A 72,089-nucleotide genomic window follows, 5' to 3' on the forward strand; every position below is an offset into this window, starting at 1 on the left:
TTAATTCGTAAAGTGACGGTGGTCATAATTGCGAAAAAGGGCTCAGTCCTTAAGGTGAAAAAGGGCTGCGTTCTTAAGGGGTTAATGGAAGAGACAAATATTGCATATTTCCTCTTTGTAATTTGTGTTCTGTTATATGACAGGTATCTTCATCTGTGTTAAAATTTCCTGTACACTTGTAATAAATAATGTAGCTATCTAAACTACCACAACATATATTTCTATGGTACTTGTTTCTCCCATTATATATGGAATAAAATTGAATTACATAATAAATTAGTGAGGCAGATAATTAAGGGTATAAAACAGTCTATATCTGGACAAAGCATCACCCGACGGTTCACCAAGACAAGAACAAGGAGATTTTTTTGCAGCTGAAGGGGGAAAATTCCTTCAGTAACACTAAAATGTTGTTAAAAGTTCAGTTTGATAATTCTTTTAGTAATACTGGCAATCAAACAATCCCACAAAGCCTTAAAGTGGTATTCCAGGATTTTTTTTTTATTTGACTATGCTACAGGGGCTGTAAAGTTAGTGTAGTTCATAATATAGAGTCTGTACCTTTGTGCAACGTTTTTCTCACAATTCTTATGTGATTTTCACTCCAATTTTCATCAGCATACAAAATGATTGTTGTCTCAGATCTTTCCCAGGTTGCAATGCGGCCGAGACCTGACTCACTAGTCAGCTGATGACAGGGAGCCTGTCTGCTTCAATGGGTGGAGCAAATGCTTGGTGGGAGAGAGATCAATCTGCAACTAATGCAACAGCTGTAGGCACCCTGATTGAAAACCACAGGTCTTTTAATGGATGCAGCTCATTTATGTTTCAATGGGTGGGGTGGCTGATGTGTGGGAGGGAGGAAAATGGAATTGTGGGAATTGTAGTAAAAAAAAGAACTGTCAAACAGGAAATACTAGTTCACAAAAAGCTAGCCACAGTGTTATGGTAATCTCATGACATGGCCATTTAGCCCCAAGACAAGCACAGATCCTTCCTAAGCATGTCCATTACTGTCTGCCAGGTACGTACTAAAATCACCTTACGGTGGATAACCCCTTTAAAGGGGTATTTCAGGAATAAAAAAAAACAGGCCTTTTTTCTTTCAAAGACAGCGCCATACTTGTCCCCACTTTGGGTGTGGTATTACAACTTGGCCCCATTAACTTCAATGGAACTGAGCTGCAGAACCCCACCCAACCTGGAGACAAACAGGGAGAGGTCTTTGCAAGAAAAAAAGGCCTGTTTTTTTATTCCTGGAATACTCTTTTAACTTAAAGTATGAAACTTGAGGAATTGGGCTTATACCACAAACTTCCCAGGCCAGGACTGAAGAAGCCTGTAGCCTGTATGAAAATAGAGTTCGAAGAGAAGTCTTCCTTTCTGTTGGGGGCAGTAAAAATATTTTAGGCACTATGTGGACACTATTATGTTTAAGGGCAATTGTAAAGTCAGCCATGGATAAGTACAGCACTAGGCTACCCAAAACCCCTGACCTTGCCTACTTGACAATCCACCCTAAACAGCGGTCCCAAAACTTGGCAACAGTCCCTACCCTTAAGAAAAATGCAGTGTGTAACAATTTCAAAAACAATAAAACAAACACCATACAGAAGTCAGGGAGCAGGTCAGGACACAGCGGATTAAACAGACAGAGACCAGGAAGCAAGGTAACAAAACATAGAGAATGAACAAACAGACAGATAAAGGGTCAAAAGTCAAAATAAGTCAAAATCAAGATATCAGTGTTTTACAGAATGGTAAAAGGATAGTCAGGTCACAAGCCAAAGTAGTAAATGCAGGATACACAGTAAAAAAAAAAAACATAAATAAACAAAAAAACAAGGCCTGAGCTTTTAGGAACCCCTAAATAAGGGGAGTGGGTGGTCAATGACAGAGCTACTTAATGGATTATTTAGCTCTGTACAAAAGAAGAGAGAGTGATAATGTAGATGAGGCCAACACAGGCAGGGTTGCATTATTAAACTGTCAACAGCCAAAATAAAAGGCTATTACTACCCTGGTAATGTCAGACTGCTACTCTTTGGTTTTGTCATAGTAAATGAGAGAGAGCATCAGCACTTACCATTAATGGGGTGTAGTCCGGTTTTGTAAAACTCCAGAGGATAGGCTTAGCTGAGTCTATACTCATTTCCAAAAATTATTACTTATTAGAATGTCACATTTCCAGAAGGGATTAACATAAGGGCTGTGACAATGTGGAATATACAGTCATGGCCGTAAATGTTGGCACCCCTGAAATTTTTCAAGAAAATGAAGTATTTCTCACAGAAAAGAATTGCAGTAACACATGTTTTGCTATACACATGTTTATTCCCTTTGTGTGTATTGGAACTAAACCAATAAAAGGGAGGGGAAAAAAAGCAAATTGGACATAATGTCACACCAATCTCCAAAAATGGGTTGGACAAAATTATTGGCACCCTTTCAAAACTGTGGATAAATAAGATAGTTTCAAGCATGTGATGCTCCTATAAACTCACCTGGTAACAGGTGTGGGAAATATAAAAATCACACCTGAATCAGATAAAAAAGGAGAGAAATTCACTTAGTCTTTGCATTGTGTCTCTGTGTGTGCCACACTAAGCATGGACAACAGAAAGAGGAGAAGAGAACTGTCTGGTGACTTAAGAACCAAAATTGTGGGAAAATATGAATAATCTCAAGGTTACAAGTCCATCTCCAGAGATCTGCCTTTGTCCACAGTGCGCAACATTATCTAAATCCCATTGAACACCTGTGGAGAGATCCAGATAAGAGAGACCTGGAGCAGTTTGCAAAGGAAAAGTTGTCCAACATTCCGGCTGAGAGGTGTAAGAAGCTTATTGATGGTTATAGGAAGCGACTGATTTCAGTTATTTTTTCCAAAGGGCATGCAACCAAATATTAAGTTAAGGGTGCCAATAATTTTGTCCAGCTATTTTTGGAGTTTGGTGTGACATTATGTTCAAGGGAATAAACATGTGTATAGCAAAACATGTGTTACTGCAATCCTTTTCTGTGAGAAATACTTCATTTTCTTGAAAAATTTCAGGGGTGCCAACATTGTACATCTGTACATCTCAGGAGCTGGTTAAAGCTTCAAAAAAGGATTAGACAAACTCTTATTGAAAAAGAAAACTCTTGGCTTGGGATCAGAAGGATACATTCTTTATTATGGTTGTTCTTACCATTCTTTGCATTTCTAGGGGAAACAGATAAGAGAAAAGCCAGCATGGATGATATGAAAAGCAGAGTCCAGTTTATTCAGTAAAAGTCCGGAGACACAAGGTGAACACAGAGTAACATGCTTCAGGCGTTACCGCCCTAAGGCTAGGTTTCCTCTTGTTTTTTTTTTCTCTGTCAGTTTTTGGAGTACTGCCACTGCAGTTTTTGAGCCAAAGCCAGAAATGTATTCAAAAGGAATAGGACATATAAAGGAAGGACTTAAACTTCTCCTCCCTAATGGATCCACTTCTGACTTTGGCTCAAAAACTGAAGTGGTAGTTTTCCCAAAAACTAAATAGAAGACAGGATACTTTACTATTCTTTTGTATTCTTATTGGATGCAATTTTAGATGGCTGTTCTAGCATCTAATTTGAATAGCTCCTATTTTTGAGTCGGCAACTCAGGTCTTCCATTTCTCGTGAGAAGTCTGTGAGAACAATTACGGATAGAAATGGTGGGAAACCGCATTTGCACTTGCTGGTTGTGATCATGGGGAACTAAGTGGTCATGGAGAACTCGTGGTCCTTACTAGGTGGTCATCGGGAACTTGGTAAAAGAGTTCAAAAGGGGCCTGGATGCATTTTTGAGAGTAATAACATTACAGGTTATGGATACTAGATTTATAGGGACAGAAGGTTGATCTAGGGATTTATTCTGACTGCCATATTGTCGTGAAGGAATTTTAACCTCTAAGATGAGGTTTTTTTTTGCCTTCCTTTGGATCACCTCAGTAGGGACTCATTAGGGTTATAGGTTGAACTTGATGGACTCTGGTCTTTTTTCAACCTTATGAACTATGTTACTACGATGTTTATATCATCAAAAGTCTAAAAACTGCAAAATGAGAACACAGTCTTAAAATGAGAGGGAAAGTGAAATGCTGTTTCTGTCAGTGCCATAAACTGATCAGCACCAGGGTACCTGCTCAGAAGCAGTTCCACTTAAACTGCATCTCTGTTCCTGAGGATGGGGATCAGGATCTGGGTTCCCCATTCTGGTGACTGGTTGGAGAACAGAATCTCGGCATTCCAACCCTCACTGATATAGCATTTATCATCTATCAAGTTGATAGGTAACAGAAGTTTTGACTAAAATATTTCTTAGGGTAGAGTGACACGTAGCATATACACAGCATATTGCACAGCAGAAAATATGCTGCATATTCTCCTATGAGCAGACACACAGGGCTACCAGCGGCATCCCTATGTGTGCAGTGATGTTAAGAGGTGGGCCCAGCCCACCAACATGTCCATGATGCATGGACCCACCTCCAAACCTCACTGTACACGCAGGGCTGTCTATGGTTAATCCTGTATGTCTGCTCAAAGGAGAATATGCAGCGTATTTCCCATTGCACATGGGATTTTGTGCATCGTGAAATATGCTGCGTATATACTATCTGTGACCCCACCCTTAAAGAGTACCTGTCATCACAAAAACTTTTTATATGTTGTTAATTGATGTATTGGAAACAACTTTCTAATACTATATCATTAAAAAAAATTTAATTTATATATTTATTTTGACTTGTAAAAACTGACCACTAGGGTTCTCCCTACATTTCCCGGTTGCAAGTCTCTCATAGAGTTCAGACTCATGCATGAGTCCTAACTCTCATAGTGCAGCCTGGACACTGACAAGCACAGCGCAGCTCCCTGCCTGTCAATCAGACATATCGGAGTGAACACTGTGCATGCTGCATGGCGCACCTCAGCTACATTGAACACTACCTGCAGTGAGCAAGCCTTGAAAGAGGATTATGAAGGAAATACTGGGCAAAAATTAAAAAGAAAAACTGTGGCGGGCAGTTAATGAAGAAGGCAACATACCAGCAGCATAATATAAAGCAATAGAAATGGTGGCAGCTACTCTTTAAACAGCAATGATAAGAAAATTACCAGTACTAGTGCTATTCATTATATGTACTGTACAGTAGTCCTCAGGTGTTTTCAAACTACTTAGACTGAAATAATGCATTAATGTCTGCTGCTCTGATCTTGTTGTAAATCGAAGATTCCAGCTACATGTTTTAACAAATGAAATATGACATTTGTATTCTAGTATGGGCACCACTGCATTCCTTGTGAAAGTGCCCAGGGCCAAATTATAAAGACCTGTCATTGACTGTGAAATGAAATGTAGCTTCTGCAACCAAACACCAACAAATGATTTGTACCAATAAAATGTTAGAATTGACTTACAAGTATAGATTATTACAAGATCTACATAGTGTTATTTTTTAAAGGCAGAGATCATGTTTTCAGTCTATCACAAGAAAAAGAATCCCTGGCCTATTCTCTAACCTTCCAAGCCAGAAGACTGCACAGAAGGGACAAGTGGCCTGACCTCTTATTAAGCTTAAATGGTGTCATTTGCAGAATGTAACCTCAGTATCTGAGGAAAGGGATTTAGGGGTCATTATTTCAGAAGACTGAATGAGCAGCAGGAAATGCTAGCAGATAGAGATGTTGCGAATTGTTCGCCGGCGAACAGTTCCCGGCGAACTTAGCATGTTCGCGTTCGCATCACCGGGCGAACATATGTGAAGTACGATTCCCTCCCTATACTTTAACATTGCGGTAAACTTTGACCCTGTGAGTCAGAGTCAGCAGACACATTACAGCCAATCAGCAGCAGTCCCTCCCTTCCAGACCCTCCTACCTCCTGCACGGACGCCATTTTACCTTTATTCAGCATGCTGCAGGCTTAGAAAGTGGAGGGACAGAGAAGCTGCTCCTGCTGTAATAGGGAAAGCGATGGCTAGGTTGCTGCTAGGTGGTGTATTCAGGGTCCACTTTACTCCTAAAGCACTAGTCTAACATCTGCTTTAAGGACAGCACCCAAAAAAGCCCTTTTTAGGGCTCAAATATCAGTCCATGTGTCTTGCAACAGCTGGAGGCACCCTGGTTGGGAGGGAACCACTGGTTAAAAGGGGTACTCCGGTGTAAAACTTAAGTTCCTTCAAGCAACTAACTACAGTATTAAAAGGGCTATAATTTCAGTCTGTGTGTCTTGCAACAGCTGGAGGCACCCTGGTTGGGAGGGAACCGCTGGTTAAAAGGGGTACTCCGGTGTAAAACTTAATTTCCTTCAAGCAACTAACTACAGAATTAAAAGGGCTATAAGTTCAGTCTGTGTGTCTTGCAACAGCTGGAGGCACCCTGGTTGGGAGGGAACCGCTGGTTAAATGGGGTACCCCGGTGTAAAACTTAATTTCCTTCAGGCAACTAACTACAGAATTAAAAGGGCTATAAGTTCAGTCCATGTGTCTTGCAACTGCTGGAGGCACCCTGGTTGGGGACCTCTGCTTAAAAGGGTAACTCCGCTGGCAACCTTTTTTTGCTCATTGTCACTCTAGTGCAAATCACATTTGGCGTGACAGTTGTTCAAATAAATAAAAAATACCTTTTTTGGCTGTGAAATAAAACCAGTGCTGCCTAAAGGGGGGCTCTATCTATGTGCTGCCTAATATGGGGGAATCTATGTGCTGCCTAAAGGGGGGATCTAAATTTGTGCTGCCTAAAGGGGGCTCTATGTGCTGCCTAAAGGGAGGCTCTAACTATGTGGTGCCTATTATGGGGGTATCTATGTGCTGCCTAAAGGGGGGCTCTAACTATGTGCTGCCTAACATGGGGGAATCTATGTGCTGCCTAAAGGGGGGATCTAACTATGTGATGCCTAAAGGGGGGATCTAACTATGTGCTGCCTAAAGGGAGGCTCTACCTATGTGCTGCCTAAAGGGGGGGGGGTCTAACTATGTGCTGCCTAATATGGGGGAATCTATGTGCTGCCTAAAGGGGGGATCTAAATTTGTGCTGCCTAAAGGGAGGCTCTAACTATGTGGTGCCTAATATGGGGGTATCTATGTGCTGCCTAAAGGGGGGCTCTAACTATGTGCTGCCTAACATGGGGGAATCTATGTCCTGCCTAAAAGGGGGATCTAACTATGTGCTGCCTAAAGGGGGGATCTAACTATGTGCTGCCTAAAGGGGGCTCTATGTGCTGCCTAAAGGGAGGCTCTACCTATGTGCTGCCTAAAGGGGGGCTCTAACTATGTGCTGCCTAATATGGGGGAATCTATGTGCTGCCTAAAGGGGGGAATCTAACTATGTGCTGCCTAAAGGGGGTCTCTATGTGATGCCTAAAGGGGGCTAAAGCACGTTATTCCAAACCATTTAGGAATGTTAGGTGATTTATGCCCTTTATGGATTAAAACCAGACTCTGCATCAACTATGTCATTTTCCATGGGAGTTTTGCCATGGATCCCCCTCCAGCACACCACAGTCCAGGTATTAGTCCCCTTGAAACAACTTTTAAATCACTATTGTGGCCAGAAAGAGTCCCTGTGGGGTTTTTATGTTCGCGACATCACTACTAGCAGAATGCTTGGGTGTATAGGGAGAGGTATTAGCAGAAGGAAGTGCTCATGGGTGTATAGAGCTCAAAGCTCAAAATGAGCTCAAACGGCCCAATAGACAGAAAAAAAAAGTTATTGGCATCAAAATATATGATATTAAGCATACCTTTTGTGAAAAATAATACAAAATTATGTAAGTTTTTGTAATAAAAACAGAACCTCTCATAAAGTAAATTTTACTCCACATTTTTTTCCCCTGTATATTCTATAGTAAAATGTAGGATGATATTTCAAAGTACAATTAGTCCCCTAAAAATGAAGCCCTCATATGACACTGTAGATGGAAAATTAGAAAAGAAAAATGGAAAAAAAATAGTTATGGCTCTTGGACGGTGTTGAAGGAAAAACTGAAATTCTAAAATGAAAATTGGCTGCGTCCTGAAGGCCCACGGTGTCCCTCAAGGGGTTAAAACAGCAGATGCAAAAGAAAAAAAAAACTTAAATGCCGCCCCCTAAACACTATAATGAACATCAAGTGGAGTACATAGGAGGGGTGACCACGTAACAAAGACCAAATCAGGCATCCCTCATGTTGTTACTTTTTTCCCACCAAGGATAATGGGATGTTTGTTGCATAATCTTTAGGCCATAGCCCAACCCCTGAAGTTCTTTTGGAGAGGGGAGTCCTGCACAAGTTCTCAACACCTAATATCAGAAGAAATAGGGTCATCCAAGACAGGGTTCCCTCACTTTAAGCGACCAATAGCTTTATGAACATAACATTATTTTGTATTGTGTAAGGAAACCTCATGTATTACTATGCTAACAAACCATGCTTCAGTTACACATCAACACTTTTTATACTAGTAAAAGTTTTATTTTCACGTGAACTTGAGGTATTTGTTACATTGTAATTTCTTAAGAAGGAAATTACTGAGAATTCCACTTATGTTTTACAGCAATGTAAACACTACTACATTTTTGCCTGAGGGTTTATTTGAGACTTTCTGTATTGTGTCTGTATAACTGAAAAGTACAAGATTTTTACATATTAAAGGGGTATTGCAGGAATTTTGTAAAGGCTGTAAAGTTAGTGTAGTTCATAATATAGTGTCTGTACCTGTGTGTGACAGTTCTATCATAATTCTGTGATTTTCACCCCAATATTTATTTTTATCAGCATACAAAATGACTGTTGTCTCAGATTTTTCCCAGGTTGCAATGCGGCCAAGACCTGACCTCACTAGTCAGCTGATGACAGGGAGCCTGTCTGCTTCAATGGGTGGAGCGATCGCTTGGTGGGAGAGATCTGCAATCTGCAATTAATGCAACAGCTGTAGGCACCCTGATTGAAAACCACAGGTCTTTTGAATGGATGTAACTCATTTATGTTATTGCTGATGTATGGGAGGGAGGAAAATGGAATAATGTGATGTGTAGGCAAAAAAAGAAAAATCAAACATGAAATACCAGTTCACCAAAAGCTAGCCACAGTGTTATGGTAATCTCACAACATAACCATTTAGCCCAAAGACAAGTGCAGATCCTTATTTATTTATTTATTTTATTTATATAGCGCCTACAGATTCTGCATCCTTCCTAAGCATGTCCATTACTGCCTGCCAGGTACGTACTAAAATCACCTTATGGTGGATAACCCCTTTAAAGGTGCTCATGTTTCCCAGATTCACGATTGCTGCAGAATATAGAAGGTTGTTACAGATCGTTGCAGATTGACTTCAATGGGAAAGTAAAAATCCTTATAACAAAATTTTATAGTGGCGCATATCCACAACTGTGAGTTTTTAACATGTTATTGTTTTTTCCATCTACATTCTCCACAGTTAAAAGTCACAGGACCAATATTATACCAAAATCTGGATCTACTTATGTATTTACTGTACAATGCTTATTGCAAATGCATAGCATTGCACGGTGTAATCATCGATCCACCATTATAATAACTAATCAGAACCCCGCCATCACATTGCAGGGGTCCGATGAGACCACTGAGCTAACTGGCATCAATATTTAATTCCTTTAGATGCCGTGATTGGCATTGATCACGGTGCCTAAAGGGTTAATGACGGGGCAGTGAGCTCCCGGTTACTGATTAACCGTACCTCACCACCTATGAAAGAAGAGCAGCTCTTCTGCTCACTTCATAGACACTTAATGTCCCAGGGCATACATTACACACTTGGGCGTTAAGTCCTAGATAGCAAGGGCAGACAAGTTACGCCCTCTGTTATCTACAATTTAAGCATTTTTGTTTTTATGTGCGTATTTGGTGGATTTTTTTTTGTCATTATGTATAGACATTTTTTCCTGCCATTTTCAAGTTCTAGAGGTAAAGTTAAAGGGGTTATTCACCATAAGGTGATTTAAGTACTTACCTGCCAGACAGCAATGGACATGCTTAGGAAGGATCTGCGCTTGTCATGGGGCTAAATGGCTATACAAACACAACAAGAACGTGGTCTAAAATGTCAGGAAGTGCTCGAGCCCAAACGCTGATGTGCATTTATAGGGAACAGCAAGTCCTGCACTTGTGGTCCGTTGCTAAGGGCAATCCCCAGCAAAAAATGCATACAATGGAGGATGTCTGCAACCGACCACAAGGACCAACAAAATCATCCTTACCCGATGAATGGGTGTGTGGATGTGAACATAGAATAGTACAAAAACACAACATACATAAGTGCACTGATGTGGTGGATGTAACAATGACATTGACTAACCCTCAAAACTGATGTAAAATTGAGACATTAACCAGTATTTCCTTATATGAAGGACATACCTGAGCCCACACACCAACACCAAGGTTTCTCAAGTGATGCAGGACCTAGCCTAAACCTGCCTGTACATGATAAGCAAAACAGGGGCAAATGCGCAATTACAAAAGCTTTTGGTCCGACTTACAGACTGCTTCCAGTAATAACTCCAGTGTGGAGATCACACAAACAATGGGAGGAGGGAAGCAGGCTATAAGCCCCACCTAAGTAGGCTGATGAGTTGCCGGCCTCACAGGTGCATCTAAATTCTACCTATACATGATAATAAAGGCGCATTGGTATAATAGTAGTAGTACCTGTACTAATTGATAGATCGCCTGTTGCGATCCTCTTGTATAATGCATAGATGCGGCGGAAGCGCTTCTCTGGTCCCCTGAACTGATGTATATATACACCTATTCATATTTCCCGTATTTCCCGCAGAGCTGTGATTGGTCAGATGGTTCCACCCAATCTCAGCTCACCCAATGTGTATATATACGGCATGCAGGGGACCATAGGAGAGCGCCGGCCGCTGCATCCATACATTATACCGGAGGATCACAGCGGGTGTCAGGAGTGATACCCGCAGTGATCTTTCCTTAACTACAAGTACTACTACTCCCAACATGGAGTACACTCTGCTCCATGCTGGGAGCTGTAGTTCCTGCATTAATAGACAGATCGCAGCGGGTGTCAGAAATTACGCTCGCTGCGATCTGTCTATTAATGCAGGTACTACAGCTCCTAGCATGGAGCAGAGTGTGCTCCATGTTGGGAGTAGTAGTACCTGCAGACATCACAGTGGATGTCACTACTGACACCCGCTGTGATCGTCCTGTCTATAGCAGAGATGGAGCGACTGTATACAGCGCTCATATCCCTGCTCTACTGTACTCCGGGCCAGCCACTCATTCATTGATATTTTCCTCAGAGCTGTGATTGGCTGCAACCATCCGGCCAATCACAGCTCTGGGTGGAAAATATGAATAGAACATCACTCAGCAGTACAGAGCAGAGGTGCGAGCACTGTATAGAGCCGCTCAGCTTCTCTGCTATATAATGGACAATCACATCGGGTGTCAGACAGACACCCGGGGTGATATGTCTATAGTGCATGTACTACTACTCTCAGCATGGAACAGTGTGTTCCATGCTGGGAGTAGTAGTACTACATAAAAAAATTGAAAAAAAAGAGAAAAAAAATTAAACACACACACACACACTTTACAAAAACATTTATTAACACTGCTCTCTTTATGTGTGTTGCTGTGTCCACAATAAACCACTAGCATTCGAGTCTTGGCTGCGCTGGACATCTTTTCTTCATTTTATTAAAACTTTGTTATAAAAAAATAAACATTTAGTTAAATACATTTTTACATCCCTACTGCGTCCTTTTTTCTTTTTTTTTTGTACCCAACTATTTTGTAAAAAAAACGCAAAAGGGGCCATAAAAGGCAAATTCCACACAAAGGTAAAAACACCTGAAAAGACACCTGAAAAAATGCAAAAATGCAGGGGAAAACTGTGGCAGTTTTTCTGGCATTTTTATGCCACAAAAATCGCAGGGCAAAAATCTCAGTGGAGTCCTAGCCTCAGAGTTTTCTTTATTTTCATGACTATGATTCACACTGAAGGCATCAAAACTATGAATTAACACATGTGGAATTATAGACATAACAAAAAATTGTGAAACAACTGAAAATATGTCATATTCTAGGTTCTTCAAAGTAGCCACCTTTTGCTTTGATTACTGCTTTGCACACTATTGGCATTCTCTTGATGAGCTTCAAGAGGTAGTCACCTGAAATGGTCTTCCAACAGTCTTGAAGGAGTTCCCAGAGATGCTTAGCACTTGTTGGCCCTTTTGCCTTCATTGGGTTCAGGTCTGGTGACTGTGGAGGCCAGGTCATCTGGCGCAGCAGGCCATCACTCTCCTTCTTGGTCAAATAGCCCTTTCACAGCCTGGAGGTGTGAAAAATAAATGATGGTCCAACTAAATGCAAACCAGATGGAATAACATGCCGCTGCAAGATGCTGTGGTAGCCATGCTGGTTCAGTATGCCTTCAATTTTGAATAAATCCCCAACAGTGTCACCAGTAAAGCACCCCCACATCATCACACCTCCTCCTCCATGCTTCACGGTGGGAACCAGGCATCTAGAGTCCATCCGTTCACCTTTTCTGCGTCGCACAAAGACACGGTGGTTGGAACCAAAGATCTCAAATTTGGACTCATCAGACCAAAGCACATATTTCCACTGCTCTAATGTCCATTCCTTGTGTTATTTAGCCAAAACAAGTCTCTTCTGCTTGTTGCCTGTCCTTAGCAGTGGTTTCCTAGCAGATATTCTACCATGAAGGCCTGATTCACACAGTCTCCTCTTAACAGTTGTTCTAGAGATGTGTCTGCTGCTAGAACTCTGTGTGGCATTGACCTGGTCTCCAATCTGAGCTGCTGTTAACCTGCGATTTCTGAGGTTGATGACTCGGATCAACTTATCCTCCGCAGCAGAGGTGACTCTTGGTCTTCCTTTCCTGGGGCGGTCCGCATGTGAGCCAGTTTCTTTGTAGCTCTTCATGGTTTTTGTGACTGCACTTGGGGACACTTTCCACCTAGAATATGACATATTTTCAGTTGTTTCACACTTTTTTGTGTTAATTCATAGTTTTGATGCCTTCAGTGTGAATCTACAATTTTCATAGTCATGAAAATAAAGAAAACTCTTTGAATGAATGAGAAGGTGTTTCCAAACTTTTGGTCTGTACTGTATCTCCCTGAGAAATGGGAGAAGACATGGGTGTCGGGAAGGGGTGTGGGTGCATTTTTGAACTGTTTCTCCTAGAACATGTAGAATAGGTAGGCCAGCTCACCGCAGGTAAGTCCCCTCCACCGCATGGCAGGTGTATGGCAGCACCAAAAGTCCAAATAGTTAAGAGAAAAGCCAGCATAGATGATATGAAAAGCAGAGTCTCGTTTATTCATTAAAAGTCTAAAGACACAAGGTGAACACAGAGTAACATGTTTCAGGCGTTGCCGCCCTTAGTCATACAACATAGAAAGCGAGGTTCTACAGTTAAATAGGGAAAGTAGCTCAAGAAAGATGAGACACACCTGTCCCGAGAGAAGAACATAATCAATGCTATTGTTAAACACATGAATCAATAAATATTAATGAAAATAATTAAATTCATGTACAACAGCAAAGAACAAAAAATGAACAACAGAGAGCTTGATAAACAATATAGGAAAAAAAAAGGGAGAGGGGGAGGGAAAACTGAGTCATGGAAAACACAGAAACTATAGACAATAATACATATAAAGACAGATAATGTTAACAATAATGGAAAAACGTAATTAATGATAGTAAAGTATCCTGTCTTCTATTTCGTCCGCTAGGGACCCATGTTTCCAACATAATAATCCAAAAGATCTCTTGTGCAAGAACTTTCTGGTGAAAATCGCCACCACTATGTGGGTGAGTAACTCTATCAATGCCCTGCACTATTAAAGACGCAGTGCTGCCGGCATGGAATTGTGCGCAATGTGTGGATACTGCCAAAGTATTATGGGTGTTGAAAATGGGGATGTCAGAGAGATGTTTGCGAATTCTCACCTTAAGTGGGATAGTGGTACATCCCACATATTGCAACTTGCATTCGGTACAAGAAATCAGGTATATTACGAGGGTAGTGTTACAATTCACATATTGTTAAATCTTGTATGTTTTACCTGTTGAGAATTCCACAGTCTCACTGCTCTTACAGTAAAGAACCCCCGTCTGTGCTGGTGTAGAAACCTTCTTTCCTCTAAACGAAGAGGATGCCCCCTTGTTATAGATACAGTCCTGGGTATGAATAGATCATGGGAGAGATCTCTGTACTGCCCCCTGATATATTTATACATAGTTATTAAAGGGGTAGTCCAGTGGTGAAAAACTTATCCCCTATCCTAAGGATAAGGGATAAGTTTGAGATCGCGGGGGGTCCGACCGCTGGGGCCCCCTGCGATCTCTCTGTACGGGGCCCCGGCTCTCCGCCGAGATAGCGGGTGTCGACCCCCGCACGAGGCGGCGGCCGACACGCCCCCTCAATACATCTCTATGGCTCTGCCATAGAGTTGTATTGAGGGGGCGTGTCGGCCGCCGCCTCGTGCGGAGGTCGACACGCCCCCTTCCCGCGGGCTGTCGGGGCTCCGTACAGGAGATCGCAGGGGGCCCCAGCGGTCGGACCCCCCGCGATCTGCAACTTATCCCCTATCCTTAGGATAGGGGATAAGTTGCTCACCACTAAGTCGCCACTGGACTACTCCTTTAAGTCTCCCCTAAGCCTTCTTTTTTTCTAAACTAAATAACCCTAATTCTGATAATCTTTCTGGGTACTGTAGTCCTCACATTCCCCGTATTACTCTGGTTGCCTGTCTTTGAACCCTCTCCAGCTCCACTATATCTTTCTTGTACACTGGTGCCCAGTACTGTACACAGTATTCTATGTGTGGTCTGACTAGTGATTTGTACAGCGGTAGAATTATTTCCTTGTCATGGGCATCTATGCCCCTATTGATGCACCCCATGATTTTATTAGCCTTGGCAGCAGCTGCCCGACACTGGTCACTACAGCTAAATTTACTATTAATTAAGACTCCCAAGTCCTTTTCCACCCCAGTCATCCCAAGTGTGCTCCCATTTAATACATAATCCCAGCCCGTATTTTTCTTCCCCATGTGCATTACCTTACATTTATCAGTGTTGAACCTCATCTGCCACTTCCCTGTCCAAACCTCCAACCTATCCAGATCCATTAGTAACAGTGCACTGTCCTCTATTGTGTCTACCACTTTACAGAGTTTAGTCTCATCTGTAAAGATTGCTACTTTACTATTCAAACCCTCTACAAGATCATTAATGAATATTAAATAGAACAGGACCCAAGACGGACCCCTGTGGTACCCTACTAGTAACAGTCACCCAATCAGAATAAGTACCATTAATAACCACTAGTGTTGCTCGCGAATATTCGCAATGCGAATATTCGCGAATATAGCACTACATATTCGTAATTACGAATATTCGTATTTTTTCACAGTACACATCACAGTGATCACCCCTCTCTGCTTCCAGCTTGTGTGGTGTAAAGAAAGCTCTAATACTACTGTGTGAGATTGGCGTGCAAATTTTTGCATATGCGAATTTTCGCTTATGCAAATTTTTGTATATGCAAATTTTCGCATATGCGAAAATAAAACGTGAATATTACGAATATGCGAATTTAGCGAATATATGATGAATATTGGTCCATATATTCGCGAAATATCGCGAATTCGAATATCGCCTATGCCGCTCAACAATAATAACCACCCTCTGTTTCCTATCACTGAGCCAGCTACTTACCCACTTGCACACATTTTAACCCAGCCCAATCCTTCTCATTTTATGCACCAACCTTTTATGTGGCACCATATCAAATGATTTTTTAAAATCAAGATATACGACATATAGCGGTTTCCCCTGGTCTAGTCTGGAGCTCACCTCCTCATTTATTTTCATCTCCATATAATTCTACCCATAATGACTCCACATTATCGTTTCCCTCCTGTATATCCTCCCGCAGTGCGGCCTTCAGACTTAAAGACGAACTCCTCCCCCTTTCCGTTTTGTCCGTTCCTTTCTTAATAGACTATAACCCTGTTTGTTGACCGATCAGTCACAGCTATCGTCCAACCAAGTCTCTGTTATACCCACTATGTCATAATTCACCTCAGACCAGTGGCGTACTAAGGGGGGGGCGGCCCGCCCCGGGTGCCGCTCACAAGGGGGGTGCCAGGGGCGGACTGACCCGCCGCCGCCGCCACCACTACTGAGGATCCGGGACACTCGTCCCAGATCCCCAGCAGACAGCGGTGCCTTCTCCTGTATGCGCGATACACGCACATACAGGAGAAGGCGTCCCCTCTGTGTGAGCCGCATCTGCAGCTACACAGAGGCGACATGACCTCCACCCCCACGCAGCACGCAGTACAGGCGCCGGTGACGTCACTCATCGGCGTCTGTACTGTGGAGGGGAGAAGACGCAGGCCCTGCAGCTGAGGAGATCGCTGCGTGGGATATCAGGTGAGCATAATCTTTTTATTTATTTTTCTCAACTCTGCCTATACCTATGGGGAAGGGGGGGGGGTTACTCTACATATACCTATGGGGAAGAGGGGGGGGGGGTTACTCTACATATACCTATGGGGGAGAGGGGGTTACTCTACATATACCTAAGGGGAGGGGGGGGTTACTCTACATATACCTATAGGGGAGGGGGAGTTAATCTCTACATATACCTATGGTGAAGGGGAGGGGGGGGTTACTCTACATATAACTATGGGGAAGGGGAGGGGGGGTTACTCTACATATACCTATGGGGGAGGGGGGGTTACTCTACATATACCTAAGGGGAGGGGGGGGTTACTCTACATATACCTATAGGGGAGGGGGAGTTACTCTCTACATATACCTATGGTGAAGGGGAGGGGGGGTTACTCTACATATAACTATGGGGAAGGGGAGGGGGGGTTACTCTACATATACCTATGGGGAAGGGGAGGGGGGGGTTACTCTACATATACCTATGGGGAAGGGGAGGGGGGTTACTCTACATATACCTAAGGGGAGGGGGGGTTACTCTACATATACCTATGGGGAAGAGGGGGGGGGTGTAGCTGCATATACATATGGGAAAGAGCTGGGTGTAACTGCATATACCTATGGGAAAGGGGGGGGTGTAACTGCATATACCTATGGGAATGAGGGGGGGGTGTAACTGCATATACCTATGGGAAAGAGGGGGGTGTAACTGCATATACCTATGGGAAAAAGGGGGGTGTACCTGCTTATACCTATGGGAAAGAGGGGGGGAGGTAACTCTGCCTATACCTATGGGGAAAGGGGAGGAAAGGGGAGGGGGTAACTGCCTATACCAATGGGGAAGAGGGGGGTAACTCTGCCTATACCAATGGGGAAGAGGGGGTAACTCTGCCTATACCAATGGGGAAGAGGGGGGTAACTCTGCCTGTACCAATTGGGAAGGGGGGGGGGGGGAATCTGCCTATACCTATGGAAAAAAAGGGGTTCAACTCTGCCTATATCTATGGGAAACGGGGGGAGGTTTTTTTTTTTTTAACTCTGCCTATACCTACGGGGAAAGGGGGGGGGGACTCTGCTGCCTATACCTAAGGAGAAAGGGGGTTAACTCTGTTCCTATACCTATTGGGAAGGGGGTTTAACTCTGCTGCCTATACCTACAGGGAAGGGGGGGGGGCACCTAACTTTATACCTGGATGCCTAACTTCTTACCTACATACCCAGCTACCTAACAATGTACATACCTGGCCTTCATACATGGCTGCCTAACTACCTAGCTAGCGCCCTCTACCTACCTAACATGTCACCTACCTACATATCTGGCTTCCAGATCTACCTACCTAGTTACCTATTTACCTGGCTACCTACCTACCTGCACTTTTACTGTGCAGGACACCAAGGAGGGCATTCTTACAGTTTGTGGGTCTATAGATGGAAAGATTGTAGAGGAGGGGAGAGCACTGGAAAAATGCAGAGTCTGACATGTTTTTCCTGCAGATGTTAAGAGATTCACATGGCGGTCTTATCTGGACGGAGAAGAAAAGGAAAGAGAACGCCGCTGATCAGAAAATACGTAATTGTGAGTCCCAAAATGTAACTGTAATCACTTATATGGTATACAGATCCTGTGTACAGCTGATATCTACCGCCATATGGTCCTGTATATAATCACTTATACAGATCCTTTATAGTATATGGTCTGTGTATAGTGGTTTTATTCAGAACAGTATGGCGGTATTATCCAGTTATTGTGTGGTGGTATATATTTACTCCTTGTATACCCGTATTATTGGTCATGGAAATTTCCCTATGTTAAAGTGTTTCTTATATATATATATATATATATATATATATAAATTTTAGTTTATTGTGTGTGGGATTTAGGTGGAATAGGGGTGTGGCAGAAGATTGACGAGCTGCAGAGCCTAGCAGGGGCCCTTGCTTTTTTTTGGTCCGTGGGCCCTGAGTGTTGTCAGTCCGCTCCTGGGAGGGGGTGTAATTAAAGGGGGTGGAGGAGGGGGTAAAAAAAGGGGGGGAGGGGGATGTAATTAAGGGGGGGGGTGCAGGTGGGGGGGGGGGTGCCAAACAAAGGGTCCACCCTGGGTGCCAAATGCTCTAGGTACGCCCCTGCCTCAGACATTATCAACTCCAGTTCATCAGTTTTATTGGTCAGACTTCTGGCATTAGTCAACATGCAATTCAAAGGTGTATATTTTCTTTTCCAATGAAGCCTATCCCTATTAACTATTCAAATCCTCCCTTCGCTCAACCCCCAAGTACATTATTAAGTCCTACCTCTCTATCTGCACTATCTTCCCCCTCTATGTTGTAGGTTTCCTCCCCCAGTCCCTAGTTTAAACACTCCTCCACCCTTCTGCCCATCTTCTCCCCAAGCACAGCTGCACCCTCCTCATTGAGGTGCATGCAGCCCGTCCCTACGGTAGAGCCGGTATCCGACAGAGAAGTCGGCCCAGTTCTCCATGAACCCAAACCCCTCCTTCCTACAGCAGCTTCTGAACCACTTGTTTACCTCCCTAATCTCCCGCTGCCTCTCTGGTGTGGCTCGTGGTACAGGTAATATTTCAGAAAATATTACCTAGGAGGTCCTTGCGGCCTAAGTCCCTGAAATAATTTTTAAAGACACTCCACCTACCTCTTACTTTGTCATTGGTGCCAATATGTACCACCCAGCAACCTGATCCGCAATTCACTTCCCTTCATAGTAAAAGTGCTGTCCCATTCATACCAAAAATCACTTTACACATTTTGTAGCAAACACAGAACTCTAATCTTTTGTATCAGTAACCGCTAGAACATGTACAAAGGTGTGTGCTAAGCATAGCAGAAAATCAATAGAATTAATAACAGCTTATACACATTGAAAAGAGTGTTGAGCTCTTGTATGCATTCAGCGGAGCAGTAAATCTCCTAAATTACTGTGCAAACCTTTCACCTATGTTGTGAGCTTGTCTTTTGAAGTCAGCAAGCTTCAGCAGAGGTCATACGCCAGCTCTATTGAGCGCTCAACCCACCTGAAGAATGCCATTAGTTGTCATAATTGCAATCAATGGTCCTGAATTTTTACATGAAATTGTATCAGTTCTCATCTTAGTCACTTCCACCTTGACCAGGGGTCTCAAACTCCAGGCACGAAATGAAATTTTGCGGCCCGGGCGCTGGGCAGGTGATTTCTTCAGGCATATAGCCCTGCTTCGGGCAAGCAGCGCTAAATTCCGGAAGACTTCACACATGTCGGCATACACTGATACTGTACCTATATCTCCCCGCTGCAGCCTATAATGAGCCTTCCTGGAGGGATGTGCGCGATTGGTGACGTAATCACATCTACAGCGCAGGACGCCGGGACGCTGACGTCTTTCACAGCGCATGTGATAACGTCACCTAACGTGCACATCCCCACAAAGAAGGCTCGTTTAGGGCTGCAGCAGGGAGATGTATGAACTGTAGTTGTAAAATTTAACTTAACTTGCCTAAGTACTTGCCTAATAAGGGAGGACTTGCTTATCACCAGGGGCTAACCAGGGTCTATTATACCAGGGGCATAATTGTTTGAATATGAGCCCTACCTGCCGGGGTTAATATCTATCTGGGGGCCTGTACACCTATTGGCAACCCCTACCTGATCATCAGGTAGGGCTCCCCAGTAGGTAGACAGGCGCCCAGATAGATATTACCCCATCAGTGATGGGGATCATATCTATCTGGGGCCTCTATACCTACTTGGGAGCCCTACCAGATGGGGGTCATATCTATATGGGGGCCTATTTACCTACTGGGGTGCCCTACCAGGTGGGGGTCATATCTATATGGGGGCCTGTGTACCTACTGGGGAGCCCTACCAGATGGGGGTCATATCTGGGGGCATGATGGGGGCATTATATGTGAGGAGCGCATGATGGGTGCATTATATGTGAGGAGCACATGATGGGAGCATTATATGTGAGGAGCACATGATGGGACATTATATATGAGGGGCGCATGCGGCCCAGCCTCACCCTGCCTCTACCTCCAGTGGCCCCCAGATTATTTGAGTTTGAGACCCCTGACCTAGACTAAAGAATAAACACTGTAAATAAATAATGCAGGTGTGATACAATATCATGAAAGAAGAGATCGCAGACGGCACTCACGGAAACAGCAAGAAGTTTTATTCGGGATCGCTGGTCCACGCAACAAGAACGCCAGGTTTGACTTACCTGGCGTTCTTGTTGCGTGGACCAGCGATCCCGAATAAAACTTCTTGCTGTTTCCGTGAGTGCCGTCTGCGATCTCTTCTTTCAAGTTATCTACGCTTATGCTTATGGCGGACTGAGCACCGGATTTGTGGCATTTGGATCTGACGGTGCAGTGATCCAGTATACTCCGGCAGTATCGTGAGTGCGGCAGTGCCGACATTTCTCCTTCTCCATGTGTTCGATAGTGATACAATATCATTCAATACATCTAAATACCATGGTCTCTATTTATAGGGAATGCAGCATTTGCTCAGCCCAAGGTCCAGTGATAGCTCACAAACCCCATTTATCGGTGACACAGTGACTTAATAGGACATAAAAAACAGAAGGAATAACAGTATAAATGAATAAAGCAGCACCATGACCACTCAGGGGGTTATTAGAGAATTTTTTGTCTCTGTGACCTGAAATTTCTGAAAACCAGTGCCACTCATCTAAATAAGGATACTATAGATGAATAGGACACTTGCAATTACCGTATATACTCGAGTATAAGCCGAGTTTTTCAGCACGATTTTTCGTGCTGAAAACACCCCCCTCGGCTTATACTCGAGTGAACTCCCCCACCCGCAGTGGTCTTCAACCTGCGGACTTCCGGAGGTTTCAAAACTACATCTCCCAGCAAGCCCGGGCAGCCATCGGCTGTCCGGGCTTGCTGGGAGTTGTAGTTTTGAAACCTCCGGAGGTCCGCAGGTTGAAGACCACTGCGGCCTTCAACATCATCCAGCCCCCTCTCACCCCCTTTAGTTCTGAGTACTCACCTCCGCTCGGCGCTGGTCTGGTCCTGCAGGACTGTCCGGAGAGGAGGTGGTCCGGTGGGATAGTGGTTCCGGGCTGCTATCTTCACCGGGGAGGCCTCTTCTAAGCGCTTCGGGCCCGGCCTCAGAATAGTCACGTTGCCGTGACAACGACGCAGAGGTGCGTTCATTGCCAACATACTTCTGCGTCGTTGTCAAGGCAACGCCTCTATTCCGGGCCGGAAGCGCGGAGAAGAGGCGCCCCCGGTGAAGATAGCAGCCTGGACCACCTCCTCACCGGACCACCTCCTCTCCGGACAGCCCTGCAGGACCGGACCAGCGCCGAGCGGAGGTGAGTACTCAGAACTAAAGGGGGTGAGAGGGGGCTGGATGATGTTGAAGGCCGCAGTGGTCTTCAACCTGCGGACCTCCGGAGGTTTCAAAACTACAACTCCCAGCAAGCCCGGACAGCCGATGGCTGCCCGGGCTTGCTGGGAGTTGTAGTTTTGAAACCTCTGGAGGTCCGCAGGTTGAAGACCACTGAGGGCGAATGATGAGAAGAGGATGATGAAGGGGGGGTGTGGGGATGATGAAGGGGGGTGGGGATGATGAAGGGGGGGGGGGTGTGGGATGATTACAAGGGGATGATGAAGGGGGGATGTGCGGGATGATAAGGGGATGATGAAGGGGGGGATGTGTGGGATGATGACAAGGGGATGATGAAGGGGGGATGTGTGGGATGATAAGGGGATGATGAAGGGGGGATGTGTGGGATGATGACAAGGGGATGATGATGAGGATGTTAATGACGGGTCTGGATGATGACAGGGGGGGATGAGGTATTTCCCACCCTAGGCTTATACTCGAGTCAATAACTTTTCCTGGGATTTTGGGTTGAAATTAGGGGTCTCGGCTTATACTCGGGTCGGCTTATACTCGAGTATATACGGTATGTGTGCAACCAATCTGCTACATTTACCTTTAGGCTATGCTTTTTAGGACTCAATATGTAAAATAATAAGTTAGTTTGTGTCCCCAAATGAATTGCACTAAATTCAATGTTAAAACAGCTCATAGTTTACATATAATATGATTTTTTTGGCTGTAAATTATCCTTGGTGCGTTTTTGTAATAAAAAAATAAAAAAAGGTAATAATAAAATAAAAAGTTTTATTTGGGCCAAAAAGATTCAAGTACAAAATTGTCTAAAAAAGCATTCCAAATATCAGAAAAAGAAATCTGAAACTTTCAATTTGTCCATAAAATAAAAATTTTTGAGGCTTGAAATGAGTCCTAAAATAAAATGTTTGCACAAAGCCTTAACCCCTTAAGGACTTAGGCTATTTGGGTCTTAAAGGGGTACTCCCATGGAAATTTTTTTTTTTTTAAATCAACTGGTGCAAGAAAGTTAAGCAGATTTGTAAATTATCCAAGTAAAAAAGTAACAGGGGAGGCACAGTTCATTCATAAAATGAAAGCAAGAGAAAAATATATGGATGCAACCAAACAGTAAAATAATGCATGGATGGTAACTGGTGGTGCCCGGATCAGAAAATGAAACACAAGCAATAGCAGTAAACAAGACAGGATGGGACTTAATGATAAAGTCGATTTTTCTCCATTTTTTGATTTATATTTATACATATATTTTGATGTCTATTATAATGTATTTGTTAGAGGTGCTAATTTTTATATTTTTCTAATTTGTGACTTTAGTTATCTTTTCTTGTTTTTCATTTATCGGTTTGGTTCGGTCACATGCACTACTGTAAGACACATAAATATGTCGGGAGCAATGACGTAAGCAGAGGCCGGATTAGCACGAAACCACCGGTGTTTGCCTCTGAGCCCTTTTCTACCTCTCCACCCTCATTCCTTCCATGTGCCTTTCCTGACCCAGCGATGGATGCGGTGAGTGCAGGATCATATAGATTTGTAAATTACTTTTATTAAAAAATCTTAAAGGGGTACTCCGCCCCTAGACATCTTATCCCCTATCCAAAGGATAGGGGATAAGATGTCAGATCGCCGCGGTGCCGCTGCTGGGGACCCCGGGGATCGGAGCTGCGGCACCCCGCCATCATTACTGGACAGAGCGAGTTCGCTCTGTGCGTAATGACGGGCGATACAGGGGCCAGAGCAGCGTGACGTCATGGCTCCGCCCCTCATGACATCACGGCCCGTCCCCTTAATGCAAGTCTATGGGAGGGGGCGTGACAACCGCCACGCCCCCTCCCATAGACTTGTATTGAAGGGGGCGGGCCGTGACGTCACAAGGGGCGGAGCCATGACGTAACGATGCTCCGGCCCCTGTATTGCCCGTCATTACGTACAAAGCGATCTCGCTCTGCGCAGTAATGATAGCGGGGTGCTGCAGCAGCAATCCCCGGGGTCCCCAGCAGCGGGACCCCGGCGATCTGACATCTTATCCCCTATCCTTTGGATAGGGGATAAGATGTCTAGGGGCGGAGTACCCCTTTAATCCTGCCAGTACTTATTAGCTTCTGAATATTACAGAGGAAATGGTTTTCTTTTTGGAACACAGTGCTCTCTGCTGACATCATGACCACAGTGCTCTCAGCATACATCTCTGTCCATTTTAAGAACTGTCCAGAGTAGGAGAAAATCCCCATAGCAAACATATGCTGCTCTGGACAGTTCCTAAAATGGACAGAGATGTCAGCAGAGAGCACTGTGTTCATGATGTCAGCAGAGAGCTCTGTGTTCCAAAAAGAAAACCATTTCCTCTGTAGTATTCAGCAGCTAATAAATACTAGGATTAAGGATTAAGATTTTTTAAGTACTAGGATTAAGGATTAAGATTTTTTTTAATAGAAGTAATTTACAAATTTATTTAACTTTCTGGCACCAGTTGATTTAAAAAAAAAAAAGTTTTCCACAAGAGTACCCCTTTAAGGACTGAGACAATTTTATTTTTAAGTTTTCCTTTTTTCCTCCTTGCCTTCTAAAAATCATAACTCTTTTATATTTTCATCCAAAGGAAAACTGGTTGCTTGTTTTTTTGCGCAACCAGTTTTCCTTTGTAATGAATTGTATGGTGCAACCAAAAAAATACTATTTGTGTGGAGAAATTGATAAGAAATCCGCAATTTAGCAAATTTTGGAAGGTTTCCTTTCTTATGCTGTACACTTTGCGGTAAAATAGATCTGTTTTCTTTATTCTGTGGGTTAATATGATTCCGTGTCAAACGGGTCTATGGTGATCCGGAAAATAAGGGGGATCGGGGTTGTCCAAGACATCCACGATCCCCCTGAAGGAATTGGAGCGAGATAGCAAGGGTGCCACCCCTCCTATCCCTGCTATTGGTCGTCTATAAGCGACGACCAATAGCAGATCGGGGTGGGGGGGTTAACATTTGATTTCCTCATTCTGCCCACCCACAATAGGCGGGGCAGGACAGGGAAACCGAAGGGGACCTGCGCCGAAGATCCACTTACCCATCCGACGGCAGTGGCGACGGGGATCGGCGGGCGGCGATGTTGTGCGGCTGGCTCACTGGATCCTACAAAAGACGGTGAGTTGCCTAGCAACATCTGGAGGGCTACAGTTTGAGACCACTATACATTGGTCTCTAAACTGTAGCCCTCCAGATGTTGCAAAACTACAACTCACAGCATGCCCAGACAGCAGTTTGCTGTCTGGGCATGCTGGGATTAGTAGTTTTGCAACATCTGGAGGGCCACAATTTGGAGATCACTGTGCAGTAGTCTCTAAACAGTAGCCCTCCAGATGTTGCAAAACCCTCAAATCCCAGCATGCCCAAACAGCAAACAGCTCTTACTTTTTTATATCTCTGTGTCAGCAGTGGGGTCCTCCTGGGTCTCCTGCCATAGCGTTTCATTTCATTTAAATGTTGACGGATAGTTTGTGCTGACACTGATGCTCCCTGAGCCTGCAAGACAGCTTGAATATCTTTGTAACTTGTTTGGAGCTGCTTATCCACCATCCGAACTATCCTGCATTGACACCTTTCATTAAATTTCCTCTTCTGTCCACGCCCTGGGAGATTAGCTACAGTGGCATGGGTTGCAAACTTCTTGATAATGTTGCGCACTGTGGACAAAGGCAAATCTAGATATCTGGAGATGGACTTGTAACATTGAGATTGTTGATATTTTCCCAAAATTTTGGTTCTCAAGTCAAATCTCTTGTCCTCTTCTGTTGTCCTTGTTTAGTGGCACACACAGACACACAATGCAAAGACTAAGTGAACTTCTCTCCTTTTTATCTGCTTTCAGGTGTGATTTTTATATTGCCAACACCTGTTACTTGCCCCAGGTGAGTTTAAAGGAGAATCACGTGCTTGAAACAATCTTATATGTCCACAATTTTGAAAGGGTGCCAGTTTGGTGACAGTTTGGAGTTTGGTGTGACAATGTCCAATTTGCTTTTTTTCCTCCCTTTTTTGGTATAGTTCCAATACACACAATGGGAATAAACATGTGTATAGCAAAACAAGTGTTCTTGCAATTATTTTATGTGAGAAATACTTAATTTTCTTGAAAAATGTCAGGGGTACCAACATTTACAGCCATGACTGTATAATAATGACAGCATACCTATGACTATGGTAAATCATAACATTTGACTATGCATATTATGACAGTTGACTATGCATAACAACACTTTATACATTACTAGACATCATACTGGGGGATTTGGTTGCCGGAGGCTTTCTGTCCAATGCCTTGGCTACCGGGATCCCTTGGCATTACACACTTCTCCCCAGAACACTAGTTATTTTTATGCTAGACATTTTCTCAGCTTGACAATTTTTTTTAGATAACAATTGATATTTTGTTACTTTTGACTTTTTTTTTTACACGCTTTTGTGGGTAACAGGAATACCTTCTGGCCAACAAAGTATCCTGAGCACGAGAACACAAGAAATATCACATTTGACATTTTAGACATATTAGAAGGGGGCGTGGCCTGGATGCAGAGCTGAGCGGTCGCATGAGCCGGTGCACCCGCCCGCTCAGCCCTATAACCCTGTGTAATTACCCTGTCGGTCGGCCGGTACTCACCCCTGCTGCTGCCTGAGGTTGGCTGAGGACCGGGGGACCCTTCCGGTTAGCGGCGGTGGTGCGAGCAGCGGAGCATGTCCCTGTGCTGCACAGAGGTCTTGGGTAGGAGGCGGCTCCCTGTGTCAGTCGTGGCTGGCGGTCAGAGGAGGCGGTGAGGGGCTCCGGCTGGTCGGCTGAGGTCCGGGCGGCTCTCCTGGCTCCTGGGAAGCTGTGGTCTCCTGGTCAGAGTCTTGAGGGCTTGGTGGGCGTGGCCTGGAGTTGGCGGCAGCATATAGTGGCTGAATGACACAGCCTGGAATTTGCGGCAGCATGAGTAGAACATATAGTGTCTGAATGAAACAGCCTGGGGGTGGCGGAAGCATGAGGAGACCATATAGTGACTGAATGACAAAGCGTGGAGGTGGCGGCAGAAAGAGGAGACCATATAGTGTCTAAATAACACAGCCTGGAGTTTGCGGCAGCGTCAGGAGAACATATAGTGGCTGAATGACACAGTCTGGATGTGGCGTAAGCATGCAGAGACCATATAGTGGCTGAATTACACAGCATGCAGGTGGTGGCTGCATGAGGAAAACATATAGTGGCTGAATGACACAGCCTGGATGTGGCGTAAGCATGCAGAGACCATATAGTGGCTAAATTACACAGCATGCAGGTGGCGGCTGCATGAGGAGAACATATAGTGGCTGAATGACACAGCCTGGAGGTGGCGGAAGCATGAGAACATATGGTGGCAGAATTAGACAGCCTGGAGATGTCACATGGCAGCACAATGACAGAGCCTGGAGGTGGCATCAGCATGAGGAGACCATATAGTGGCTGAATGACTCCCTGAAATTTGTGGCAGCATGAAGAGACCATATAGTGGCTAAATGGAACAGCCTGGAGGTGGCAGCAACAGCTTCATGAAAGTGACCCTAATGCAGAGGAATTTCTGAAAATGGGGACCAGCACCTTAATCATGTTTTGCAGTATCCATGAAAGCACAATGAGGGAACCTGGAGGTGGTAGCACCAGCATGAGGACACCATAGAACAGCACAATTAGAGAGCCTGGAGTGGTAGCATCAGCATGAAGAGACCATAGAGCAGCACAATTAGAGAGCCTGGAGGTGCCTGGAGGTGCATGAGGAGACCATATGACGGCCGTCACGCCCCCTCCCATAGACTTGCATTGAGAAAACGGGGTGTGACGTCACAGGGGGGTGGAGTCGTGACGTCACAAACTTACGTTCCCGTGGTCGGGACCCAGACAATCTAGTGCTTCCGGGGCAGAAACAGGTGGGTGCTGCATGCTATATTGTGGCGGTCCCCAGCGGCGGGACCCCCGCAATCAGACATCTTATCCCCTATCCTTTGGATAGGGGATAAGATGTCTAGGGGTGGATACTGAAGCTTTGTGCAAATTTGTTGTTTTAGTGCTATTTTTGTAGTTGTACTTTGGTATTTCTGGTTAATGTCTTTTCCAGTCTGTACCTGGACTTGAGATTGTTCCTTGAGGATGTAGACCGACCTTATGTTGCACTATCTTGTGTTCTATTCAACTGAGCAAACTGACAGTGATCTTCACTGGGGAGGACCAACGTAAATGTCCAGAACTTCCCTCCACTTACTTCTATAGACTTTGCTAAGACACAACTCTATCCAGGCCTATCCAGGAGGCATCCTCTGACATAATGGTGTGCTACTGACTCAAGAGCTGAGAAAAGGGACTTTTCTTTTGCAATTGTGCCCTTAGTGTTACCCTTGACTAGGAACTCCTTTCTGTACAGACTTTTACCCTTGTAGCTGGTCTCGTTTGGCAGATGTAGTCGACTGTAGACAGGACTTGGAAGATGGTGACCTACTTGTAGATGTGCCTGACTCTTGCTACACCTGAGGCTCACTGTGGTAAACTTCTTATGTAATGACTGGAGCTGCAGAGTATGTATGCTCACCGTGTGCTCTATCCTGGGATATAGTGTGGAGCTGAACAACTAATGGATAGGAGTTGAACAAGTAATATATCTATTACTTCTCTTAAAATGTACCTGTCATTTCACAGAAAAAAAATTATGATGCTATATGTTACCACTAGTAAACCAAAAGAAGGACAAACATTACATTGCTACTGATAAAAATTTATTTTATTTCACAATATTAAAAATCCAAATCCTTAAAAAAATTATATATTGTACAAAGATTAGTATATAGGCAACAAAAAAATTGATGCTAAAAACAAACGTACGGGACAGACTATAAAGTAGAGTCAACCGTTTTGTAGTATTAAGGTATAGAGAAGGGTGAAATGATCAAGTTATAAAGTGCACAAAGAGAACCAGGGGTACTAACACCCTCAATACTACCATTTATATTAGTGAATTTTTTATTTACTTTTTTTTAAATCTGGGGCTGACACATTAGCTACAGTTACAGGGGAAATAAAGGTCGGCAATACATTTTAACCCCTTAACCTCTTAAGGACATAGGACGTATGGGTACGTCCTGGGTCCCGGTCCTGCGATATAATGCGGGGTCACACGGTGACCCCGCATCATATCGCGGCGGGCCCGGCGTCATAGTGAAGCCGGGACCCGCCTCTAATAGCGTGCGGCACTGATCGCGGTGCCGCACGCTATTAACCCTTTAGCCGTGCGCTCAAAGCTGAGCCGCGCAGCTAAAAACGAAAGTAAAAGTGCCCGGCTAGCTCAGGGAGCTGTTCAGGATCGCTGCGGTATAATCCGATTGCCGAATGAATGCTTCAAGCCTGAGATCCAGGCTTGAGCATTCAATCGCCGAAAACACTGATTGATCCATTCCTATGGAGATGGATCAATCAGTGTAAAAGATCAGTTAATGCAATGTTATAGCCCCCCCCCCCCCCCCCCTATAAGAGCTATAATATTGCATTAGAAAAGTGTAAAAAACATCATTAACCCTTTCAATTATCCCTTCCCCTAATAAAAGTTTGAATCACCCGGCATTTCCAAAAAGAAAAAAACACAGTGTAAATAAAAATAAACATATGTGGTATCACCGCGTGCAGAAATGTCCGAATTATAAAAATATATCGCTTTTTAAACCGCACGTTCAATGGCGTACGCGCAAAAAAATTCCAAATTCCAAAATAGCGCATTTTTGATCACTTTTTATACCACAAAAAAGTGAATAAAAAGTGATCAAAAAGTCTGATCAGAACAAAAATGGTACCGCTAAAAACTTCAGATCATGGCACAACAAATTCGCCATCATAGCGCCCTGAACACAGAAAAATAAAAAAGTTATAGGGGTCAGAAAATGACCATTTTAAACATATACATTTTCCTGCATGTATTCATGATTTTTTTTCGGAAGTGATACAAATTCAAACCTATACAAGTAGGGTATAATTTTAACTGTATGGACCTACAGAATAAAGATAAGGTATAATTTTTGCTGAAAAATGTACTGCGTAAAAGCGGAAGCCCCCAAAACTTACAAAATAGTGTTTTTTGATCAATTTTGTCGCACATTGATTTTTTTTCCCGTTTCACCGTAGATTTTTGGGTAAAATGACTAATGTCCTTACAAAGTAAAATTAGTGACGCAAAAAATAAGCCATCATATAGAATTTTAGGTGAAAATTTTAAAGAGTTATGATTTTTTAAAGTTAAGGAGGAAAAATTGAAAATGGAAAAAGCCCGGGTCCTTAAGGGGTTAAAGACACAGCCCATTTTGACCTTAAGGACAAGGCCAATTTTAGTTTTTGCACTTTCGTTTTTTTCTTCTCCCATCCTAAAAAGCATAATGTTTTCACTTTTGCCCCTACAGGCCTAAATAAGGGCTCATTTTTTATCACCAATTGTACTTTGTAATGACATCAATCATTTAATAACAAAATCTACAGCAAAACCAAAAAATATATATATATATTTGTGGGATGAAATTGAAAAAATAAAAAGTTATTTTGTAACTTTTGGGGGTTTCCATTTCTACACAGTGCAATTTGGGGTAAAAATGACACCATGGCCCTGATTTACTGTGAGTGGAGTGTAGGTTTTGTTGTGTTTTTTGCAGTTCTGACCTTTTTTTTCCATGGAATTTACTAATTTACTCTGATTTCGGAAACTTTATACATGCTTTAAAGTGTAGGGTTTTCTTCCCAGAGAATTCACATGATTTTCAGAGTAGTTTTCAGAAAAGATGAGTGATTTTGGATGAAATGTAGGGAACACGCCTCTTTTCCCGAAAAACGCGCAAAAAATAAGCCATAATATGGATTTTTAGGTGGAAAATTGAAAGGGATATGATTTTTAAAAGGTAAGGAGGAAAAAACGAAAATGCAAAAAGTGAAAAACGCTGAGTCCTTATGGGGTTAAAAAAAATTATAATTACATGCTCCAAAATTAGTATGTTTAAAATTGTCATCTTATGACCCCCATAACTTTTTTTTTTCCGCATGCAGGGCTATATGAGGGCTTATTTTTTGCGCTGTGATCTGTAGTTTTTATTGGTATTATTTTCATTTTGATGTGACTTTTTGATCGCTTTTATTAGGATTTTATGGTATATGAAGTGATCAGAAATGCAGTTTTGGAATTTGGTGTTTTTTTACATGTACACCATCGACCATGCGGTTTAACTAACCTTATATTTTAATAGTTTTAATTTACGCACGCAGCGGTATCACATATGATTATGTTTATATTTGATTACATAATTTTCTTTAAAAAATTTATTTTTATTAACTTTTTTTTTTACATTTTGTTTTTAGTCCCCATAGGGAGCTATACCCTGTAATCTGTAAATTGCATACACTGTTCATGGCTATGACATAGCATAGCATTTATCAGTGTTATCGGTGCTCTGCTGCTCTAGCCTGCAATCGCTGGCCAGAGCCTCAGAGCACTGATCGGATGGCGAGGGGGCAGGTAAGTGCCCTCCCATCATCCTCTCAGCTGATCGGGACCTACGATTATGCCGCGGATCTCCCGATCCGCAATGTCCAGCATTGACCATGGGTCCTGGCTGCTAATAGCAACCAGGACCCACCAGGCTTGAAGTGTTCTCCGCTCGTGAGGATGCTTTAATCCCTGGTAACGGGACCAGGGCGTACAGGTACGCACTCGGTCTTTAAGTACCGGAACGCAAGGTTGTCCCTATATGCCCTTCATACAGAGTCTTGTGTAATTTAATTAAAAAAATATTCAATAAAAATAATAGTGCATAAAAAATAAAAAATAATAATAACACTTGCCGATAACCCCTGTTGCTGTTGTGTAAGTTTGTCCCGTTCAAGGTACAGAAACGAGCCATCTCCAACCACGTTGTATTGTAAATCTGCTGGTTGCTGCACTCCGGATTGTGTGTCACACAGGCATCACTGTTACAAGAGCAGAAATAAAATGATTGCTTTAAGAACATGACATTAAAATATGACAATACGTAAAAAGAATTATTGCTCATAAAATGTGTAAAAACAGACATTACAAGGAAGGCATAGAAAAAAAGTGCACCTGTATATGTAGATAAATATACAGATGTAGTGTATGTTAAACAAACACTAAAAAAGAAAAAACTGCTTCAACAAGCTGTGAAGGATATTTTCACATCATGGTACATTGTGGGGGGGCGCCTTCGGGACTAAAATTGAAAAAATAACGGCACAAAAGTATACAAACACATGCACATACACAATTTATATATTGTACAGGATGTACACATAGGTTGGAGCCTGAAGTCCCGATCATGGCCAAAAAGTGAATTGCATTATTATTAAAAAGGTGCCCTGACCAAATACCTTTTCATAGTTTCTTGATACGCCATTCTGTTCCTAAGATATGTGGGTTTATAGTTTGTCTGATAATTCAGGTAATCAGTCAGATGGGTGTGAACCTAGTTTTAATAATGTAAATCAGGTGATGGGTGGAATTATAGTCAGGTGGCATGTATTAGGTATAAACATCCCTCAATGTAAAACACTCACAAGCCATCACTGTATAACCCAACCCATCACATCACTCCCATTATTAAAACTAAAGGGGAATTCCAGTACATAACATCTTATGTTACCCTATTCACAATATAGGGGATGAGTGTCTGATCACAGGGGGTCTCTCTGCTGGTTACCCTCCACAATCTACTGCCCAGCACCCTAGCTCTCCTCATGCACAGACAGGGCACGATGGAGACTGTCGACCCCCGCACAAAGCTGTGGTCAATATGCCCCTCCATGCATCTCTATGGGAGAGTCAGAGATATACGACCACTGTATTATCTCTGGCTCTCCCATTAAGATGCATGAAGGGGGTTTGCTGACCATGGTCGCACAGAGCACGAGAACACCTGGTGTTATGAACACGAATGTTCAGAATATCGGGTTGCCAGGCAGGAGATCTTGGGGGGTCCCAGCACTAGGACCCACCATGATCAGACCCTATCCCCTTTCTTGTGGATAGGGGATAAAATGTTATGTACCGGGGTTCCCCTTTAAGTTTATGCTAATCTGATTGGTTTCCTGAATTGTCAGAAATAGCATAAACCCACATATCTCAGGAATGGAAGGGTATATCAAGAAACTGTAAATTGTGTCTGATCAGGGCACCCTGGGCTATTTAATGAGTCTAAAATCATTTTTGGGGGTTGTTCACAGGTCCTCTTTAAAGCCAAGATAAGGAGCATATGAAAAGAAGTACAAATCTTTTCCTTAGCTCTAGTTTATATTGATATAAAAGACTGGCCAAACCAGTAATGTGTGAATAAGCATGGTAAAGGTGCAGGGTTTTGCCTGGCAGTTATAATCTGATGCCAAAAAAAATGATATTTAAAAGATGTGCCACTATCCTAAAAAGATTGGAAAATGAGAATCAGGAAATCCTTTAAGATTTACAAACTTACCAAAAGGATAGAAAGAATAATACAACTATAATTGTCCAATAATGTAATAGCACAAAAAGTTATTTTATGATGGTAATGCATTGATTTTAGTAACCTGTGTAATGTATACATAAGAGCATTCCTTCTAAATCAGACCCTGATAATGGGTTCTTACTTATCTTTATAATGCCATCCTTATCTACAGGGTCCTTGTTCACCTGTCATCACAGGGCGACTTGCCAGCACATTTCCCTCCTTTAAAGTCTATCTGTAATAAAAAAATAAATAAATGGAAAAGTAACAAAGACCGTCAGCACTCACCACATCTTCTTTGTACCCCCTTACCTACCATCCTCCCCCATTGTAATTTATGTGAGTATTTAATAAAGAAGATGTGGTGAGTGTCGACGGTCTTTGTTACTTCTTGAGAGTGATATATGTCTTTGCTGGAGAAATGGTCAGGTCACCACTGTACACTTCCACGGGTGCAGGAGTGTCGTTCATCGCTAAGCCTGGGGGTTTGTGTTTCTTTGCAGTGCCGGATATCTGTTTTGTAATAAATAAATAAAAAACACTTTAAGAGACTAAAAAGGTTTGATGACTCGGGTAACAAGGACAAAGACAAGGTCACATCAGAACCGTCCTAGAACATGCAATGCATACCTGTATTGTATAGTTCTTTGCATTTCCTTTCTATATTTTTTATAAAATGAGGAATTAATGCATTTTAATAATTTTGTCTATTTTCAGCTTCTAAACGTTGGAAAGGTGTTACATATTCCCTGTAAGGGAACCCCGCAAAACTGGTCCTCTACCTTGTACTCTTCTGGCATGCCCATGGCCAAGCACCCAGTTCCACCCTCAAATTTCTTCCTGGTGGCCAGGAAGAGAGAACTGGGCTTACCGAGACTTACCACCAACTTCTCTGAAACTCTCTCTCAAGTACCTAAAGTGACAAATCCCGATCAATCTATTAGGGCTGATAACTTTGTTTCACAACTAGCTATGGGAGCACTTTTTTAGAATACCATCCCAGGGGAACAGGCACCTATACGTAACATATGCTTCCTACATGAAGAGAACTGTATGCTTTAGGCCAGGTTCACAACACAATTTGTGCCTCCAAGGCATGAATACATTGGGAAACTGTCAGAATGACATGCTCAGACCGTCACAGGCTCTAGTCATTTCAGTGGCCTGAGTGTAGTCAGCTAGTGACTACATTCAGAGCATTTTCCAAATGTATACAAGTTTTGGCTTGGAATGAGAAGAGAGGTTTGCAGTGCTTTTCAGTCAAAGCTTGGATACATTCGGAAAATGACACCAACATAGTCACTGACTACATTCTTTTGAAATGAATGGGGCCAGTGCCCGTCCGAACATAGATACGTCAGCATGAAATTTTCACTGACGTATCCATTGCCATTGTATTCTATATAGACCCCCTACTGTTTTGCCACTATATAAATTGAGATGTTTGTCAATAAAGTGGGTACTCCAGTGGAAAACAAATGTTTTCAAATTAACTGGTGCCAAAAAGTTAATCGTAAATTTCTTCTATTTAAAAATCTTAACCCTTCCAGTACTTATCAGCTGCTGTATGCTCCAGAGGAAGTTGTGTAGTTCTTCCAAGTCTGACCACAGTGCTCTCTGCTGACACCTCTGTCAGCATCAGGAACTGTCCAGAGTAGGAGCAAATCCCCATAGCAAACTTCTACTGCGCTGGTCAGTTCCTGACAGGAACAGAGGTGGCAGCAGAGAGCACTGTGGTTAGACTGTCTTCCAGTTCTTTAGACAGAGAAAGATCTACCTGGTTGCCTTTGCTATGTCAGCGGCTATAATCTCCAGAGTCCTGGGGAAAGAAGAAGGGAATCCTGGATGGAGGTACCATGTTGGATATGGTGCTCCATCACACCACCATTGTTTTGTCCCTTTTTGCTACCATACAGCAGTGTCATACATTCTTTTTTCCCCTATGTTGGACAGCCTTTTTCCTGTAATAGCTTTTGGCCTTTGTGGGTATTCATTAAAAAAATAAAAAATAAAAAAATAAAAAAGTGCAGTTTCACCTGTAATTGTGCAAAATGTTCTTAAATGTTCTCTGATTATGTGAGTTGCTTTTGTTAACCAGGGCCTTTAGACTTTTTAACAAAATAATGTATTGTGTTTTTAGATTTTGGCCTCTTTTCCATATATCTATTGATGTATACATTAACTAACTGTGGTTTCATATTTCACTTGATGGATATCCATCAGAATTTTAAGAAAAATTAAACAACTAAAAATCCGTGCAGTCTCGGTAAAGCAGAATATTTAAGAAGATTAGGCTCAACCATTTAGATATTAGATAGATAAATATGAGATCGATAGATATGAGATAGATAGAAATGAAGATTAGGCTCAACCATTTATATAGCTTTACTCTGTATATGTTATAGCAAAAAGTAAACTCTGGTTATTAGGAAAGAGACATATATAGAAGTGTGCAAACCAATAACTAGATGCCATGCTCCTTTTTAGCAGTAGGTGGCACTGTAACCATTACTATTCACAGTATGAACAAACTTGATCGCACAAAATGTTTGCGTATGGAATCTGAATTAGAATCATACATGCATGTATAACATCGATCTATCTAAAAATATAAAAAATATGGATATGGGTATAATTCTACTTTGGCTAACCCACACTTGCACTGATATTGACCTGCCCTTACAATGACATTTCTATTTTTCTTAAGTCACATATATTCATTGGAAATTATCAATAGCATGGATTGGGTAACAACCCCCATAAAAGGTAACTAATGCACCATCATAATGGATGGCATTGCATATCCGACATGCTCGTTCTTTCAGCAGAATTTGTTTGTCGAAGAAATTAAGCAGTATGTAAAGGAATTTATGTGGCAAATTCCGCCCGGAAATTCCGTAGTGTGTCCTCTTTTTTTGGATTTGTTCCTGGCTTTATATTCAATAATTACAATTAAAAACCTGAATGTGTGAACATCAGATATGACAAGGGTGAACTGAGGAAGGTGTGTGGATGTATACAAGTGTGTGCACAGTATAGGGATAAGTGCCTTGTGCAAGTGTTATATATGTGCTGTGGTTTATATACTGATTGTAGCATTAAGTGGTTTTGTACAGGACTGTGTTAGGTTGTGTGCGAACATGTCTGTTATCCATCATGCTATCACTATAGGACACACAGGGGCTCACATTGAAATGTTGGATAATCCAATCTTTATAAATGGTGCTAAAAAAATCAAATAAATAAATAAAAATCAATTATATATATATATATATATATATATATATATATATATATACACACACAGGCTCCTTGTGCTGCTGACCACCTATTTATCTATATGCTTATTTATTCAAATTACTAAAACTTTGCACACCTTACTCTTAGACTGCTATACATGTGCCCACCCTATAATGATGTCAGGGATTACTTTATTACAAATAAAATAGAAAAAGTGGTGATGACAAGGTCCCCCCCATTGCAGCTTGGCATCAACAACACTGTCACTTGAGGTTTGTGTGCGTATTCCACATTATAAAGCTACATGCACATATGCATGAACTTCTGAAATATGTTATATAAGCTAATATAGGGTTCATGCATTAAGTAGAATTCAAAATCTATATAAGCACTTGCACTGATTGCATATACAATTTGCCTTAGGTAAAATAAATAATAAAAAGTAGCAGTTTTAGAACAATCTAATTCATTTTGTGCATCCTATATCTTGTAATATTGTGTATAATTCTTGGATAGAGGTGTAAAGTTAGCAATAATATGCTGCACATGAGCAGAGAAGCAGAAAGTGTGAGGCGCCTGGCCTGCTCCTCTCATACAATGACACAATGCTCAGCAGCCACGCCCCCTGCTGGCCTACCTGCCTTGTATCCCCCAAAAACCCCTCTAATCAGCCCTATGTGACCCCCCAAAATCTGCTACCTGCACCATAAGATCCCATACACCTAGCTCTCACATCTAAACAAGTGACTGGGGATCTGCAAGTCTCTGCTCTATACTTACTGGCTTATTTGTCTTCTTACTGCTAATTTTGGGGAAAGCTTTATAAAATTTTAAAAATTTCTTCGGAAAAAGCCCGGGGGGAGGGTTTGACATCAAATCTTATTCCCAAAGACCCTCAGTTACAGGCACAAGGGCTTTGTTTCACCAAAAGATCTGTCTTTTTGTTAGGGCTTTGAATATTCAAATTGAAACTATCGCGCAATCATTGATTGTCAAATCATTGGTTTCTAGAGTTTTTAAATAGATGGCATGGTGGGGAAAAAATCCAAACCTATATCTGTAGCCATAATACATTTGTATGCTATATCCTCAGTCTCCATTACAGCACAGGGACTTGCTTTATTTCATGAAATTTAAAGAAATTACACTCTTGAGCCTTTTTTGCCTTTATAGAAGGGAATAATCTCCCTGTACAAGACTGCAACATCCCTGGGGATTCCTTCTTTGAAATCAGAGAGAAAACTATTAATCTTCTCCAATGTCTGGTAAGTTCATTTTAGTCTTATTTTCCACATTTGTCTCCTTTTTTTGTGCACATTTGCTGCCTTTCTTCTTATATGCTGTTCCTTTAAAAGAGAAAGGAGAGACTTCATTAATATGCAGAATGCTGCACTGTGCAAATCACAAAGGCTGAATTCAACAGGTTTTGCATATTTACCAAACAGATTATTCTGCTGATGTTTTGCACTTTTTGTCACTTTGTACTTATATTAGTAAATAGAACATGATTATGGGGGGGTGTGGGGGGGGGGGGTGATAGTGCATTAAGGTGCAATGAGACACTACTGGGGTGGTCAGGGCTGCTGATAGACAGTGTTTGCAGGTGGCTGGGGTTTTCATGGAAGTTGTGCATTGTAGTTTATTGCAGCTTTATGTTGCACTTTGAGTATTTTGTATTATTTAGTATTTGTAGGGGCAGAGCAGGGCTGGCAGGGAGCACAGGGACTTCGTATAGTGTCATTGTTCACACTCAGTGCACTGTATGCAGAATCCAGGATCATGTGAATTCAATGACAAATCAACTGATTTTTAGTGACATTGAATTTAAAAAAAAAAAACGAGATTACAAATGAGCGGATCCCCATCTCTGACCGGGGAAACTGGGCGTTTCTGTTTTCCCCTATGGCTACAAAGTAGCGATCAGAACCGTAAGGTTTCCAGCGATTTGCCCTCCTCCCCCTCCTATATCTAAATGTGCAGAAGGGTCACTGTCAAGTCCCTCTAAGCCCATATCGGAGCCGAAATTCCCGCTAGAACCGAATTCCCCCTCTGTTCTCCCACAGCGTGCGCGATCGAGACTCGCTAAGAAGAAATACCCTGCTAGGCCGCCTTTCACCAGCAGGGGTCGCTCTTTACGGGCGCTTTCTAATAGTCTCGCCAGCCTATGTAACTACTTTGTGCGGCTACATTCGGCTCGCTTAGCCCCTGTAATACTCGTTATCATGATACAGGAGTATTCTCCATGCAAATAACCCAATCGTGTGTATTTAGCCTGGACCCGGTATATATATAGCGACAGTAACAAGATTTACATATATAAGTAGCTCATACCTTCCATCAGACAGTAAGTGATACAATGTAACCAGTTCATCCTCTGCGGCTCCTATGTAACTCTCTTCTGTCCTCATTATTTGTCATGTGCATTATATACAAGGTGCACTATATTCTATATATACAGTATATACTATGCTCTAGACTACACACTGTGTAAAACTATGAATTATTGTCACCAAGACCCAATAGTTGCTAAATACAGCACAGACCAGTGTTTCCCAAGCAGGGTGCCTCCAGCTGTTGCAAAACTACAACTACCAGCATGCCCGGACAGCCTTTGGCTGTCCGGGCATGCTGGGAGTTGTAGTTTTGCAACAGCTGGAGGCACCCTGCTTGGGAAACACTGGCACAGACAGTGTATATTACTCACAATATTTACATAATGAACGTCCCAACACTGAATCAGGAATACAATGTATACTGTACAGTGCCCCCCACCTCTAGAACCTGCCTATAAGGGGACATCATATATACAGGGTCAGGGGATATACAGTGCAGCAGAGGGGTATACTGTGTTCAAGGTGAGGCAGTATATCCTATATACACACTCTACTGTCCCTTAGAGGTCCTGCAGCTGAGATCAAGGGGTATATAGGATACATCTCCTATATATAAGAAATTGCTGTGCCTCTATGTTTGCACTGGGGTCCTGTTACTAGTATACAACATCTCTCATAAAGTGCTGTCCCTCCATGCCTGTCCAGATGTATACAGTGCAGGGGGTTGGTAGATACTATATATACAGTACAGGGGCTTAGGTATATACTGTATACAGTGCAGGGGGTTGGTAGATACTATATATACAGTACAGGGGCTTAGGTAGATACTGTATACAGTGCAGGGGGTTGGGTATATACTATATATACAGTACAGGGGCTTAGCTAGATACTGTATACAGTGCAGGGGGTTGGGTATATACTATATATACAGTGCAGGGGCTTAGGTATATACTGTATACAGTGCAGGGTATATACTATATAAAGTGCATGGGGATGGGTAAATACTATATATACAGAGCAAGGGCTTAGGTATATACTGTATATAGTGCAGGGGATTGGGTATATACTATATATAGTGCAGGGGCTGGGGTATATACTTTATATCATTCTGTATACAGTGCAGGGGCATATGCTGTATATAGTGCAGGGGGTTGGGCATATACTATATATACAGTGCAGGGGCTTAGGTATATACTGTATACAGTGCAGGGTATATACTGTATACAGTGCAGGGGGTTGGGTATATACTATATATACAGTGCAAGGACTTAGGTATTTACTGTATACAGTGCAGGGGCTTGGGTATATACTGTATACAGTGCAGAGGCTCGGGTATAAGCTGTATACAGTGCAGGGGCTCGGCTATATACTGTATACAGTTCATGGGCTCATGTATATACTGAATACAGTGCACAAGCTCGTCTATATAATGTATACAGTGCAGGGGCTGGGTATATGCTGTATACAGTGCAGGTGTGCATATTGTATACAGTGCAGCGGCTCGGGTATATACTGTATACAGTGCAGAGGCTCGGGTATAAGCTGTATACAGTGTACGAGCTTTGCTATATACTGTATACAGTGCAGAGGCTCGGGTATAAGCTGTATACAGTGCAGGAGCTCGGGTATATACTGTATACAGTGCACGGGCTTTGCTATATACTGTATACAGTGCAGAGGCTCAGGTATAAGCGGTATACAGTGCAGAGGCTTGGGTATATACTGTATACAGTGCAGAGGCTCGGGTATAAGTTGTATACAGTGCAGGGGCTCGTGTATATACTGTATACAGTGCAGATGCTCGGGTATAAGCTGTATACAGTGCAGATGCTCGGGTATATACTGAATACAGTGCAGAGGCTCGGGTATATACTGTATACAGTGCAGAGGCTCGGGTATAAGCTGTATACAGTGCAGGAGCTCGGGTATATACTGTATACAGTGCAGAGGCTCAGGTATACGCTGTATACAGTGCAGGGGTTCGGGTATATACTCTACACAGTGCAAATGCTCAGGTATAAGCTGTATACAGTGCAGGGGCTCGGGTATATACTGTATACAGTGCAGAGGCTCAGATATACGCTGTATACAGTGCAGGGGTTCGGGTATATACTCTACACAGTGCAAATGCTCAGGTATAACCTGTATACAGTGCAGGGGTTCGGGTATATACAGTATACAGTGCAGGGACTCAGGTATATACTGTATACAGTGCAGGTACTCAGCTATATACTGTATACAGCAGTGTTTACCAATCAGAATGCCTCCAGCTGTTGCAAAACTATAACTCTCAGCATGCCCAGACAGCCAAAGCCATGCTGGGAGTTGTAGTTTTGCAACAGCTGGAGGCACCCTGGTGAGGAAACACTTCTGTATACAGTGGCCGCAGTTCCGCGCACACGTGTTGCCGGCGCCATGCTTCTCCTCACTCGTCTCCTCCGCTTCCCGCCGTGTGGTGACGCCGCTGGCCCGGGCACTTACCTGGGAGTCCCAGGGGCCCTCACCGATGCTATGGAGGGTGAGGGGACCGGGCACACACTATGGGCGCCGCACACCCCGCCGCTTCCCTCCACTCCCGGGAGACATTCTTTTCGCTTCTGTCGTAAACAGTATGGAGTATATCCGAGGCTTTACGTCTCCAGAGCAGCATGGGCGATAGGTGCCAGTGTGTGGCCGGGAATAGGGGAGGGCAGGCTGCCTGCTGTCAGCAGTGCCATAGCCGCTCCATTATGGTGACTGAATGGTTAATATTGGATTCATGGATTTTATTTACATCAGAAATCATCAGATCACAATATATTGTTCATGAGACTGATATAAATAATAAAGTATTGTGTGTTATTATGCCATATTCTGCAGACCATCACATGATAACTGCCACTATAGGCTTAAAGGGGGGCTCCACTTTTATGTCATCTAACTCAGCAGCTGACATGCTAAAAATGACAATCTAGTGACAACTTAGCTCTAAAGTTGTTGACACATATATTGGCCAGCAACCTAATGTATATGGGGGTCTGCCAACCCCCTAATGACAGATGTCCCAAGAAATAAGCTACTTTATTCTTGCAGGTGACATTCCCCATTCCCTACTGCAATAAAATGGACCCCGCACCAATACAGGCAATATGTCACCAGGTGTATGCGGTCCAATCGGAGGACAGATATGTCCTGATTCTAACCATACATTGCTGACATAGGTGCACGCTCCCTCTGCCCGTCATCCACAGATGGGCAGGTATTTGCCTATACCAGTGTTCCCTAACCAGGGTGCCTCCAGCTGTTGCAAAACTACAACTTCCAACATGCCCGGACAGCCGTTGGCTGTCCAGGCATGCTGGGAGTTGTAGTTTTGCAACAGCTGGAGGCACCCTGGTTGGGAAACACTGACCTATACCATGCATAGACTGGCAGCTATCTATCAGTGTAGGGTGGGCAATGGAACGGTTCTATAAAATCAGCTGCATGAAATTGTATTGGGGTCTCCTTTAGAAGTGTTTGCTGCTGCAAATAGGACCGCATAAACCAGTGGTAGATTCCCTTTAAAGGGTCACTCTCATTAAAAAAAATTTTGCTATTGCACTCCTTATGGTAAATGAAAAATATTTCTAATATACTTTGTTTAAAAAAATGAAGTTTTCTATGTTTTATTTGTGCTTAAAAAAGCTCAAGAGCACATTTTCCCCATCTCATACACAGACTTTGGACCAAAGTCCAAACACAGGAAGTGCAGCCTGGACTGCTGAGGGGGTTATGTCCGACCAACAGCACATGGCAGTTATGTGTGAGAGGAGATATGATTGGATGAGGCTGGACACCCCCCCCCCCCCTCAGCACTCCAGGCTGCACTTCCTTTGTTTGGACTTTGGTCCAAAGTCTGTGTATGAGATGGGGGAAAATGTGCTCTTGAGCTTTTTTAAGCACAAATAAAACATAGAAAACTTCATTTTTTTTAAACAAAGTATATTAGAAATATTTTTCATTTACCATAAGGAGTGCAATAGCAAAAATAATTTTAATGAGAGTGACCCTTTAAAGGAGTAGTCCAGTCCTGAAAAACTTATCCCCTATCCTTGGCTCTCCGGCCCGATAGCGTGTGTCGACCACCACACGAAGAGGTGGCCAACACGCCCCCTCAATACATCGCTATATCAGAGCCGGAGATTGCCGAAGGCAGCGCTCTGGCTGTGCCATCGAGTTGTATTGAGGGGGCGTGTCAGCCGCCGCCCTATGCATTGGTCGACACGCCCCCTACATGCGGGCTGCCATGGCCCCGTACTGGAGATTGTGGGGGGGTCCCTGCGGTCGGACCCCCCGCTATCTGAAACTTATCCCCTATCCTTAGGATAGGGGATACGTTTTTCAGGACTGGATATCTCCTTTAAAGGGGTACTCCCGTGGAAAACTTTTTTTTTTTTTTTTTTTTTTAATCAACTGGTGCCAGAAAGTTAAACAGATTTGTAAATTACTTCTATTAAAAAATCTTAATCCTTTAAGTACTTATTAGCAGCTGCATGCTATGGAGGAAATACTTTTCTTTTTGGATTTCTCTGATGTCACGACCACAGTGCTCTCTCTTGACCTCTGCTGTCCATTTTTGGAACTATCCAGAGCAGGAGAAAATCCCCATAGCAAACATATGCTTCTCTGGAGAGTTCCTAAAATGGACAGCAGAGGTCAGCAGAGAGCACTGTGGTCATGACATCAGAGAAATCCAAAAAGAAAAGCATTTCTTCTGTAGTATATAGCCCATAAAAAGTACTGGAAGGATTAAGATATTTTAATAGAAGTAATTTACAAATCTTTTTAACTTTCTGGCACCAGTTCATTTAAAAAAAAAAAATGTTTTCCACGGGAGTACCCCTTTAAAGTATTCTGTCATTAGAAAAACTTTTAACATGTGAAACGTTTTGAGCAGTCCGGTTCTGAGTATTCAGATCCACACAATCTCTACAATGAGCCAGGAGAAGCATACGGTTATGTGCTTCACTCCCCATCTTGCTTCCTGGCTTTCTGCCTTTTCTGTCTGGCTGCAGGAGATGGGTTTCATAGACTTGTAATGGAGTGAGACAAATATTGCAGGGAGCGGGCAGTGATGCACAGCTGAACGCTTCTCCTGGCTTGTTTTAGAGATCATGCGGATCCGAACACTCAGATCCTGACTGTTAAAAACTTTGTCTAAAAACATGTCTCTGCAACGTGTCAAAAGTTTTTTCTAATGACAGCAACAATATAAGGCCCGTTTCACACTGCCGTTGTGACCCGACAGTCAGCAGACATTAACAAATAAGGGGAGAATCGTGGGAGAAAAATTACTTCATGCGCCGTCTTTTTCTCCCACTAAAAAACAACAGCACCTGACGGACCCCATTATAGTCAGCGGGATCCATTGGGACCCTTTGAGGCCTGTCCCGATAACAGCCATCAAGGGCAAAAAAAGAGAGAGCCTAACAGCCGTTTTCCGACCATGCACAATGGCACCATATTAGAGAAATACAAGCCAATCCTTGACGTTACATGAAGCCATATTAAACCCATAATTGTCTTAGGCAGTTTTTCTCTATAATTTCAATTTGTCTTAAAGACATTGGGGGAGATTTATCAAAACCTGTGCAAAGTAAAAGTTGCCCAGTTGCCCATAGCAACCAATCAGATCGCTTCTTTCATTTTGCAGAGGCCTTGTTAAAAATGAAAGAAGGGAGCTGATTGGTTGCTATTGCTGGGCAACCTTTCCTCTGCACAGGTTTTGATAAATCTCCCCCATTAAGTTAATCTTGAGAACTCCTTTAGAAGATATCTGCGGAGACTTACTACTCAGAATGCACCATAAGGGCTCATGGCTATATGAATGTACACCTAGGCTGTACTGCTTTTAAATGCAGAGCCTCATTGCTTCACTGCCAGTCCATTCACTTGTAAGTCAATTAATCAGTGGAGTTCTCAGCAGTTAGAACCCCAGCGATAAACTTTTAGTCTTGGTGTAACCCCTTGAATCGCGACTCTGATATACTGGAGGAATACACAATACAGGATAGCATCGCTATAAACAAGCTTTGTATACATCTCCCTGGTCTTTGGTGGAGTGAGCTCTACTCCATCATTTCTTGGAGACCGTAGTACTACAACTTTTATTCATTTCTGTGTTCCTCTCGCAAGAAAACATTTTGGGCCTCCTCTGGCACCAGGCCCAGTACTGTAACCTCAGAGCGGCACCAATTACAGAAAGAGGCCGGTAAGGAGGGAGAACAGTGCAAACATTTGCATACAATATAACCTATGTATGTAAAATGATAGAAATGTCTGGGCCAAAAACACTCAGAAAGTGATGAAAATCACCGAGGTCCGCCTATTAAATCTTCTTACTTTAATACCCAGAGTTCTGTTTCAAGTGATATAACAGATAACATTCCATCAATTACTAGACAGAGTCCAGAAGTAGCAGCTTTTTTAAACATTTATTTGTTTTCAGTTTCAAGTAAAAAAAAAAGTATAACATCAACTCATCAGCTCTCTCTAGTGGTGGCTCCAGATAGCTAGAATTGTCTTTCCAAGTTTTTTTTTTTTCCCTTAAGCCTTTGAGCCCATGATGCAAATTTATAATACAGTGTAATATTCTTCTGTTACCTCCATGAGCATATATGTGGAGGGAACAGAGAAAAGAGAGAGAGAGGCGCTATCTAAGTGCAGTGATTTCCCAATCAGTAAGAACTCACATATGTAAGTGAAAAATATATATTCAGAACAAAGGTGAGATAGCTCACTCCCCTTTCAGTGTTGCGCAGCAGGCACAACACTGTAAAGCACATGTATGAGTATATGAACTCAGAGTCGGTCCTTGCAGCAGCCTTGCGTCCCAGTCACGGACATCAGTGATGGCGGTCAGGAAAAGTCAAATGGTGGAGAGGTGTAAACCTTTCTCTAATGAGGATCGCACAGCGGCGCTTGCAAGAGGCTGTCTATCACATATGCACAGAAGCAGCGATGGTAAAACCAAGCAGGTTTATTGGTTTAAAATACAATACACTGGTACAATGCAGAGACAACGCGTTTCGCAAGGATCCCCTTGCTTCATCAGGTCCGAGACAAGACGAAGCAAGGGGATCCTTGCGAAATGCGTTGTCTCTGTTACCTCCATGTGTCACTTTGTCCTGTTATTATGCACGGGACTCACCTGAAAGTGCTATAGTACAAGTCTTTTTATTTTACTCTTGTATTTTACTTTTTTACTTTTGCATGTGCAGCGTACTCAGACATCGCAGCCACCACAGATGTCTGTGAGTACACTGCGAGTGCACACGGCTACTCGCAGGTCCCTGTGTGGCTGTTTGTAGTGAAGGATTACCGCTGCGAGCAGCAAACGGGGATTGGGAACACCTGGAGGCACACTATAGGGTCGGGTCACACGCAGATCCGCAGCGTAGAATAAGCTGCAGATCCGTTATGTGTGACCCTACCCTAAAGATGCATGTTCCTTTGGTTATACTGATAAAAATCAGTACAAAACATCACAATGTTATGTCAGTCGATCCACCAATAACTTGGAGAAAGCCTGTATAGCAGTGTTTCCCAACCAGTGTGCTGGAAGTTGTAGTTTTGCAAGTCCATAAAGCAACAATTTAGACCACAGGTGTGCACATATGGGTGTTGTAGTTGTAGTTTTGCAACAGCTGGAGGTAGAATTGCTGTAAAACACTGCTGTATGGGATCAGGGAAAGCCTAATATGCCTAGTATTTACCCAGACTCACTCTGCCTACAGTGTCATCTGTAAATAACCAGGTAAACTGAAGCTATGGAACAATATACAGCAGAGGTATGGAGTGACCCGGCACTAGCAGAACTAAGGCTACGATGTCAGCATAATGGAGCTATGGTGTAGTGTCTGTGTAACCCCCGTATAGGTGCCATATATAGGAGGTGCAAAGTCTGTATATAGAGCGATGAATGAAGTATCAAGAAAAAGAGACTGCACTCACCAATGGCAACGGAGCTTTATTGCAGCATTACAGGTAGCAAGAACAGGTGGATGGAGGGAGGCGGGGGACGTACACCAGGACAGGCTGTTTCACGCCAGGCACGGCGCTTCTTCAAGCTGGTAACTACCAGCTTGAAGAAGCGCCGTGCCTGGCGTGAAACAGCCTGTCCTGGTGTACGTCCCCCGCCTCCCTCCATCCACCTGTTCTTGCTACCTGTAATGCTGCAATAAAGCTCCGTTGCCATTGGTGAGTGCAGTCTCTTTTCCATGATACTTGAAGCTATGGGACAGCAGCAGTATGACCTAGGCAATATTATATTGCTTTTTTCATAATGCAAATTTTCATATTCTGACATATATTATTAATATTATTATTAATAATTTATTTTTTTTACATTTTTTTTTCAGCCAAGCCAAAAGTGTACCAAGGAGTTAAGGTTAGAATGACTGTGAAAGAGATGCTGGAACAGCGGAGGGCGCTACAAGCAGAAAAGACCGCCTCGGTAAGTCTTCCAACCCTTATCCGTGCAGTAGCCGCTGCACCATAATACCATGTGCTGACACTGACATCTGCAGCCCAATAGGCACACACCACTGTTTGCTTTTCTCACCTGTATAAGTCTGTGCCAAGTATATGTAATTATTAATAGTGTGAGTTACTGTACAGGGTGAAAGAGAACAATGCCTATGTGAAACATACAAGTGCAGTTTGTCCTCCGCCTTCTTATTGAGCTAATCTATCTACATACATTGTAGGACTGTCTGCGTGCACGATATGTCCCAGATTGTTATGTACTACTGGGGATTGATGATTAACCTCTAAAACAATAACAAAGAACAAAGATTTTATTAACAGTAAGAAGTAGTTTATTAAGGAAATACCTAGATAAGTATAAACGCTTCCAAGACAGACAAAGGGACTGGAGAATGAACAGAATGAATCACTAGGAAAGGATATATGCTGCATCAAGAGGGCTTAATTGTATTCATTTATTTATTTTTATTTAATTTTAGTTTTACTTCATGTAAGTCTGTGTTCTCATGTTCAGGATTTTTTATGAATTTTTTGAAGGCAGATCCAGGAATGGATCATATATTGAAGATACTTCTCAGTTTACATCTAGTTCTTGCTTTGGCTTCAAAAACTACATAAAAAATGTGAACATGTAAGCACCCACTTAAACCGTGACACTGTGCAGGACCTAAAGGTGCAGTGCCTGAAACACAGATACACTCCCTTGTGTTCTTTTATTCCCCCGTGTCATGCCGCACCCCTAAAGCCCTGCAATAGGCTTAACACAAATTATAAGTGTAGTCTGGGGTATCCTTTAAAGCTTAAAGAGTACCTGTCATCAAACCATAATTTCTAAAAAGCTGTGTATCATACCTTCCCCTTGCTCACATTGTGTGAGGAGGAGAAGAAGAGAAAGTGGGTGTTCCCCAGCAGGCACAATGTCACTGACGCCTGTGAGAGCTGTGCCTCACCGTGCCCCGCATGCACTTCCTGAGTTTGGTCTCCTGCCAGGCCGGGAGGAGACAAACTAACAGAACAGAGCCACCTAGTGGCCGTTTTTTCAATCACATTAAAAACATATAAAGGTTGAGAATTTTAACAGTAAGTGAATAGCAAAGTGTCTTATAATTACATAATGAACAATATACTAACAGTTTAGTTTGGTGACAGGTACTCTTTAACCTAATAATTGTATTACAGATGCAATGGTAAACAATGTAGGGCTTCTCTTGCCATCACATGTACAGAATCTGCTGCAGATTTGATGCTGCAGATTTCAATGTAAACCGAAAGATTGAATACAGCATCAAATCTGAAGCAGATCCTGTACATGTGAGACTACCCTAAAAGAAAACCACAATTGGTCACAATTCGTTCTCCATATTCCTAACAAGTAAAAAGTAGATGCAGTAGTTCTCCAGTCCAGACACAATGCAAAATCAACGGCTCCAATTTCCACCAAAACACCTGTACATGGACTCACCTGCAGCGTCTCCAGCTGATATCCAATGTGGATTCAAGAAAATAATTTCCAGCAGTAGATTATGCAGTAGATGAATGCTTCTTTATTAAATCCAATATCCATCAAGACAAAGCATGAACACTGATGCGTTTTGGGTCTTAATGGCCCTCAGTCATGGTATATGTCAAAGTTAAGACCAGCTATTAAAATAGTATACAAATATGTCCTGTGCAAGTGATGTCAGACAAACTAAAGTTGGACTTAAGACATGGTCACGAATTGTCATTATGCAGTCCCTAAGGACAAAAAGTCCTTTACTGTAGCTAGGAAGTGCACATAATGTGAGACTTTAAATGTCTCCCCTCCAAAGTACTACTTTTATTTTTAAATAATAATTATTATTTTTTTAATCAACTGGTGCCAGTAAGCTAAACATATTTGTAAATTACTTCTATTTAAAAATTGTTATCCTTCCAGTACTTTTCAGCTGCTATATTCTCCACAGAAAGTTTTTTCTTTTTAAATTTCCTTTCTGTCTGACCACAGTGCTCTCTGCTGACACCTCTGTCCATTTTAGGAACTGTCCAGAGCAGGATAGGTTTGCTATGGGGATTTGCTTGTACTCTGGACAGTTCATATAATGGACAGCCGTGTCAGCAGAGAGCACTTTTGTCTGACAGAAAGGAAATTTAAAAAGAAAATAACTTCCTGTGGAGAATATAGCAGCTGATAAGTACTGGAAGGATTAAGATTTTTAAATAGAAGTAATTTACAAATCTGTTTAACTTTCTGGCAAAAGTTGATTTAAAAAAAAAAATGTTTCCAGTGGAGTACCCCTTTAAAAGAGAAGAATACAGAACATAAGCAGACAATAATCTTATGCCAGGTTTCCAGTCTGGGGTCTTCACTATACAACTAACTAATCTCAGCTTCCTGGACCCTGTAAGGCTGGGTTCACACTACGGTTTGTATTTACGGTTCCCGTATACGGCTGGGAGGAGGGGTGGGCGGGGCTTAATCGCGGCGCCCGCACTCAGCCGTATTTGGGAACCATAGTTAATGTATGTCTATGAGCCAACCAGAGTGAACCGCAGCCTCCGGTTGGCTGCTTTTTCGGCCGTATGCGGTTTCCCGACCGCAGGCAAAAACGTGGTCGACGCATACGGCCGAAAAAGCAGCCAACCGGAGGCTGCGGTTCACTCTGGTCGGCTCATAGACATACATTAACTACGGTTCCCGAATACGGCTGAGTGCGGGCGCCGCGATTAATCCCCGCCCACCCCTCCTCCCAGCCGTATACGGGAACCGTAAATACAAATTGTAGTGTGAACCCAGCCTAAGTATGATGCTGGGGGCAAAAAATTATTAAAGGGGGTTTTCCAGGATCAGAAAAAAAGTGTTTGCTTCATTCTTTCCTAGACACAGCACACAATCTGTTCATTGGCTATTTCTGATATTGCAGCTTGATCCCTTTTACTTAAAGTGTTAGTGTCATTTATAAACAATTTTGAAAGGTTGTCCAGAGTTGTCAAAAGTTTAGATCGTGCCGCGTCTTAGTCCTGGTATTTGTCCACGTACTTTTTTAAAACTGTATAGGAGAGCATGATAGACTGTGCTTTGCTATTCAGTAATCCACCACAATAAGTCCAAGGGCCCTATTACATTGGGCAATTATCATCTGAATATGTCCATATCGCCACTTTGTATTGAGGCTAGCAATAAGTAAACACTTCTTCGTAGGCTGATCGCGTTATTTTAGTCTGTCACAAAATCATCGGTTATCAACCACACATATCTTTGTATAATAGGGGATGTGCAGCCAACAAATGATGGCAGCAAAGGGCTGTATGAAAGTTCCAGTGATCGTTCATGTGGTTTCTCCCCGCACAATGCTCGTACCATGTAAAAAACTTTGTAAACAAGTGCAGATCTATGAGACCAGCACTCCTTTACATTGCAAGTCAAGCCGAGGAATAGGGCCCTAATGATATAACATTGGGAACAAGCAGCGGTGTACGCTATGGTATATGTTAGCATACGTTGGAGCCTTCTATCACAGTTATATGTTAGGAAATACCTCTGAAGTACTAATCTAACAGAAGGCTCAGGAAAGATGTGACCCTATTAGCCCTTTATTCATATGCTGCAAAACCACAAGTCCTAGCATGGGCACAAAATCAGATGCTAAATCATGTAGATTCAGAATACCGTATTTTTCGTCCTATAGGACGCACCGGCGTACAAGTCGCACCCAATTTTAAAGGTGCAAAATCTAGAAAAAAAAGATTCTGAACCCAAAAGTGGTCTTCAACCTGCGGACCTCCAGATGTTGCAAAACTACAACTCCCAGCATGCCCGGACAGCCAACGGCTGTCCGGGCATGCTGGGAGTTGTAGTTTTGCAACATCTGGAGGTCCGCAGGTTGAAGACCACTGGATAGGAGGTAATACTCACGTGTCCCCGCTGCTCCGGACCCATCACCGTTTCCCTGGATGTCGCTCCATCGCTGTCGCCGCGTCCCCGTGGTGTCCCCGACGCTCCGGACGTCTTCTTCCCCGGGATCCACGCTCTCCGTTGCCATCATCATGCCGCCGGAATCACATCGCTATGCACGCCGCTCCTATTGGATGACGGGACGGCGGGCGTGACTACGTGATGACGTCGAAGGAGAGTGTGCACGTCGAAGGGGATCCCAGCATGGAGCAGACACCGAGGAGGCAAGTAAGGCCCCTCCCGGTGTCCTGTAAGCTGTTCGGGACGCCGTGATTTCACTGCAGCGGTCCCGAACAGCCCGACTGAGCAACCGGGTTAGTGTCACTTTCCCTTCGGATGCTTCGGTCAGCTTTGATCGCCGCGTCTGAAGGGTTAATACAGGGCATCACCACGATCGGTGATGTCCTGTATTAGCCGCGGGTCCCAGCCGTTGATGGTTGCGATATGTGTGTATTCGCCGTATAAGACGCACCAACTTTTTCCCCACAGTTTTGGGGAAGAAAAAGTGCGTCTTGTACGGCGAAAAATACGGTAACTGGTCAGTGATTCTCTATACTTCAATCATTTTCTATAGTCAATCATTACAAATTCCTCTTTTACAATACAAGTTAGGGCAAACCTTGACAAGTGAATTAACTAAAAGCGACCTCATTCTGTCTCAACCCAAAAAAAAAATAAATAAAGTGGTTTGTTTCTTTTCTTTTTTTTTCTTCTTTTTTTTTATTTCTTCTTTGTACTTTCTTCTGTAAAATACAAGTCTTAGAAGGGTTCTGTACAGAGATGTTATTTGCATTGGGAGCTGCCAGGTAAATCATTAGCACTTCCTGGTTCATGACACTGAAAACCTGAGTCTGAGTTGTGAACAATAAAGCAGAATAAGCTGCCTCTCCTACCGGCAGTGACTATACGCTCACCCCTCCTTCTCCTTCAGTTACACAGTTATCAACCCCTTCAACACCTCAGTCCCTTTAACCATTAACCCCCTCCATGCTCCCTGCTGGGACAAGTAGTATCAGCAAATGGACCTCACCTCTCCTGGAACAACATGGAAACATGCTTGGGGCAATTATTATCCCAAATATAGGAAATCTGATTCATGGTGTGACCATACTGGATAGAACAAAATGCATGGCTATACTGTGCTATAGAGACTTAGAATAAATAGGAAGGAGCTGAAGACTTTAGGTATAGCAGAGACAAATGCTTTTCATACACCATCACTGCGGAGTATGCGTTCCTTTGGCTAAAATGTATTGTGTTTGTTTATCTAAACAAAGTAATAAGATATGTCTTCTGCAAACATATTGTTACTACTACAGAATGTACAATATAAGTGATCCCATACATACACTCAAAGGATGGATATATATATCTTCATAAACAATATACATAAAATTGCATATAACAGATATACGGTATCTTTATAAACAATATAAATAAATTGTATCTAACTTACCCCCATGACTTCTTCTAGCAGCATTCTTCTATATAACATGCCTAATCTAAACATTTCTCTGCTATTATCCTTTATGCAGGAGTCCAGGCAGAACAAAATGCAAGTTGCACATCCAATCCCTCCTCCTCTTTCTTCAGGTTGGTGTTTAAAAAAAAAAAAAAAAAAAATTCTTAAAAATAATGTTTAAATCTTGACAAAGCCGCAGTGAATTCTTTGTACATGGAGGCTCAAAGCTCACGACTCAACTTAAGATCCACTCAATAATTACTCCAACCAATCAGATCAGTCATTAGGTGGAAGGAATGCAGATGAGGATATGGGAGAACCATGTAAGGTTTTTTTTTTTTTTTTTCGTGTGTGTGACATATTTGATCTGGTAGTCTAATGTATATTGGTGATATTCAGATATATTACCCTTTAAACCAGCAGATTGGTTTTGTTGTCGCAAAGTAAAAGAGATTAAATCTTGTTGTTATGCCTCCCAATTTTTTATGTAATGCTGCTGTTTTTCCCAAGGCACGCTGATCCTCATTTGAGATAAGGGGTATGTTTTTTTTAGATTAGCTTTGGAGATTATCATGAGTCCTAACGTTGAGAAGAATTGCAGTAACTTGTAAGGTCAACAGAGTAGTTAACTATTCAAACGTCATATCTATCCTTAAATGGCTGAAACAAACTCTTAGCCATATTATATTTCTGTGACATCTTACCCTTCATTTATTGGATCGATCCTTGAGAATCCAGAATGGAAACCTTTAAGATTCAAAATAGAAACAAATAACTTTTTATTATGTGATGTGCTAAGAATCAAATGTCCAATATGATCAAAATATGAGGTTTGTTGTTGAAGGCAAACAAGATTATGCAAACCAGTTACTTTGTGTTTCATATTCAAATCTTCTATTGTATACATAAAACTAACCATGGTCTAATGTTCTAATCCTAGAAATGATAAGTGCACGTGAACCTACATCCTGTGTGCCCACTTACCAAGAGAACAGACAGCCTTCAGTCTGTGGTGCTCTGGAGGAAAGTTTAATGGATGCCTACCTTCACCCTGAGCCTCTCACAGACTCCAGCTTTACTATATTCCAAAACCAGTCTTTGTGCTTCCAGGAAGAAACCTTCCAGCCTTCTCCCATCTTCTATCAGAACATGGTAATTTTTACTCTTATTTTCCTCCTTAAAATACAATATGACACTTATAACATGTGAAGAGCGTTGATTTAGGTTGACTAAAACCGGCCATAGTGGTAAATGTTCTTGTTAAATGTGATGATCTTGTACAGGTTATTATAGTAACAAATCATCATTTTATACATGAAAATTTGTATTATACTTAGATATTTTCAATAATTTTCCCCCTACCAGTCTCTCATTTCCCTTCCATCTCAATTGAATGCATATATCCTTAGTATCTTTAGCATACCTAGTTTTAGTTTTATTTCTAACATTATACATAATATATGCCATTAACTAATGAAAAAATAGGGAAAATGCTAATAATGCAAGTTACCCTGTGCAAATATTGTATTATCATATTGTAGCTCTTTGCTACCCTAGTTTGTTAACAAAATTCATAAATGTGTTAACACATCTAAAATGCCTCCAAACTACTCAAACACAACACCCCTCAAGGCATCCTACCTGAAATAAGGAATAAATACATGTCCCTCCCTGTACTTTGCCAGATGCTTTTATTGGGTAACATAGATCATGCGTGCACAAGGCTCTTTGAAAAAAAAAGACACAGAATAATAGTAGGCGAATTGCTCTGCATCAGTATATTAAGAAGACAACCTCTGTCATATTCCCTAATTCCCTATTAGGAAACACAGACATAGTAGAGTTAGCCTCCGCATGGGACGCCAATCTATGAGCCAAAACAGAAAAGCACTGTGTATAAGTGACTCCCATTTTTGTGTATACAAATCATTTGTATGGAATGTTTGGGGGAGACAGTTATCAGCTAATAACTGGCTTTTGTCTATTTACTGATATTTTATTAAAGGAAGACTGTCAGCTCGATTCCATGATACCCGAGATATTATCAGATAGATGCTAGGGCAAGCAAATTAAAGATATCAGTGTTGCAGTGGATTGTTTTTCCCTCTGGTACAAGTGTCAAGGAGGCAAGGACAAGCTGCTATAGTGCAACAGCATCGCTGACTTACAATTTTTTCCCTTCTCTCTCCTACTTGAGTAATTTTAGGACTTCCAGTGGCAAACCCTGTCTCCAGCTGATCCCTGAATATTACTTAAGCAATAGAAGGAATGGTGGAGTAGCACAGAGGCAATCAATTCTTAGGCATTTCAGCATCCAGGCCCTTATTCCTGGACATTTGAGCTTATATAAAAACAAGGTTTAATAAGTAGTCAAAAGTCCAATCTAACTAAAACACTGATATAGACAAAAAAAAAAAATACCTCTTAATCTCTACTGATAGACCTTTTTACAACGATCTTTAAGGGCTTTTATTTTTGCCCACCAGTGGGGTCAATAATAGGGTGGCAGAGGCCAGACACTCCTGGTAAATGAACTCCTTACGTGCCACCCTTAAATCATGAATGGTGCATGGAAGGAATTTGTGTGCGCCATTCACCCTATTGGCTTTCTGGAAACACGATTGCTGGTGCCGATGGGTTTGAATGAAAGCTAGTGGCCTTGTAAAGGCCCCCAGCCCTGCCATAGGTGTCTTAGCTGAGCCAGCTTGGTCTTGATGTAATCCTGCTATACCCACAAAATAAAGCCATAAGTTATTTTTACTATACCATGAACAACATAAATTTAAAACACAAAAAAAGACAAATTGCATTTTTTCATTTCCACGCTAATAAATAGTTAAGAAAAATTAACCAATAAGATTTATGAATCCCCAAAATAATAGCATTAAAAAGTTTGTCCCACAATAAACAAACCCTACAATAGAGTTGTGAATAGAGTAAATTGTATTATGTATGGAAAAAACATATTCACAGACATGACAATATGCCACAGAAAGAATTATTATGAGTTGATATACTGTTTGAATGCCAGGATAATATTTTTAGAAACTTGAGATACTATTTAGTGACTACTGAGGTGGAATGTTTTATTTATTTATTCATTCATTCATTTATTTATTGATATATTGTAATTATTTTTGTTAGATTAAACACATATGTAATTTTGAGGATCCCCTTTCGTTAAATAAGACTCATGAAAATCAATAAAAACTGAAAGTGAAAAGAAAGCATATTTTTGTCCTAAAGGGGTTATCCAGGAATAGAAAAACAGAGCTAATATCGTTCAAAAAAAGCTCCACATCTGTCCCCAGGTTGGGGGTGGTATTACAAATTGGCTACATTCACTTCAAGGGAACTGAGCTACAGAACGACACCCAACCTGGATGCAGATGGAGCAGTTTTTGAAATAAATTTGCTCTGTTTTTCTATTCCTGGATAACCCCTTAAATGGCAGATGAACATGGCTCTCTGGATATGAACTTTATGTGATTTTTATATGTTCATAAACTAAGAAAAATTGGAATAACCGCGTTCTGTATCGTTCTTTTGCAGACTCCAGAATCCCCCTCAGATTCATCCGATATGTCAAACTCTTTTGAATACTCACCGAGTTACCAAGGTCTAGAGTTTGTAACCCAGAACTATAGCTCTCCTTCTCCCCAAGACAACAACAGCTGTGCATATGCTGATATGGATTATCCTGTTTATCAGCACCAGAACAATTCCACATGTTGTTACTGTGCTTATTGCTGCTCAATGGACTATCAACAGCCACTGAACACACAGGATTCTTGTGCTTACACTAATACAGACTATATGGGATATCACACCCCCTCGGAGGATTTCCTTACCAGAGAACTCAACATCTACAACATGTACAGTTAACCACTGACTAGAGCCTTACCCTGTCAAGCAATAATTACAAAATACTTTAATGAATTGAAATGATTGTATTGATATTTGTATACTAGCGTCATAGTGAGCATTCTTATCTGTAAATTCATCATTGCTACAATAAGATAAAAACAATACAAAAAAATATGTCAATGCACAAAATTCTAGGAACCCTCCAGGAAAGACTATAGCCAGCTGAACATTTCAATTTCATATGGGACATCCAACAGCACAGAATGTTAGATTTCTGCACTATCCTTTGTTGACATGTGTTCCCTCCTCTCCTCATTGTATGTCTGTGGGGAGTCGGAAGCCTGTTGGTTGAATACTGACTCATAAGTCTGACTAGCACTGGGCAATGCCTAATTTCAGATTGGAGGGGAGTCTCTGTGTCATGCATCACCCACTGAACTCCTGCATCAGGCATAATACAATAGGGAAGATAATCAAAACTGGTTACACCAAAAATAAAAAATAACAATTTTATTACATGACTTGCACTACATTTTCAACTGGTGAAATAGCTCTCATTATGGTACAAGCAAACAATTTATATATATATATATATATATATATATATATATATATATATATAGGATAAATCCCTACAATGGGCATAAACAGAGAAGGATGATTCTCATATTAAAAATACTTTTACTTAAAATAAAGGCACAGCTGGAACAAGCCTTAAATGGTCACTAACATTTCAACAAACCTTTCAGGATAAGTTGTCATGTGTCATTCCCATACTTTGCACAGAAACTCACATATAAGAGGAACTCCTGTATCTCTATATCTATATAGCACACCTTCAGAGGCAGCAGCAGCATGGAGGACATTATAGAGCATAACTGTGCAGTGTAAGATGTTAATCCAACACTGGAGTAAGATATAACACTTACAAGAGCTTTCAGCTGCTTCTCTGTTTGTCTATGTCCCCCTCCAGCTCTATTACTAACCCCACACCACCCCTTTTTTATTAATATGTAAAGACAGCATGTAACTGTTTATTCAGTGGTGATCCATCTCAAGACGAATGTATAGCAGTTTTTTTTTATATTAAATGATGAGTTTTGGGTAGGTAGGAAGGAAGCCTCATAAGTGGAGAAAGAGGCATTTTACAAAGTTTGTTACAATTGCTCGCACCATTGATTTATGCAAACTTGTGGAAATGTTAGTGATCATTGCATTGCTATCCAATCCAACAAAATTTGAATTATTAACTGGATAAGTGACCATTGAGTTGTATTTATAACCAGTGCACCATGTGTCACCATGTCCTATAGCTACCTTCTATGGTTCTATAGCTTTCTTCCCAGTCCTGATTAAGCTGTATACATACACTTAAAAGCCAATGTCTCACTGGCACGAATAGACACTACACAATGACAGTATGTTACTTCTTTTGTTCACTTATTTCTCCTGCTCAAGCTCCATATAGGTTACAACCATTAGAACTGGAGCTCCTGAAATAAGATTTCTTCCATCATTGTCCTTACTTGAAAGTCTTTTTTATTTTAAGCCGCCCCTCTCATGGCAGGGATTTGGAACAAATTAATATTTGTAACAAACATTTTTTATAGCTAAAATACAAAAGTAAAGGGGTACTCCGGCCCTAATACATCTTATCGTGGGGGTCCCACCGCTGGGGACCCCCACAGTCTGTCATTCAGCACCCACCTTTGTTAGCTCTCCACAGTTCTGGAGGCTCCGAGTGTGAAGCGTGACGACCATGGGGCTGGAGTATCGTGACGTCACGACTCCACCCCGTGTGACGTCATGCCCCACCCCCTCAATGCAAGTCTATGGGAGGGTGTGTGATGGATAGGGGATAAGATGTATTAGGGCCGGAGTACCCCTTTAAAAGCTGAAATGGAAAATCGATGTTTATTTTTACTATTGTAACTTACTAATCATAACTAAGAATGTTTAATTGCAAAGCGCCTGCCTTCTTTTTATACATTTTATATGTTTTGTTTGTCTATTTTTTGTAACGTTAATAGCAAATTATGAACAAAACTGACATTTTCTAATAAATGTGTATATTTTGTAACATATAATGTTTTTCTTTTATTATTATTCCCTCAAAGTATATGTTTAATTACTTGCTTAAAATCTCTTGCCAACATGTGACTTTAGGGTATTCCCATCTTATACATTTATGGTATATTCAGAGGATATGTTATATATTTGTAAAAGGTACACGTCCAGTTTCACAGATGAGTGTCCCATGACCATTGTCGGCCATATATGTGAAGCTGCTATCCCAATAGGATTCAGTGGGGAGTTAGCTGTAGGCGAGGTGTTCCCTCTTCATGATATAGGTAGAAAATATGCTACCCAGTCTTTACCTCCATTTGCTGTATGTTATTGTTCTCACAGCATTTTGCCCCTTCTCATCACAATAGGCTGTAATGTTTCCTAATTCTTCTCTTTTGTTTTGCTGTTGCTCTGATGCTACTAATTCAGATATATTATAAAGTGGAATATTATTACATTTTAAAGGGGTACTCCGGTGATTTTTTTTATTTTTTATTAACTGGTGCCTTAAAGTTAAATCGAATTGTAAATTACTGCTATTAAAAAATCTTAATCCTTCCAGTACTTATCAGCTGCCGTATACGACAGAAGAAGTTCTTTTATTTTTGTAGTTCTTTTCTTTCTGACCACAGTGCTCTCTGCTGATACCTCTGTCCTATGTCAGGAACTGTCCAGAGCAGAAGCAAATTCCTATAGAAAACCTATCCTGCTCTGGACATATTATAAAAAAATTTTTAAAAGCAATATAATAATATAAAAGCATTTAATCATAGGTATTGTTTTAATCTAATTGACCAACAGAATTTATTAGTATAGAAATATTAAGCAGTTATGGCTCTTTATAGGCGAGGAGGAAAAAACGAAAACACAAAATGAAAATTGGCTGTGTCCTTAGGGCCAAAATGGGCTGTGTCCTTAAAGGGTTAAAGAAGTTCTGCTAAAGCTAGGGTTACACTGCAACTCAAAGTAGCACATGAGTCATAGTAAAAACAAAGGATTACTACAATAAGAATGTTTCCCACAATGCAGTCAAAAAAGAAAAACCCCAAAGCAAACTAATCTTTTAGTGCTTCAATTTTCCTTTAAAATAATAAAAAATAAAAATAAAAAAGCAACATTAACCCCTCAGAGTGTTTCATTTTTACACTTTCATTTTTTTCTCCCCTTCTTATAGGCAAAACACTTTAAATTTTCTACCTACAGATCCATATGGGGCTTGTTTCTTTGTTTCTTTATGCCACCAATTGTACTTTGTAATGACCTCAATAATTTCATAACAAAATCTACAGTAAAACAAATTGATTCATTTTTTTTAATTGTAATTTTGCATGCTTTTGTTTCTATGCAGTGCACTTTTCTGTAAGAATGGCACCTCATCTTTTTTATGTAGATCCATACGATTACAACAATACACAATTTATATAGGTTTTATTATATTTTACTACTTTAAAAAAATTATAACTTTTTGTCGTATGCTTAAAATTGTCCTCTTTTGGCCCCTATAACTTTTTTATTTTTCTGTATACTAGGATGTTTGAGGGGTCATTTATTGTGCCCTGGTATGTAGTTTGTATTGGTACCATTTTGTTTGAATGGGACTTTTTGATAGCTTTTTATGATTTTTTTTTCCTGATATATGAAGTGACCAAAAATGTAACCAGCAGTGCTAAATAAAACCGAGGCTGCACGGAGTATAGATGTAAATAAACAAAGCATGTACCATTCTCCTGTGTAGAGTCAGAAGCTCTGTACCACTTACTACTAAATAGAGCAAAGCCGCACTGGGTTACTACCCACATGTCGCTATGCAAGGAGGTCACATGATAAATTCCTACCAATCAGGAGCATAAAGGGGAGGAGTCAAATCTCCTCACTGGAGAATGTGGTGAATGAAATTTTTCTTGCTGCATACACACAGCACTCTCACGATCAATGTACATAGTAAGTCTGGGCTCATACTTATTGGGGGAGATTTATCAAAACTTGTGCAGAGGAAAACTTGCCCAGTTGCCCATAGCAACCAATCAGATCGCTTCTTTCATTTTTATGAAGGCCTGTGAAAAATGAAAGAAGCGATCTGATTGGTTGCTATGGGCAACTGGGCAAGTTTTCCTCTGCACAGGTTTTGATAAATCTCCCCCATTGAGCTTCATCTATCATCTTTGCGCAACCGACAGGGAAAATATAATACTTTTTAATAGAAGTAATATACAAATCTGTTTAACTTTCTAGGGCCAGTTTATATGAAAATTTATTTTTCACCGCAGTACCCCTTTATAGGAGTATCCTGAAGATTTTAACTATGCTAAGAGCGATGTTAAATAGAAATAAATAATATACTAACCCTCTTTACTCCCCCCGCCGAAGGTCCCTTGCCACAATGCACTTTCTCGTGTCTGTGTTGCACAAGGACCTTTCTGCTCAGCCAATCAGGGGCTGCAGCAGTGCACTAAGCCACTGACTGGCTGAGCAGGAAGGTCCTCTTGCTGTTACCGACACAAGAAAGTGCAGGCAGTGGAGAAGTGAGAACAGTAAGTATAGGTTTTTTCCTATTAAATTGTGTACAATTAGTTAAAACTGTTGCTATAATTCCCCTTTAAGACCATCTGCTAAGTCTATTTTGGTTAATTTAAAATGAATTGGGGAAAAAGAGAAAATGGTTTCAAAGAGAATTCTTCTAACATATACTGTATAGAGATGAGCAAATTGAAGCTGACAAACCCGAATTCCTTACGAATTTCTTGAAATATTCGAATATTGCCATGATTCTATTGTGCAAATCGCTTCATTAAACTCCATTTACTCCAGGGCATCTAAAATGGCAGATCCACATGTCAGTACATGGGGCAAGGAATGCTGGGAAGACGGGAAGGCAAGGCGGGAGGGGAAGTAGGTGGGGTGACCCTGAATCCCATGCAGGATGCAGCCTATCAACAGCCAGTCACCCCTGTGATGTCACAGCCCTATATATTCGTCAGCCATTTTGCGGCTCGTCATATCATTCATTACACTGCATACAGATAGGACGGACGTGTGTGTGTTACACAGAAAAGCTCATTCCAGCAGCGTTTCACATCCTAGTCACATCAGCGTTCTGGTGGACAGAGAGCAGTGTTTTTTTTCCACTGAAAAGGATTTTTACTGCAGCCATTAAACTCCCAGTTACTGTCAAGGGCCTAGATACTGTGAAAGTCCAGGCAAAACTACTCACCGGCTTGTGTTTTTACTCAGATACTTTTTTAAGTGTACTGTAGCGCATTTTTCTGCCCTCATAAGTGCATACTACATACGTACATCTAAGTAGTGTACTATTTTGTACCTGTTAATCTGTCAAGGGCCTACATACTGTGAAAGGATAGCCAAAAGTACACACCTGCTGCTGTTCTAGACAAATACTGTTTTAAGCGTAATGAAGCGTATTATACTCCCCTCATATACGCACTAAGTATGTCACACAGAGAAGTGCCAGGATGTACACAGAGGAGTGGCAGAGGCCTAAATTCATCAGGCAGAGGTTGCAGCAGACTAGGGGCGAGTGGCAGCAGGAGTCGCAGCGAGATGCCTGATCTCCTGGTATCAGCTCGTGTCTCGACCAGCAACCCATCTGCCGTCATCGATTGCTTAACACGGTCATCCACTTCATCACAAGTGACATCTGATACCCCCAGTCAACAGTCGGTGGGTTCCTCAGACGCAACCCTCAGTTGGCATGGCCCGGGAGCATTCCCTGTCCTCCCATTGTCTCTGTCCTATGCTGTTCCCTCACCTACAGAAGTATCTTATGCTGTGGGTTTAGCTCCACTATTCACTGAGGACGATCTAATAGAGGAAAGTCAGCAGCTACCGCCCAGCCAACAAGTGGAGGAGACATCCGCCGCTAGGTGCGTAAGTAGTGATGAGGAGAGTGATGTTGGAGGAGGGTTTTCCAGGGTTCAGGGTCCTGAATCAGACACTGTTGGGGAACCTGAGGAGGACATCAGTGACATGCAGACACTTGTTGATGATGATGAAGCCAATTGCAATTGGTTGCTGGGTGCAGACGGGGCTTTATCATCATCAGGAGAAGAAAGTTGCAGGTTGTCCGTGAGGTAGCAGCTGAGCCAGCAAGGTGGTAGCATGGTTGGAAGAAGCATGGTGGCAGAAGGGGAAATTCTGGAGCCAAACGTGCCCGAGGGAGACCACCTTTTTTGCGGCAGCCTACCTTCCCGGGAGGTAGTGGAACAGGGGTTCCTGGAGCCTGTGGTATGCTGCGCCACCATAAAGCGGCCTGGGAGAACCGTGGCTCCGATGTAGTGGTCCAGCCTGCTGCATCACCCAGTGGCATGCCGCTCCCTCTTTCAGCCAGCCAAGGCTCAACCACCTTAGCCGAAGGGAGCTGTGTGTCATACCCTCCTTCTATTGCTCCAGATGCTTCTGCTCCTTCTACTTTTAGTCAGCCATTCTGCCAACAATCCATCGGCGCAGAAGCTGAATATGCTCCTGTCCAAGTTGCTGGTGCTGCAGTCCCTCCATTTTCAAGTGGCGGACTCTGCACCTTTCAGAGAACTGATGGCTTGTGCCGAGCCGAGGTGGAGAATGCCAAGCCGTAATTTCTTTGCAGAGAAGGCAGTACCAGCCTTGCACAAGAGAAGGTAGTCCAGTCCTTGAGCCTGTCGGTGTGCACCAAATTGCACGGCAGTGCCGACATCTCGAGCTGTAACTACGGTCAGGGACAATACATGTCCATTAAGGCTCTCTGGGTGAATGTGGTTCCTGCACAGCAACAACACCAACTTGGACAGGTCACACCGCTACCTTCTCCACGCTCTCAGGCCGTTAGTCTTGTGACAGTGTGCGACTCCGCCTCCTCATCCTCCACCGTGTCCTCAGCATCCACTTCCCAGACAAGTCTCAGTGGCCCTTCAGCATAACATGTGTGAAGGGCATGGCGGTGTCACACTGTTCTACACATGGTTTGCCTTGGCGAAAAGAGTCACACAGGGGAGGAACTGCTAAAATTCATTCGTAAAGAAATCGGAGCATGACTTACTCCACGAATGTTGGAAATGGGAACCATGGTGACTGACAATGGGAAGAACATCCATGTGCTGCGACTGGAAAGGCTGAGCCATGCGCCCTGCATGGCACACGTGTTTAATCTGGTTGTGAAGCAGTTCCTGAAGTGTTCCCCCCATTTGCAAGACATCCTAACAATGGGAAGGAAACTTTGCATGTACTTCAGCCACTCGTACACTGCGAAGCACACCCTCCTTGAGCTGCAGCGTGAGAACGGTATCCCCCAACATAGACTGATTTGTGACGTTGCCACACGTTGGAATTCCACCCTCCATAAGTTGGACCGACTGTATGAACAGAGAAAAGCCATCACCGCTTTCTTGATGATCCAAGCGGATAGGGCTACTCCCCTGTGTAACTTCAATGTGAACCAGTGGCAGCTCATACGTGACACCTGCCGTTTGCTCAGGCACTTTGAGGAAGCCACATTATTAGTAAATCGCCAGGATTATGGGATGAACTACATAATTCTACTGCTTCATTTCTTACAACATGTGTTGGAAACGATGGTTGCTCAGGGCACTGGAGACGTGCCGCCTCCATCTAACGGCCACATGAGCCTTGTGGGGGCTGAATTGGAGGATGATGGGGTGGGGGAGGGGCACAGTGTAGCACAGTTTGGTTTCGCCAAATGGGTGGTTTTTCGAGTAATCTGACAGGAGAGGAGGAGCCGGAGAAACCAGAGGAGCTAGAGGGTTATGAGGAAGGCCAGACAGAGGATCCAGACACACTGTGGCAGTATGCAGTGGAGATGGAGGCAGGGAGTCCCTCCGAGTCACTTGCACAAATGGCATGATGCATGCTCACTTGCTTGCATAGTGACAGCCGAATTGTCACCATTCGGCAGCGGGATGACTTCTGGCTCTCCATCTTATTGGACCCTCGCTACCTACACAAAATAGGGGCCTTTTTTACACCCACTGAGAGGGAGGACAAAGTGACCTTCTACAGAGGCATCCTATGTAGTCAGTTGCCCGCTACCTCTTGATAACGCTACGTTGTAGCGAAACATGTTGAGGGGGGCAGAGTGGATATTTTAACCATGGCAGCGCTTCTGCTCCTAAGCATTAACCCTGTATGACCTGCAGGCATACAGGACAGTTCATTCACAAACAAGAAGCAAAACTAGCAGAGAAGTCTGCATTGAGAATCTAATAATCAAAGGATAACTGGAGCAAACAGCGCTGTTTGATTTTAATATATATGTGTAGAAAATAATAAAGCTTATGGGATTTTAATTATAATAAGTAGTATATGGGAAATTTAGGTTTTTTTGGATTCCCAAAAGGGAATCTATTGGAAATAAGCATACAAATTTAACCCTCCATATACTGGTCTTACCAGGTATGGTGAACAAAGTGTTCTTCACCCCTATTGAGGCTCTCTGTAGTCCAGAAATAACCGTTTGTGATACAGATTTGCCGCAAATAAATTCGGATCGAACAAAATTCGAAAAATTTGTCGAATCAGCCAAATCAAATTTTTTTAAAGTGCACTCATCTCTAAACATATACATTGATGTATTCAAAGAATCAATTGATAGATGTATGGTAAAAGGATTTGTATTTGGCTTATCAGGTCCTTATACAACATTTCTATTGGATTAAGGTTAGGACTTTGACCTGTTCTTTTTAAAACTTTAACTTTATTCTTCTTTAACCATTCTGTGGTAGAATGATTTGTGCACCTAAGCGAAATGTGGGAGATTTATCAAAACCTGTGCAGATGAAAAGTGGAGTTGTTGCCTTTAGCAACTAACCAGATTGTTTCTTTCATTTTTCAGATGCCTTTTAAAAAATAAAAGAAGAGATCTGATTGGTTGCTATGGACAACTGCTTTACGATTCCGCCACACTGGTTTTGATAAATATCCCCAAATGCCATATCTTGCATGACCCACACTCTCTTGAGACTCTAGACCAGTGGTTCTTAACCTTGTTGGAGGTACTGAACCCCACCAGTTTCATATGCGCATTCACCGAACCCCTCTTAATTGGAAAAATAAAATATGATTTTTTCAAATTCAAAACATAGGAGGTATATATATAAGTAAATATTTATACATTGGTGCACATAATGAACAAAACCATTAAAGAACAAAACCATTAAGACACATTAGGCGCAGGCAGTGTTCCCCCACACATTAGGCGCAGGCAGTGTTCCCCCACACATTAGTCGCAGGCAGTGTTCCCCCACATTGGGCAGGTAGTGTTCCCCCCACATTAGGCAGACAGTGTTCCCCACATTAGGCAGACAGTGTTCCCCCACATTAGGCAGACAGAGTTCCCCCACATTAGGCAGACAGAGTTCCCCCACATTAGGCAGGCAGAGTTCCCCCACATTATGCCGGCAGTGTTCCCCCACATTAGGCAAGCAGTGTTTCCCCCACACATTAGGCGCAGGCAGTGTTCCTCCACATTAGGCAGGCAGTGTTCCCCCACATTAGGCAGGCAGAGTTCCCCCACATTAGGCAGACAGAGTTCCCCCACATTAGGCAGACAGAGTTCCCCCACATTAGGCAGGCAGTGTTCCCCCACATTAGGCAGGCAGTGTTCCCCCACATTAGGCAGGCAGTGTTCCCCCACATTAGGCAGGCAGTGTTTCACCACATTATGTAGGCAGTGTTCCCCCACAGACATACAGCCTCCAGCCATATACAGTTTATGGATGGAGGATGTATGCCTGTGTACTGCCCACTTCAGTGCTCCGACCACCGCTCCGGCTATAGCAGTAGGTCTCGGGACCGGTGGTTGGAGCACCGAAGATGACGTGCCGCTGGTCACTTACCAATCTGGCCAGCGCGCGTCTTCCTCCTTCTCTATCCTCCGGTCTTCGGCGCCTTCGTTTCTATGGGCGCATGCACGGGATGTCAGTGACGTCCCGGCAGCCCCAGCGTTTTTAAAGTACGGACAGGACGGACAAACACCGGCTCTGCTCGGGGCCCCAGGCCAGCTCGGGGTCCCAAGCAATTGCTTGGTTTGCCTGTCCTGTTGTGACCTCCCACATCGAACCTCCGAGACTGACTCACCGAACCCCTGAGGTTCGATCAGGTTAAGAACCACTGCTCTAGATAAATAAATGTGCTGACATTTTCTTTAATATTTGCTGATATATTTTAGAATTCATTGTTTCATCAAGAATGGAAAGCAGATATAGCAAAACAGGCCAAAAGCATGATACTTTTGCCTGTCATGTTTCACAGATGGTATGAGGTTTTTATGCTGGAATGCAGTGTTTTTCTTTTCCAAAAACATAACTCTATTCTTGTTACATTTGTCTTGTTCCAATAGCCTTTTAGCTTTTCCAGGTGATCTTATTATTAAAACCTGTCCAGAGGAAAAGTTGCTGAGTTGCCCATAGCAGCCAATCAGATCGCTTCTTTCATTTTTGAAAATGCCTCTAAAAAATGAAAGACGCAATCTGATTGGTTGCTATGGGCAACTCAGAAACTTTTCCTCTCAATGCTTTTTGATAAATCTCCCCCACCTATGTTCTTTTTGGAGAACAGAGGCTTTCTTCTTGTAATCCTGCCATGCACACCATTGTTGTTCAGTATATTTTTGATAGTAGACTCATAAACATTAAAGGGGCTATCCAGGAATATAATTTTTCTGTCCCTGCCTATTGTCCATCTATCCCTAACCCCCTCCCTGCCTTTACTTTTTTTTTTTTTACTATATTAAAAATGGCTTTTTGTCTTCCTGGTAGTGTACTCACTACCAGGCAGACTTGCCCAGCAGGCGGGATGTCACTGATGCCTGCTTAGGCCGACACTTCCGCCCTTAGTTCATGTTCATCTACAGAGGGTGCCTCCAGCTGTTTCACCACTACAACTCCCAGCTTGCCCTGACATCTATTGGCTGTCAGGGCATGCTGGGAGTTGTAGTGGGGACACAACTGGACGCACACCTTTGCTACGGTCGCAACCCGCTACATCCCCGCCCCCCCACGGCCACGGCCGCGGCGCAACCTGATCTACCCCCCCCAAAAAAAAACTATTACTGATGTGCTGCAACCCGCTTTATCCCAGCACATCCCCCCCCCCCCGCGCGTGTCCGCCGCCGCGCTACCCCCCCCCACACCCTGAAAATAAATTACCGAAGTGCAGGGCAGTCCTGAGGCCGGGAGGCGGGGCCGGCGTGCGAGGCCAGGAAGCCACATCCTCTGTGCTCTCAGCGCTCACTCCCACCTGTCTGATTGGCAGGGAGCGAGCGCAGTCTGATTGGCTGACTGGATTAGGACCGATTGCCCGGCCGGCATCGGTCCTAATTCAGTAGTGTGCTGCAGCCGTCCACTGGGAGGGAGACTCCTAGTGGCCGGTTTTCAAATATAAAATAAACTATTTTAATAAAAAAAAAATAATAATGAAAGTATGTTAGAGATATGTTGTAGTACATAAGTACTACAACATATAAAAAAAAAATTTGGTGACAGTGCCCATTTAAGCTAGAGACAGATGGGGAGAGGTTTTTGAAAGAAAGTAGCTGTGTTTTTCTATTTCTGGATAACCCATTTAACATTTTATAATGTAAGAAAGGCCTTCAGTTGCTTAGAGGTTACCTTGGGTTCCTATGTGACCTTGTTAAAGGGGTATTCCGGCCTTAGACATCTTATCCCCTATCCAAAGGATAGGGGATAAGATGTCTGATTGCAAGGGTCTCGCCGCTGGGACCCCCCACGAACTTGGTGCAGCTATCGGCATTCTGTGCTGGGTGCTGCTCCCGAGACGGAGACGAGACATCATGCCAAGCCCCCTCGTCCCCGTCCTTTGGATAGGGGATAAGATGTCTAAGGCGGAATACCCTTTATCTTATATACACTTTTTTTTTTTGCATGATCATTGTTACTCGACCATTTCGAGTAGGGGTGTGGCGCGATATTGGGGAAGGGATGGGATTTTATATTTCTTCATAAGCATTAATGTTATTTTGTTCCAGGAATGTATCTAATCCTGTTTTAAAGCTGTTAATTTTTCCTGCTGTGACCAGTTCCTGAGGTAGACTGTTCCATAAGTTCACAGTTCTCATGGTAAAGAAGGCGTGTCGCCCCTTGAGACTAAACTTTTTCTTCTCCAGACGGAGGGAGTGCCCCCTCGTCCTTTGGGGGGGTTTAACCTGGAACAGTTTTTCTCCATATTTTTTGTATGGGCCATTAATATACTTATATACGTTTATCATATCCCCCCTTAAATGTCTCTTCTCAAGACTAAACAATTGTAACTCCTTTAATCGCTCCTCGTAGCTAAGATGTTCCATGCCCCATATTAGTTTAGTCGCGCGTCTCTGCGCCCTTTCCAGCTCCACAGTGTCCCTTTTATGAACAGGCGACCAAAACTGAACAGCATCATCAATTTTCGGTGGTCCTCAGATATATTCTTTGCTCATGCAATGATACGCTAAAACAAGTCTGTTTAGTAATTTATCCGACTTTGATAGATTCCTGTTCTTTGACTAAAACAGGTAACTGCCAAACAGGCCTGGTTGTCACCCCATTGATTGAAAACAGCTGACTAATATTAACTAGAAATGATCTACTAATCCTAAAGGTTATCATACATTTGCCACAGATATGAGATGTTGTATAATTTTCCCTAATGAATAAATGAGTCTAATATTTTTGACACTTTATTTGACTCTCTTTGTCAACTTTTTAGCATTTTTTCGAGAATCTGATGCAGCTTTACATTAAATATACTGTAAGCAGAAATATAGAAAATTCAGAAGGGTTTACAAACTTTCAAGTACCACTGTATAAATAGAAAGGCCCCTTTTGGTGCACCAGAGGAACCTTTTGTGTCACCAAAGTTAGGCCGTCTTTGTGCCCTTAAACTGTAAATAGCTACCTCGAATAGAATAGCCTTAGTTAAAATGGTTGTTCTTCCTCAAGTGTTGTTTTTGCTACAGGCATCGCCAGTATGAGTGCCAGAGTACTGGCTTAAAAAGTTGCATCAGATTCTTAATACATTTCTATGGGGTCTGAAGGGGGCCAAATTAAAATATTCAACTATGTCTGCACCATGTGTTTGTGCAGGTTTGGCCATGCCTAATTTCTAAGCTTATTTTGCTGCAAAACAGCTCGAAAGGATAAAAAAACTGTGAGAGGAATCAAACTATGAAATGTATTAAGGTACACTATGGGAGAGCATACAGAGAATCATTTATCGCTTTGTTGGAGGGTGGTGACTTATTACCCTCACCTCCAAATATATATATATATATATATATATATATATATATATATATATATATATATAAAAAATTACACAGTAAATTGTTAAAGGAGATCTTCAGCCCTAGATATTTACCCCCTATCCGCAGGATAGGGCATAAGTGTCTGATTGTGGGGGGTCCAAACGCTGGGACCCCACCTGATCTCCTGTACGAGGCTCTGGCTCTCCCACAGCTCTCCCGTGCAGGAGGTGTGTCGGCTGCAGCATCACGTCTTGGCTGACACGCCCCCTGTATGTATCTCTATGGGTGAGGCGGAGATGCAGCGTTCGTGCTTAAAAGATTATGCCAAGTGGATTCATGTATAAATGAGATGCCACTTTGGAAAATAGTAAGTTAATTAAATTTAAGAAAATTATAGATAATCATTTTTGGATTTTACGGGGTATATAAAATATCACTGATATAGTACGCAACAGTAAGATTATTCGTTTTAAACAATTAAAACACAGATTAAAATGTATGTATTATCAGATAAAGGATGCATTAAAAGTCCACAGTGGATAAGTCACTTTTTGTTATTAATTCACATAAAATGTTAGAAAATATTAGGGGTGGGCCATGGAAAAAAAAGATATTACGCTATTTATAAAATGCTCAGTCAAGAAGTTAATAAAAACCAGATAGCAAAACTAGGAAAAAGGTGGTCTAAGGATTTAGGAGATTTACCTTTACAAAGGTGGAGGTAAATTATTAAGAATATTAACTTAGTCTCTCCTAATATGGAAAATAAGTTAATACAATTTCATTTGTATTAAAAAATTCATACAAAAATTTCATTTTTTGTATGGAAAATTGATATTGCCCCAAAAGACATTATGAAGTATGGGAAGGAGATAATATCATTATGCCCAAGGTGCAAAGGAGAAGAGGCCAATGTAAAACGCATTTTATGGGAAAAAAATGCAAGAATATTGGAGGGAGATATACAAAATATTTAATAATAAATTATGTTCCATTTGACTTTATTTATGCAATTTTGGAATATAATCAATCTCTAGGTGATAAAGCTAAGTTAATAAGGAAGTTATGATTTTTGGCAAGACTTTTGATCACCTGGTATGGTTGTCAGAGGTTACACCTACCATATAGGAATGGATGGGTACAGTAAATAGGATAAGACAATATGAACTATTGCATCAGAAGGCTATTATGACGCAGAGGAAGAGGGTGGAGGAAATGTGGAAGAATTGGGTCTGATGTTAAGTAGTATAAATTGAATATGCAATATGATTGAACTTGGCAAGCCCCCAGCTTTACATACTGTACACACATAATTACATAATTATATGCAAAGTGCAAGGTGGTGTGATGCTCATTGCAATGCCAAAAGGTGAGTTTACATTCATACCTTAGTCTTACTTATCACTTAACTAAGTGTAACAACACCTACAGCGCCTTGTTGTGTTCCTGTTTGTCTATATTTCTCTGTAAAGCAGCATGTGGCCTAAGAAAAGGAAGCGATAGACAAGCATCATGGTGACACAGAAACAGTGTCACTCCTCCAGGGATCCAGGGTATGTGTCTAGAATCCTAGATGGGCCTTCCTTTCTGCCACTAGGCCCAGTTGTGGCCAGCACTCGTTTGCCAGTACAATGATGGTTTAAGGTATCAAAACAATTTATTTTATAAACATGAAAGGGTAATTTGAAAAGAGATGAGCTTGGTTGCTGCTATAGAAGTTTACAAACCTCAAATAAGGTCAGGATTTTTTATGGATTGCATCATATCTCATTTACTTTGGTACGTGCTTTGGGAAAAAAGGCGTCCAAAAACTAGCCATGGTTCTCTTATTTAGTTTGTTTTGTTCAGCCGTTCTATTGGAAACGGGATGATAATCCATACGAGCTTGTTTCTCTATCATGGCCAATTTGAAACGTGAGCGTGTAACTAGAGTCTTATTCAGTTTCCATGTTTTCTTAAGGAATTACAGCTGTGAATAATTAATACACCATTTCCTATGATCTAATACTGATGAAATCTAGAAGGAGCTTGGAATA

General features: G+C 42.3%; 1 protein-coding gene and 1 long non-coding RNA gene across 6 annotated transcripts; one reads left to right on the forward strand and one right to left on the reverse strand.

Moving 5' to 3' along the window:
- The first annotated feature begins 21,730 nt into the window (after positions 1-21,730).
- On the forward strand, positions 21,731-57,266 carry POU2AF3 (POU class 2 homeobox associating factor 3). 4 transcript variants are annotated; one of them, XM_056543343.1, is made up of 6 exons: positions 21,731-21,834; positions 37,811-37,902; positions 47,352-47,446; positions 52,948-53,005; positions 53,815-54,026; positions 56,427-57,266. In XM_056543343.1, exons 2-6 carry the CDS (start codon positions 37,896-37,898, stop codon positions 56,757-56,759), a joined length of 705 nt encoding a protein of 234 aa, XP_056399318.1. In that variant the 5' UTR covers positions 21,731-21,834; positions 37,811-37,895; the 3' UTR covers positions 56,760-57,266. The 4 variants fall into 4 exon arrangements, with proteins under 4 accessions (XP_056399318.1, XP_056399319.1, XP_056399317.1 ...); XM_056543344.1 differs by lacking the exon at positions 21,731-21,834 and adding an exon at positions 23,181-23,393; XM_056543342.1 differs by lacking the exons at positions 21,731-21,834; positions 37,811-37,902 and adding an exon at positions 41,361-41,488.
- LOC130293994 (uncharacterized) lies at positions 28,712-41,665 on the reverse strand. Of its 2 annotated transcripts, XR_008848351.1 has the most exons (4): positions 41,452-41,665; positions 33,714-37,983; positions 33,540-33,632; positions 28,712-31,871 (listed from the first exon to the last, which is right to left on the reverse strand). It is a non-coding gene; the product is annotated as an uncharacterized LOC130293994 (long non-coding RNA). The 2 variants fall into 2 exon arrangements; XR_008848350.1 differs by having other exon boundaries at positions 33,540-37,983.
- Positions 57,267-72,089: the final 14,823 nt, after the last annotated feature.

Source organism: Hyla sarda, chromosome 10 (genome assembly GCF_029499605.1).
Source record: "Hyla sarda isolate aHylSar1 chromosome 10, aHylSar1.hap1, whole genome shotgun sequence".
Lineage (NCBI taxonomy): Eukaryota > Metazoa > Chordata > Amphibia > Anura > Hylidae > Hyla > Hyla sarda.

Bases quoted from the DNA above. Each gene is read 5' to 3' on its own strand.
- POU2AF3 (XM_056543342.1), top strand. From the start codon at position 41,386: ATGCTTCTCCTCACTCGTCTCCTCCGCTTCCCGCCGTGTGGTGACGCC. The intron at 41,489-47,351 runs GTGAGGGGACCG...TTTTTTTTTCAG, and splicing joins CCTCACCGATGCTATGGAGG to CCAAGCCAAAAGTGTACCAA. The intron at 47,447-52,947 runs GTAAGTCTTCCA...TCCTTTATGCAG, and splicing joins AAGCAGAAAAGACCGCCTCG to GAGTCCAGGCAGAACAAAAT.